Here is a 72,089-nt window from a genome sequence, read left to right as displayed (position 1 = left end):
CTTGACACCTGCCGCACTGTGTAAAATGGGGATACCTGCCGCACTGTGTAAAATGGGGATACCTGCCGCACTGTTTAAAATGGGGATACCTGCCGCACTGTATAAAATGGGGATACCTGCCGCACTTTGTAAAATGGGGGCACCTGCCGCACTGTGTAAAATGGGGATACCTGCCGCACTGTATAAAATGGGGATACCTGCCACACTGCCGCACTGTATAAAATGGGGATACCTGCCGCACTTTGTAAAATGGGGGCACCCTCCGCACTGTGTAAAATGGGGATACCTGCCGCACTGTTTAAAATGGGGATACCTGCCGCACTGTATAAAATGGGGATACCTGCCGCACTGTGTAAAATGGTGGCACCTGCCGCACTGTGTAAAATGGGGATACCTGCCGCACTGTATAAAATGGGGATACCTGCCGCACTGTATAAAATGGGGATACCTGCCGCACTGTGTAAAATGGGGATACCTGCCGCACTGTGTAAAATGGGGATACCTGCCGCACTGTGTAAAATGGGGATACCTGCCGCACTGTGTAAAATGGGGATACCTTCCGCACTGTGTAAAATGGGGATACCTGCCGCACTGTGTAAAATGGGGATACCTGCCGCACTGTGTAAAATGGGGATACCTGCCGCACTGTGTAAAATGGGGATACCTGCCACACTGTGTAAAATGGGGACACCTGCCTGCCGCACTTTGTAAATGGGGACACCTGCCTGCCGCGCTGTGTAATATGGGGACACTTGCCTGGTGTAATGTGTAAAAAGGGGACTTTTTTATTTTTATTTTTTCCCCCTGTGGTGGGTGCGATATCAGACGAGGCCACGCCCACTGTAATGAGACCACGCCCATTTTAATCAGGCCACACAGCCTTGTCGGGAGCGCGCTTTTTCTGGCTATATGGGGGGGGGGGGGCACGCATTTTTTTTTTATAGCAATGGGGGGGGGGCGCATTTTGAAATCTCGCACTGGGAGCCAAATTGTCTAGAAACGGCCCTGACTTAGGCACAGCTGTGGACGTCCAGTAATACATACGTGGAGGGGAAAATGGGTGTGTGGGTCCAGGACCCCACCAAATTTTTACTAAGAGATCTGGTGACTAAGAGGCCTATTTATTAACATTATTTTTACTAAAAAAATAATAATGTGAAAATGGGTGTTTTCACATCCTTTTCACATTATCACTGAAATGTATTAAAGTGCTTTTGGAGCAGTTTTCGTTAAAAACTGATCCAAACCCTTTAATTGTCATTTTTTTTTTTAGTAACTCATATCGCATTCCCCATACTTAAAATGGGAAATGCGATGTGGCAAATGTCAAATGTCAAAAAACACTGCAGTGTGCCCTGTGATATTTACGCCAGCCTAAGCTGGCGAAATCCCAGGGCAGCACTGCAAGATTCTTACTTCTGCCCCCTTGCAGAGAAAGCTGTGCAGGGATCGGCCAGTGTGATAAAAAAAAAAAGTAAAAAAACCCCCAAAAACATACTTACCAGTCCAGGGAGCCGGTAATCGGTGCTCTGGTGCAGGCTACCAGCAGGCCCGGTGCTACCCGCTCAGCAAAGGGATGCAGTGCAGGTAGGTGCCAGGCAGGAGAGGCGCTCTACCTGCTTTGCATCCCCACTGCTGCGCCTGGGCCCCCTGCTGCTGCCGGCCACTGTGCCTGTCACTGCAGGCAGCGGCGCCGGCAGCTGAAAGCCTCCTCTCCTCTTCCCCTCCCCTCCTGTGACAGTGACTGGCAGAGGGGGCAGGGCTACACAGGACCATCAGACTGCAGTTCCACAGAGGAGGACATGCTGCTCCAGATCCTGCCAGCCAGGGAGAGTAAGTGAGAAAGTGTGTGTGTGTGTGTGTGTGTGTGTGTGTGTGTGTGTGTGTGTGTGTGTGTGAGTGTGTGTGTGTGTGTGTGTATATGTATGTATGTGTAACTATTTATGTATGTGTATGTGTGCAGGGGAGGGGGGAATGTGAATAAACTGCACTTCTGTGGGTGTTACATGTAAGCTGCGCTACTACTGGGGCGTTACGCGTAAGCTGCTCTACTATTGGGTTTATTATGTGTTAGCGGCGCTACTACTGGGGTCATTATGTGTGAGCGGTGCTACTACTGGGGTCGTTATGTGGAGCAGCGCTACTGCTGTGGCGTTCTTTATAAGCTGTGATACAACTGCAGTGTTATGTGTAAGCAGCGCCACTACTGGGGGCGTTTTAAATGGGGGTACAATTGTGTGCCCATGCCCCTTCCTTGTGAGACCACATCCCTTTTTCGACGTGCGCTGTCCCTTTGTAAAGTATGGGAGGGCGCAAATAATAAGAATTTACTTACCGATAATTCTATTTCTCGTAGTCCGTAGTGGATGCTGGGGACTCCGTCAGGACCATGGGGAATAGCGGCTCCGCAGGAGACAGGGCACAAAAATAAAGCTTTAGGATTAGGTGGTGTGTACTGGCTCCTCCCCCTATGACCCTCCTCCAAGCCTCAGTTAGGATACTGTGCCCGGACGAGCGTACACAATAAGGAAGGATATTGAATCCCGGGTAAGACTCATACCAGCCACACCAATCACACCGTATAACTTGTGATCTGAACCCAGTTAACAGTATGACAAACGTAGGAGCCTCTGAACAGACGGCTCACAACAATAACAACCCGAATTTGTTTGTAACAATAACTATGTACAAGTATTGCAGACAATCCGCACTTGGGATGGGCGCCCAGCATCCACTACGGACTACGAGAAATAGAATTATCGGTAAGTAAATTCTTATTTTCTCTAACGTCCTAAGTGGATGCTGGGGACTCCGTCAGGACCATGGGGATTATACCAAAGCTCCCAAACGGGCGGGAGAGTGCGGATGACTCTGCAGCACCGAATGAGAGAACTCAAGGTCCTCCTCAGCCAGGGTATCAAATTTGTAGAATTTTGCAAACGTGTTTGCCCCTGACCAAGTAGCAGCTCGGCAGAGTTGTAATGCCGAGATCCCCCGGGCAGCCGCCCAGGATGAGCCCACTTTCCTTGTGGAATGGGCCTTGACAGATTTAGGTTGTGGCAAGCCTGCCACAGAATGTGCAAGTTGAATTGTGCTACAAATCCAACGAGCAATCGTCTGCTTAGAAGCAGGAGCACCCATCTTGTTGGGTGCATACAATATAAACAGTGAGTCAGACTTTCTGACTCCCGCCGTTCTTGAAATATATATTTTCAATGCCCGGACCACGTCCAACAACTTGGAATCCTCCAAATCGTTAGTAGCCGCAGGCACCACAATAGGCTGGTTCAGGTGAAACGCTGACACCACCTTAGGCAGAAAATGAGGACGCGTCCGCAGTTCTGCCCTGTCCGTATGGTAAATCAGATATGGGCTCTTATATGATAAAGCCGCCAATTCTGATACTCTCCTGGCTGAAGCCAGGGCCAGTAGCATGGTTACTTTCCATGTAAGATACTTCAACTCCACCGATTTGAGCGGCTCAAACCAATGGGATTTGAGAAAATCCAAGACTACATTAAGATCCCACGGTGCCACTGGGGGCACAACCGGGGGCTGTATATGTAGTACTCCTTTTACAAAAGTCTGGACTTCAGGAACTGAAGCCAATTCTTTCTGGAAGAAAATCGACAGGGCCGAAATTTGAACCTTAATGGACCCCAATTTGAGGCCCATAGACAATCCTGTTTGCAGGAAATGTAGGAATCGACCCAGTTGAAATTCCTCCGTGGGGGCCTTCCTGGCCTCACACCACGCAACATATTTTCTCCAAATGCGGTGATAATGTTGTGCAGTCACCTCCTTCCTGGCTTTTACCAGTGTAGGAATGACCTCTTCCGGAATGCCTTTTTCCCTTAGAATTCGGCGTTCAACCGCCATGCCGTCAAACGCAGCCGCGGTAAGTCTTGGAATAGACACGGTCCCTGCTGAAGCAGGTCCCGTCTTAGAGGTAGAGGCCACGGATCCTCCGTGAGCATCTCTTGAAGTTCCGGGTACCAAGTTCTTCTTGGCCAATCCGGAGCCACTAGTATCGTTCTTACTCCCTTTTGCCGTATAATTCTCAGTACTTTTGGTATGAGAGGCAGAGGAGGGAACACATACACTGACTGGAACACCCACGGTGTTACCAGAGCGTCCACAGCTATTGCCTGAGGGTCTCTTGACCTGGCGCAATACCTGTCCAGTTTTTTGTTGAGGCGGGACGCCATCATATCCACCATTGGTTTTTCCCAACGGTTCACAATCATGTGGAAGACTTCTGGATGAAGTCCCCACTCTCCCGGGTGTAGATCGTGTCTGCTGAGGAAGTCTGCTTCCCAGTTGTCCACTCCCGGAATGAACACTGCTGACAGTGCTATCACATGATCTTCCGCCCAGCGAAGAATCCTTGCAGCTTCTGCCATTGCTGTCCTGCTTCTTGTGCCGCCCTGTCTGTTTACGTGGGCGACTGCCGTGATGTTGTCCGACTGGATCAACACCGGCTGACCCTGAAGCAGGGGTTTTGCCAGACTTAGAGCATTGTAAATCGCTCTTAGCTCCAGTATATTTATGTGAAGAGACATCTCCAGGCTTGACCATACTCCCTGGAAGTTTCTTCCCTGTGTGACCGCTCCCCAGCCTCTCAGACTGGCATCCGTGGTCACCAGGACCCAGTCCTGTATGCCGAATCTGCGGCCCTCTAACAGATGAGCACTCTGCAACCACCACAGAAGAGACACCCTTGTCCGTGGCGATAAGGTTATCCGCTGATGCATCTGCAGATGTGATCCGGACCATTTGTCCAGCAGATCCCACTGAAAAGTTTGTGCGTGGAATCTGCCGAATGGAATCGCTTCGTAAGAAGCCACCATCTTTCCCAGGACTCTTGTGCATTGATGCACAGACACTTTCCCTGGTTTTAGGAGGTTCCTGACAAGTTCGGATAACTCCCTGGCTTTCTCCTCCGGAAGAAACACCTTTTTCTGAACCGTGTCCAGAATCATTCCCAGGAACAGCAGACGTGTCGTCGGGGTCAACTGAGATTTTGGAAAATTCAGAATCCACCCGTGTTGTTGCAGCACTAGTCGGGTTAGTGCTACTCCGTCCTCCAGCTGTTCTCTGGACCTTGCCCTTATCAGGAGATCGTCCAAGTAAGGGATAATTAATACGCCTCTTCTTCGCAGAAGAATCATCATTTCGGCCATTACCTTGGTAAAGACCCGAGGTGCCGTGGACAATCCAAACGGCAGCGTCTGAAACTGATAATGACAGTTTTGCACCACGAACCTGAGGTACCCTTGATGTGAAGGGCAAATTGGGACATGCAGGTAAGCATCCTTTATGTCCAGGGACACCATAAAGTCCCCTTCTTCCAGATTCGCTATCACTGCTCTGAGTGACTCCATCTTGAACTTGAATTTTTGTATGTACAGGTTCAAAGATTTCAGATTTAGAATAGGTCTTACCGAGCCGTCCGGCTTCGGTACCACAAATAGCGTGGAGTAATACCCCTTTCCCTGTTGTAGGAGGGGTACCTTAACTATCACCTGCTGAGAAAACAGCTTGTGAATGGCTTCCAATACCGTCGCCCTGTCTGAGGGAGACGTTGGCAAAGCAGACTTTAGGAACCTGCGAGGGGGAGACTTCTCGAATTCCAACCTGTAACCCTGAGATACTACCTGCAGGATCCAGGGGTCCACCTGTGAGCAAGCCCACTGTGCGCTGAAATTCTTGAGTCGACCCCCCACCGCTCCTGAGTCCGCTTGTAAGGCCCCAGCGTCATGCTGAGGGCTTTGCAGAACCCTGAGAGGGCTTCTGTTCCTGGGCAGGGCTGCTTGCTGCCCTCTCTTACCCCTTCCTCTGCCCCGAGGCAGATATGACTGTCCTTTTGTCCGCTTGTTCTTATAGGACCGAAAGGACTGCGGCTGAAAAGACGGTGTCTTTTTCTGTTGGGAGGGGGTCTGAGGTAAAAAGGTGGATTTTCCGGCAGTTGCCGTGGCCACCAGATCCGATAGACCGATGCCAAATAATTCCTCCCCTTTATACGGCAATACTTCCATATGTCGTTTGGAATCCGCATCACCTGACCACTGTCGCGTCCATAAACTCCTTCTGGCAGATATGGACATCGCATTTACTCTCGATGCCAGAGTGCAAATATCTCTCTGAGCATCTCGCATATAAAGGAAAGCATCCTTTAATTGCTCTATAGTCAATAAAATACTGTCCCTATCCAGGGTATCAATATTTTCAGTCAGGGAATCCAACCAGACGACCCCAGCACTGCACATCCAGGCTGAGGCGATGGCTGGTCGCAGTATAACACCAGTATGTGTGTATATACTTTTTAGGGTAGTTTCCAGTCTCCTATCAGCTGGATCCCTGAGGGCGGCCGTATCAGGAGACGGTAACGCCACTTGTTTTGATAAGCGTGTGAGCGCCTTATCCACCCTAGGGGGTGTTTCCCAGCGCGCCCTAACCTCTGGCGGGAAAGGGTATAATGCTAATAACTTTTTTGAAATTAGCACTTTTCTATCTGGGTTAACCCACGCTTCATCACATACATCATTTAATTCCTCTGATTCAGGAAAAACTACAGGTAGTTTTTTCACCCCCCACATAATACCCCTTTTTGTGGTACTTGCAGTATCAGAGATATGCAAAGCCTCCTTCATTGCCGTGATCATATAACGTGTGGCCCTACTTGAAAATACGTTTGTTTCATCACCGTCGACACTAGATTCAGTGTCTGTGTCTGGGTCTGTGTCGACCGACTGAGGTAAAGGGCGCTTTACAACCCCTGACGGTGTCTGAGACGCCTGGGCAGGTACTAACTGGTTTGCCGGCCGTCTCATGTCGTCAACTGATTTTTGTAATGTGCTGACATTATCACGTAATTCCATAAACAAAGCCATCCATTCCGGTGTCGACTCCCTGGGGGGTGACATCACCATTATCGGCAATTGCTCTGCCTCCACACCAACATCGTCCTCATACATGTCGACACACACGTACCGACACACAGCAGACACACAGGGAATGCTCTTATCGAAGACAGGACCCCACTAGCCCTTTGGGGAGACAGAGGGAGAGTTTGCCAGCACACACCCAAGCGCTATAATATATATGGGAACAACCTTATTTCTCTATCGTCCTAGTGGATGCTGGGGTTCCTGAAAGGACCATGGGGAATAGCGGCTCCGCAGGAGACAGGGCACAAAAAGTAAAGCTTTTCCAGATCAGGTGGTGTGCACTGGCTCCTCTCCCTATGACCCTCCTCCAGACTCCAGTTAGATTTTTGTGCCCGGCCGAGAAGGGTGCAATTCTAGGTGGCTCTCATAAAGAGCTGCTTAGAGAAAGTTTAGCTTAGGTTTTTTATTTTACAGTGATTCCTGCTGGCAACAGGATCACTGCAACGAGGGACAGAGGGGAGAAGAAGTGAGAAGAAGTGAACTCACCTGCGTGCAGGATGGATTGGCTTCTTGGCTACTGGACATCAGCTCCAGAGGGACGATCACAGGTACAGCCTGGATGGTCACCGGAGCCGCGCCGCCGGCCCCCTTGCAGATGCTGAAGTAAGAAGAGGTCCAGAATCGGCGGCTGAAGACTCCTGCAGTCTTCTAAAGGTAGCGCACAGCACTGCAGCTGTGCGCCATTTTCCTCTCAGCACACTTCACACGCAGTCACTGAGGGTGCAGGGCGCTGGGGGGGGGCGCCCTGGGAGGCAAATGTAAACCTATATAAAGGCTAAAAATACCTCACATATAGCCCCCAGAGGCTATATGGAGATATTTAACCCCTGCCTGTATTCACAAAATAGCGGGAGACGAGCCCGCCGAAAAAGGGGCGGGGCCTATCTCCTCAGCACACGGCGCCATTTCCTCTCACAGCTCCGCTGGTCAGGACGGCTCCCAGGTCTCTCCCCTGCACTGCACTACAGAAACAGGGTAAAACAGAGAGGGGGGGCAAATTTAATGGCAATATCTTGATATATATAAAGCAGCTATAAGGGAGCACTTATTATAAGGCTATCCCTGTCATATATAGCGCTTTTTGGTGTGTGCTGGCAGACTCTCCCTCTGTCTCCCCAAAGGGCTAGTGGGTCCTGTCTTCGTTTAGAGCATTCCCTGTGTGTCTGCTGTGTGTCGGTACGTGTGTGTCGACATGTATGAGGACGATATTGGTGTGGAGGCGGAGCAATTGCCAAATATGGGGATGTCACCTCCTAGGGGGTCGACACCAGAATGGATGCCTTTATTTATGGAATTACGGGATAGTGTCAACACGCTAAAGCAGTCGTTTGACGACATGAGGCGGACAATCAATTAGTGCCTGTCCAGGCGCCTCAAACACCGTCAGGGGCTGTAAAACGCCCTTTGCCTCAGTCGGTCGACACAGACACAGGCACTGATTCCAGTGGTGACGGTGACGAATCAACCGTATTTTCCAGTAGGGCCACACGTTATATGATTTTGGCAATGAAGGAGGCGTTACATTTAGCTGATACTACAGGTACCACTAAACAGGGTATTATGTGGGGTGTGAAAAAACTACCTATAGTTTTTCCTGAATCAGAAGAATTAAATGACGTGTGTGATGAAGCGTGGGTTGCCCCTGATAAAAAGCTGATAATTTCAAAGAAATTATTGGCATTATACCCTTTCCCGCCAGAGGTTAGGGAGCGCTGGGAAACACCTCCTAGGGTGGACAAGGCGCTAACACGCTTATCAAAACAAGTGGCGTTACCTTCTCCTGAGACGGCCGCACTTAAAGATCCATCAGATAGGAGGATGGAAAATATCCAAAAAAGTATATACACACATGCAGGTGTTATACTACGACCAGCTATAGCGACTGCCTGGATGTGCAGTGCTGGGGTAGTTTGGTCAGAGTCCCTGATTGAAAATATTGATACCCTGGACAGGGACAATATTTTACTGTCGTTAGAACAAATAAAGGATGCATTTCTTTATATGCGTGATGCACAGAGGGATATCTGCACACTGGCATCACGGGTAAGTGCTATGTCCATTTCGGCCAGAAGAGCTTTATGGACGCGACAGTGGACAGGCGATGCGGATTCAAAACGGCATATGGAAGTTTTGCCGTATAAAGGGGAGGAGTTATTTGGAGTCGGTCTATCAGATTTGGTGGCCACGGCTACAGCCGGGAAATCCACCTTTCTACCTCAAGTCACTCCCCAACAGAAAAAGGCACCGACTTTTCAACCGCAGCCCTTTCGTTCCTTTAAAAATAAGAGAGCAAAGGGCTATTCATATCTGCCACGAGGCAGAGGTCGAGGGAAGAAACAGCAACAGGCAGCTCCTTCCCAGGAACAGAAGCCCTCTCCGGCTTCTACAAAAGCCTCAGCATGACGCTGGGGCTTCTCAAGCGGACTCGGGGACGGTGGGAGGTCGTCTCAAAAATTACAGCGCGCAGTGGGCTCACTCGCAGGTAGATCCCTGGATCCTGCAGATAATATCTCAGGGGTACAGGTTGGAATTAGAGACAGATCCACCTCGCCGTTTCCTGAAGTCTGCTTTACCAACGTCCCCTTCCGAAAGGGAGACGGTTTTGGAAGCCATTCACAAGCTGTACTCTCAGCAGGTGATAGTCAAGGTACCTCTTCTACAACAAGGGAAGGGGTATTATTCCACTCTATTTGTGGTACCGAAGCCGGATGGCTCGGTAAGGCCTATTCTAAATCTGAAGTCCTTGAACCTGTACATAAAGAAGTTCAAGTTCAAGATGGAGTCACTCAGAGCAGTGATAGCGAACCTGGAAGAAGGGGACTTTATGGTATCCTTGGACATCAAGGATGCGTATCTCCACGTTCCAATTTACCCCTCACACCAGGGGTACCTCAGGTTCGTTGTACAAAACTGTCACTATCAGTTTCAGACGCTGCCGTTTGGTTTGTCCACGGCACCTCGGGTCTTTACAAAGGTAATGGCCGAGATGATGATTCTTCTTCGAAGAAAAGGCGTATTAATTATCCCATACTTGGACGATCTCCTAATAAGGGCAAGGTCCAGAGAACAGCTAGAGATGGGATTAGCAATATCTCAAGAGGTGCTAAAGCAGCACGGATGGATTCTGAATATTCCAAAATCCCAATTAATGCCGACAACTCGTCTGCTGTTCCTAGGGATGATTCTGGACACGGTTCAGAAAAAGGTTTTTCTTCCCGAGGAAAAAGCCAAGGAGTTATCCGACCTGGTCAGGAATCTCCTAAAACCAGGAAAGGTGTCTGTACATCAATGCACGCATCTTCAGATGCACCTACGGATAACCCTGTCTCCAAGGACAAGGGTATCTCTTCTGTGGTGGTTGTAGAGGGCTCATCTATTGGAGGGCCGCAGATTCGGCATACAGGATTGGATCCTGGTGACCACGGACGCCAGCCTGAGAGGCTGGGGAGCAGTCACACAAGGAAGAAACTTCCAGGGAGTGTGGTCGAGCCTGGAAAAGTCTCTTCACATAAACATTCTGGAACTAAGAGCAATCTACAATGCTCTAAGCCAGGCGGAACCTCTGCTTCAAGGAAGACCGGTGTTGATCCAGTCGGACAACATCACGGCAGTCGCCCATGTAAACAGACAGGGCGGCACAAGAAGCAGGAGTGCAATGGCAGAAGCTGCCAGGATCCTTCGCTGGGCGGAGAATCACGTGATAGCACTGTCAGCAGTGTTCATCCCGGGAGTGGACAACTGGGAAGCAGACTTCCTCAGCAGACACGATCTTCACCCGGGAGAGTGGGGACTTCATCCAGAAGTTTTCCACATGCTAATAAACCGTTGGGAAAGACCAATGGTGGACATGATGGCGTCTCGCCTCAACAAAAAACTGGACAGGTATTGCGCCAGGTCAAGAGATCCGCAGGCAATAGCTGTGGACGCGCTGGTAACACCTTGGGTGTACCAGTCGGTGTATGTGTTTCCTCCTCTGCCTCTCATACCAAAGGTATTGAGAATCATACGGCAAAGCGGAGTAAGAACGATACTAGTGGCTCCGGATTGGCCAAGAAGGTCTTGGTACCTGGAACTTCAAGAGATGGTCACGGACGATCCGTGGCCTCTACCTCTAAGACAGGACCTGCTTCAGCAGGGACCGTGTCTATTCCAAGACTTACCGCGGCTGCGTTTGACGGCATGGCGGTTGAACGCCAGATCCTAAAAGGAAAAGGCATTCCAGAAGAAGTCATTCCTACCTTGATTAAGGCAAGAAAGGAAGTCACCGCGAAGCATTATCACCGCATTTGGCGGAAATATGTTGCGTGGTGCGAGGATCGGAGTGCTCCGACGGAGGAATTTCAACTGGGTCGTTTCCTACATTTCCTGCAATCAGGATTGTCTATGGGTCTCAAATTGGGATCTATTAAGGTTCAAATTTCGGCCCTGTCAATATTCTTCCAAAAAGAATTGGCCTCAGTTCCTGAGGTCCAGACTTTTGTCAAAGGAGTACTGCATATACAGCCTCCTGTGGTGCCTCCGGTGGCACCGTGGTATCTAAATGTAGTTTTAGATTTCCTCAAATCCCATTGGTTTGAACCACTAAAAAATGTGGATTTGAAATATCTCACATGGAAAGTGACTATGTTACTGGCCCTGGCGTCCGCCAGGAGAGTATCTGAACTGGCGGCTTTATCTTATAAAAGCCCTTATTTAATTTTCCATTCGGATAGGGCAGAGCTGCGGACGCGTCCGCATTTTCTCCCTAAGGTGGTATCAGCGTTTCACCTGAACCAGCCTATTGTAGTGCCTGCGGCTACAAGCGACTTGGAGGACTCCAAGTTGTTGGACGTTGTCAGAGCTTTAAAAATATACATTTCAAGGACGGCTGGAGTCAGAAAATCTGACTCGCTGTTTATACTGTATGCACCCAACAAGTTGGGTGCGCCTGCTTCTAAGCAGTCGATTGCTCGTTGGATTTGTAACACAATTCAACTTGCACATTCTGTGGCAGGCCTGCCACAGCCTAAATCTGTTAAGGCCCATTCCACAAGGAAGGTGGGCTCATCTTGGGTGGCTGCCCGAGGGGTCTCGGCATTACAACTCTGCCGAGCAGCTACGTGGTCAGGGGAGAACACGTTTGTAAAATTCTACAAATTTGATACCCTGGCAAAGGAGGACCTGGAGTTCTCTCATTCGGTGCTGCAGAGTCATCCGCACTCTCCCGCCCGTTTGGGAGCTTTGGTATAATCCCCATGGTCCTTTCAGGAACCCCAGCATCCACTAGGACGATAGAGAAAATAAGAATTTACTTACCGATAATTCTATTTCTCGGAGTCCGTAGTGGATGCTGGGCGCCCATCCCAAGTGCGGATTATCTGCAATACTTGTACATAGTTATTGTTAACTAATTCGGGTTATTGTTTAGGGAGCCATCTTTCAGAGGCTCCTCTGTTATCATACTGTTAACTGGGTTTAGATCACAAGTTGTACGGTGTGATTGGTGTGGCTGGTATGAGTCTTACCCGGGATTCAAAATCCTCCCTTATTGTGTACGCTCGTCCGGGCACAGTACCTAACTGGAGTCTGGAGGAGGGTCATAGGGGGAGGAGCCAGTGCACACCACCTGATCTGGAAAAGCTTTACTTTTTGTGCCCTGTCTCCTGCGGAGCCGCTATTCCCCATGGTCCTTTCAGGAACCCCAGCATCCACTACGGACTCCGAGAAATAGAATTATCGGTAAGTAAATTCTTATTATAAGTGTTGTTCCTTATAGCAGCTTAAATATATCAAAATATCGCCAAAAAATGCCCCCCCTCTCTGTTTTACCCTGTTTCTGTAGTGCAGTGCAGGGGAGAGTCCTGGGAGCCTTCCTCACAGCGGAGCTGAGCAGGAAAATGGCGCTGTGTGCTGAGGAGAATAAGCCCCGCCCCCTATTTCGACGGGCTTTTCTCCCGGAGTTTTAGATATCTGGCATGGGTTAAATACATACATATAGCCTCAATGGCTATATGTGATGTATTCTTTTGCCATAAAGGTATTAAATATTGCTGCCCAGTGCGCCCCCAGCAGCGCCCTGCACCCTCCGTGACCGCTTGGTGTGAAGTGTGTGACAACAATGGCGCACAGCTGCAGTGCTGTGCGCTACCTTCATGAAGACTGAAGAGCCTTCTGCCGCCTGTTTCCGGACCTTCAATCTTCAGCATCTGTAAGGGGGGTCGGCGGCGCGGCTCCGGGACGAACCCCAGGGTGAGACCTGTGTTCCGACTCCCTCTGGAGCTAATGGTGTCCAGTAGCCTAAGAATCCAATCCATCCTGCACGCAAGTGAGTTGAAATTCTCTCCCCTAAGTCCCTCGATGCAGTGAGCCTGTTGCCAGCAGGACTCACTGAAAATAAAAAACCTAGTAAAAACTTTTTCTAAGCAGCTCTTTAGGAGAGCCACCTAGATTGCACCCTGCTCGGACGGGCACAAAAACCTAACTGAGGCTTGGAGGAGGGTCATAGGGGGAGGAGCCAGTACACACCACCTAATCCTAAAGCTTTATTTTTGTGCCCTGTCTCCTGCGGAGCCGCTATTCCCCATGGTCCTGATGGAGTCCCCAGCATCCACTTAGGACGTTAGAGAAATATAGTTTGCAGGGGGGCGCCGAACACCGTAGCACCGGCCCTGGCTCCCAGGTCCTTCAAGTGCTGCGCTGTGACCTCAAGTGCAGTAAAGTGATGCTGCAAAATAGCAGCTCACTGTACAGCACCGGGGGTCACAGTAGCGCACAGGATCCGGCGCCCGGCAGCCCTGCAGGAGCAGCGATCACCAGCTCCCTGGACTGGTAAGTATATTTACTGTGCGGGGGGGACCTGGTTGCACAGGGGGTAGTCGCGACGTGGTGGTCAACACGGTGGTGGCGGTAGCGGCAATGTTGGCGGTAGCGTTGCTTGCGCTACAGGACATCGGGTATTTTTCCCAAAAATTACTCCGATGATGCTGCCAATTGTCATTACAGGGACAGAGCTTACTCGCAAGCTCTGTACCTACATGCGATAATTCATACATCCGAGGGATGTAATCATTTATCGCAGTGCAGATTCGGGTGATTTTATCACACTACATCCGCTTTCTTGATAAATAGGCCCCTAAGTGTTACACCCCTGTATAAATACATGCTTACATGTACTTACTTATACTAATGTAGCTTAAAGTATTACATTTTATTTTGAATATTAAAGATGAGACAAGGTGACCAATAAAATATAAATAACTTACTGGCTGACCGTATAGTTCATAGAAATGGCAGCGGTGTGAGATGGAGGTTAGTCCATACGGTAGTGATTTATCCGGGTAGAACAGGTTTACAGGGTGACACAGGGTTAATGCAGCAGGTACAGTATCTATAACAGGCACACAGTGCTGATATGTATGTACCAGAGTCAGCCAACAACATATAGGGGAGCGAAGGTCTTGTGTGATAGGTGGGAGCACACACCTGTGTCTGTACATACAGTGCTGACAGTGGAGTATGCACATTGCCTCCAATACATGTAGCAGTATAGCAGTGGTGGTACAGTGGAATTATTTAGGGTCACTGGCCACTGTAATGCCCTGTCTATGTGAGTATCACTGGAGACTCTCAGGGGTGCGTCCTTCTAGCATTGAAGATGGAGCTGAAGACACGCAGACACGCAGTGCATGTTCAGTAGCGCACAAGGTTAGAGGTCCAGAAGTCTGGGGTCCTAGTGCTGGATGGAGAGACAGTGCAAGGCACTCTCTCCCAACATAACTGCTGAAGGTTTCTATTTTCCCAGGACAACCCAATATCAGCCTCTGAAAGTACTTGGAGTGGGCTGATCTCAGTGTCATTTGGGAAAAGCAAGCATGACCTATTTTCCTATTGGGAATATATTTATATTTTATATGATATTGTATTAGAATAGATATAAAATATCCAGTCAGATCAGAATTACCTAGCCAGTATTTGCTAGTGGTAGTCAGCATTTATGTAACAAGTACTGTCTCCTATCTCCTGTAGGTGAAGCCTATTAGTCTCCTTTACCAAGATGGCTGTCAGAGAGTTACTGCACATGTGCAGCTCCGCCATCTTCACTGTGCTGAGTGTCCCAATGCTGCTCCTAGTGGGTGTGAATACCTTACGTGTTAACACTGCTAGGTGGGCATACCTCCTCTATCACTGCTATTACCATTATTAGCACTGTCACTGCTGTTTCCACAATAAACCCACAAGCCTGGTTAAGGATCACAGTGTGGGCTAAACTTCATTTCACAATTCCACTGGTGCCTATTATTAACATTCTGGGTTTCATTCCAATAGGACATATCAACACAAACATTCAGTCACATGACCTGTAGGAGGGATTGTGCGTTTAATTATGAATCAGACTATAGTACTAGTGTCTGTATATAGATTTTTTTTTTACATGGTTTCATAAATGTAATAAAATCTATTTTGGCTTCTCTTGCTTGTTAAATATCACCATCTTACCTGACAGCAGGATTCAGCCACCTTCTCTCTACATGCAACATTCCTTGCAATCTCAGGATTAAACCTCAGATGGAAAAATAAATAAAACATTTTATAGATTTTTTGCGTCCTCTGAATAGGCTTGTCCTGGAATTTCATTTGATACAAGGCTATTTATGCTAGGGTTTATGGCCGGTGGGCTGCCATAATGGGGCAATTCTATGAGCGGCAATGAACTGCATATACAGTGGGGTTTCAGAATTCACTAAGGACCTGTGCCGAGAGTCACTTATTTAGAAAAGACCAGGGAAAGCTATTTTTTTACATTTTTTATTGGCTTGCATTGGACGGAATGGTTTGTGAAGGCTTTTTAAGAGTTTCTTATAGCAGAGCTAACCAATTCCCCTGTCACCCGTCAGGGGCCCTGCAAATGTAGATGAAACAAAACCTTGTAAGAATGTGAATCAACTTTATAGGAATTTACCAACACTCCAGTGAAATAACTAAATACAACATTGATTGTAGTTTTGTGGTGGTGTAGGAGCTGTTAATGGTGAGATCTTTGTATTGCCCTTATACACTCATGCATGTTACACTTGCTATATATGTTTTATAGTCTTTCAGTAGTCAAAGGCTTTTTAGAATACAGGTTTCTTTAAGGAAAGTGTATTTTAGAGAAATATAAATATTTTATTTGAACAAGAAACTGGCAAATTTTGTGGGCAAATAAATTTAAGGCGCCAGCAGCTTTATTTTCCACATATTAATAGGACACACCAAAAATAGAAACAAATATGTTTTATTTGTAACAACTAAGTATATCTCAGTATTATGCCCTGTTTATATATGTTCACATTTCATACTGTGTTTCTAAGAAAAAGGCGTTTCCCCCAGCACACCAAAAGTTATATATATATATATATATATATATATATATATATATATAGAATGAAGAAATTGGTGGCACTCAAGCAGGCTAGTAGATGCAAAGAAAATGACCCTTTATTTGCCTACATGTTTCGGGGAAACTCCCCGTCCTCAGGGCTAGACAACAGTGAAAAACCACACATACAGAATTTAAATACAACACAGAGGCATTACCTTCAATGAGTGCTCTTACCGCCTCCACACCTGCATCATGTGGGATGCAGGTGTAGAGGCTGGTAACATCGGCACTACACAACGGGGTATCAGTGGGTACCGTTCCCAATTGCTGTAATCCAGCAAAAGGGACAAAGTATCCTTAAAAAAGGAGGACAAAGCTTGAACACAGGGGTTAAGGTAGGCATCCAGGTAGACCGCAATAGGCTGATACAACGAGCCCCTCGCTGACACAATTGGGCGACCTGGAGGATTCGCCAAGGTCTTATGCACCTTAGGCAAGGTGTAAAGAAGAGGTGCTACCGGGAAGTCTACCATAAGGGCAGTACAAACATCTTGGGATATAATGCCCAAACCACTGGACTCTTTTAGATATGTGTCCAGCTCTTTTTTGTAATCCTTAGTAGGATCTTTTTTAAGGCATGAGTATACAGAGGAATCACTCAACTGACGTTCACATTCAGCTATGTAAGCCCCAATGTCTTGAACAACTATAGACCCTCCCTTATCCGCTTTACGAATTATAATGTCAGTTCTAGTAGACAAATTTCTAAGTGTGGTACGCTCTTCAAAGGTGAGGTTAGAATATACCGGCTCGTTCATAGCTTGAAGGCCTTCTCTCTCCACCATGCGGATAAATGTCCTAATGGACGAGTTCTGACTAGGGGGGTCAAATTGAGATTTAGGGGCTATTTTCAAGAGCTGTGTAGGTATTTCTGTAGAAGTCACCTCCCGAGGTGTCTGCCGAGAAGCTCTACAGTTGAAGTATTCCTTTCGCTTCAAAGTTTTCTTTTCAGGTTCTATTGCTTTATGGGAGCCTGCAATTAAGTTTTGTATGTTGTCATGACGATCTCCCCGTCCCGCGTTGCACCGTGACGTCATAGCCCGGCGACACGGAAGTGTGCAGCGTGTGCAGGCGGGCGGCAGCGCCGTGAGGACAGGTGAGTACAATTTCTGCACTGATGTCTTTTTCTGTGTTGTATTTAAATTCTGTATGTGTGGTTTTTCACTGTTGTCTAGCCCTGAGGACGGGGAGTTTCCCCGAAACATGCAGGCAAATAAAGGGACATTTTCTTTGCATCTACTAGCCTGCTTGAGTGCCACCAATTTCTTCATTCTATCTTTGTCATTTGTTGACCTGGAGGGCACCGCAGCAAAGAAACTTCATATATTGTTTGGAGTGCCGGTATAATCTCTGAATTATATATATATATATATATATATATATACTGTATATAAATGCGAAAGCCCTCATTCACTCAATCAATCAATCAATCAATCACTCACTCACTCACTCACTCACTCACTCACTGACTGACTCATCACTTAGAGGTCTATTTACTAAAGGTGGGTACACACTGGTAGATATATCTGCCGATCAATTGATCTGCAGATATATCTGTGGACGGATCGAGCAGTGTGTTCAGCATACACACTGCCCGATCCATCGGGGACTGACGCCATGAACTGGGCGGGCGTGTACACACGCCCGCCCAGTTCAGCTGTCAATCACCGCCGCCCGCCGCAGCATGTGTACGGGCGGTCGGCCGACCGCCCCGTACACACACAGCAACGCGCCAATATATCGGTAGATATATTGGCCGTCGGCTGTGCTGCGCGGCCGACGCGATACGTCTGTGAACGACGGAGTTCACAGACGTATCGGCCGTACACACTGGCCGACGGTCCCGCGATATATCGGCCATTCAAGAGAACGGCCGATATATCGACCAGTGTGTACGGGCCTTAAGCCTTGGATGGAGATAAAGTGGATGGAGATAAAGTACCAGCCAATCGGCTCCTAACTGTCATTTTTCAAACCCAGCCTGTGACATGGCAGTTAGGAGCTGATTGGCTGGTACTATATCTCCGTTCACTTTATCTCCATCCAAGGCTTAGTAAATAGACCCCTAATTCTCTTACTTCCCGATATGTTAGGAAGCTGAAATTTAACATAGGTATTCTTCAGGTGGGAAATAGGAAAACTACATAATTCGAATAAACCTCCACTAAGAGGATGAAAAGGGGGTTGACATAATGACGTCATCACCGATACATGACTTGTGTTGCGTGAACGATAACGCCCAAACGGACAATCAGATCAAAATTTAGATTTCGCCTCCAGTGGGTTGAATTTAATAAACTACAAAAATGGTCCTGTCACCTTTTACTGTATCTGCTATGGGTGCTCCTCGGGTAGCACCAAGAACCATGGATTAATATTTATTTACATTAAGATGTCTCAAATTTACATCTCTATAGATTTACCAAATTTTTAACATTCATTTATATTTACAACCGTGAAAATTAGAAACTCCTGTGTGAAGAACGGGTAGAACAGCTAGTCAGCAATAAAAACTGACTTTACTTGTTTAGAATAACCCCTCCCTTTCATGCACATTATAAGTATTACTGAATTGATTGAGCAGATACCATATTACATTGCTGTTCTGACAGGAATACTGTAGATGGGAATAGCATGGGAATAGCATGTGGAGGGCATGCTGGTTCTTGTAGTGCCATTTGGAGGATCTGCGGGTGACTCCAGATTTGTCCTAATTTAGACATATTTTTGTATGTGCTATTATAATGTAGCATAACAGTAAGCAATTATATGACCTATAGTGGGTGCTATTATCATGTAGCGTTGGGGACCACCAGTATCAGAGAACCCTTGTCAAGGCCTGGTGGCTTAACCATATCTTTGCAAATATATGTAACTAAGATCTCTGAATTTCCTATTATCATGTAGTTTTCCAGTTTTGTTGCTGATACTTTTTGATGTGCTGGGAGAAAACTTAACTTTTTCTTGTTTAGAATAACCCCTCCCTTTCATCCACCTGAGAATTATTACTGAATTCATTGAGCAGCTACCATTTTATATTAGTGTTTCTGACTATGTAGAACATGGTTACTCTGTTGTTTTGAATGTGCTTTATTCAACTTTTTTCTTCATAATATTCATCTGTCTTTAAAATTTGGCGATTAGGAGTCTTCTCCCACTAAAGTCCATGGATGACTTTTTGTTTCTGGGTCTAGGCTGAACTGGTAGCAATAGACTTTTGGATATTAGTCAACTGCTCACTGTGTGAAAGACTGAAACAAAACTGTGCTTGGGCTCTGTAAACTTACATGTTCCTCAACAACCTTTATTTTATAATGGCCAGGTACAGCCCTACTAAATGCTACCCCCGATAGTCATTATTTTGGTAGAACATTCACAATTTTCAGACCCATAAAGTGACCTACAAAAAATGGGTTTGGTGAGGAGAAAATGGGAACTTGTTTTTTGGGGGCAGATCGATGGCATGTTTGCGCTGGTAGGACTTAAAAACAGACTGGCTCACAACTCAAGTCAATGGCTAACTAGGAAGTGGAAATGAAACGTGCACAACCAATTTCCATTATATCAGGCTATATAAATTGTAAGAGATAAATTTACTAAGAATTATGTTTTGCCTGAGTTTAAACATGATCAGCATCGCTGGGATACATGAGAGTTTTTCAAGTTCAAACACTCATTATTAAATCGTGTTTGACAGAATAGTGTTATCCAATGGTGTATGCGGTCATGTTTAATAGTGTGAGGGTACAGTTTGTGCCCGAAGTGTAAAGTCCTGCCTGTGAGCAGCGTGTTCTGCAGAAGTCTGCACAGATCAGTGTCGTCTGCGCAGTGCTTCTCTGTATGTAAAAGTATAGGAAGAGTTAGAAAACAGGGAAAAATGCTTGTACTCTGACAAGAATAACCAGCCCTGAGTTCTTTAAGCAGGCCCTGGTTCAAAAAATACACAGGACAAAATGTTATCCCTTGCCGGTGGATGCGATGTTGATAGCTTGGAATTAAAGTCAGATATGAATAATATTGTCTTTTACAGGTTCCAGCAAACCTCTCCCCTACGCATTTTCCCCTCGTATTATTAGAACCAGGGATGGCTCCAAGAGCCTCGTGCAGGCTCATTTCATAAGGGGAGACCCCTACACATTTTGTCGCGTATACTTTTTGAACCAGGGCCGGCTCAAGGAGCCTGGGACTGGTTATGCTTGGGGGGACCCCACGCATTTTTTTGTCTTTCGTTTTTTAACTCTTTCTAAACTTTTACACGCAGAAGCACTGCACAGATCACACTGATCCATGCATACTTCTGCAAGCACCCTGCCTTCAAGGACATCTATTTGCAAAGTATGTTTTGTCCCAAGTTTTCCCCATGTTTATAAACATAATTCTTTGTTAATTTCCGTGTTGTATTCTTTTTTATTGAAAGTACTTGCGAATTGGTGCGATGGTGTATTATATCGTATTTGCAGATTTGGATGTGTTTTGCAGTTCAAACCCTGATTTTACTCTTGTGTTTGTCAGAAGTGTCACTCACCTCTAAAACACCCAGTGCAGCTGGTTGCAAAAGGGGAGTGGCTTTGTGGGACCGGGGCATGCTTATTGAGACAGGACGTGGCTTCATAGGACAGTGGCATGGCTCAGCTTCCTGACCTCCAATTTTGTCAACTCGGGGGTTTGGGAGATGCAGCCTGGCCCCAGAGACTGGCATTTCTTCAGTGCCAGCTTCTACATGGTGACAGGAGCCGGTTGCTGCATGTAATATTACAGTGCAGCACACGGCTCCTGTAATTGAGCATGAGCCAGCACTTTGGTTTCACCCCTCAGTGGGTGACACAGGGGTGCGGGACCCCCCCCCCCCCTCTCACACACACACACACACACACACACACACACACACACACACACACACACACACACACACACACACACCACCCTTGTGATGCCATTGGTGTTTGTCTTTAGTAAATACACACCCACACCACCCTTGTGATGCCATTGGTGTTTGTCTTTAGTAAATCTCGGTGTTTATTAAAATAAGGCTAGACTCGCCGAGAATGCAACCTCAGGCAAACATGAATCTCCTGAGGGAGATTCCAAATGTTACATGTATAAACAAATCAGTACAAATAGAAGGATAACAACACCTAAAATTGAAAATATGACAAATTAAAAAGCAAACTTATTGCTATTCTTATTAACATACAGTATGTTTCCTTTGCTGGATCTTCCAGCATCCTAAGTTCTTGCCATGGACCTTTATGTTGGAAATTATGTGTGTGCTGTTGTTGTGCAGAGTTATATAGGGACACATCACCAGATAACTCAAGCTATGAACAGCCCAGTGGTGTTGGTTTACTGTTACACGTACACTGGTGATGGAGCGGAGCTTGAGAGGACTGGGGTTTTCATATAGCTTACCAGCTGGTGCAGGGATGCTTTATAGCGGGTAATAACTAGGTCTCTCATAGGTGACTGATAACCAAATAAGCAAAGTAGGCACCAGCCTATGGACCCCACTCATTTCAGAGTCCCCACAACAATGGATCAAAATAATATTGATTTGATCAAGATAGTTACAATCAAGGTTTCTTAAATTGTTTCCAAAAGATAGAAAAAAATGAATCAACTCAAAGAAATGAAAACTTTACATTAAAGACTCTATAGAGAAAATACTGTATTCATGTAATGTACCCATTAACAACTTAAAGTACATTAACCATAGACATAAGATTAACATTACAGTTTGTCTCTTAAAAGCTCATCTTGTGTCAGCTGTCAGTTTATAAAAAATTTGGGTGCAACCTACGTACATGTAATGTACAGTAGTGATGGTTTTCTCCGTCTAGCGGCCAATGTGCACACTACTTACAGTAGTTCAGTGTTTTCCCACTAGAGCGTGCACACAAGAAGCCACGAGAAACTAAGCTTTCTGTGAGTTAGTGTGTTTTATAATATTGTGTAATATTGTTTTAGAATGTTTAATATTTTTTGTTTAATAACATAATGTGTTAATTTGTTGAATAACATTAATAATTGTTAATGTTTGTTTTGTGTAATAAAACTAGTTTATTAAAATTGTTGGTTTATAAAATTAAAAACTTATTAGGATTAACCAGGACTGCTCAGTAGTGATTTTGGTGGCCATATTGGTATAGGGCATGAGGCCTCCCTGGAGGACAGGAAGACTGGAGTCTGAGTAGTAGCGCACTCCTCTTTCAACATTTTACATACATCAGGAGCAATAGAAGATTCAGCAAATAGCACATGCCTGTATGTATTACAGGTTGAGTATCCCATATCCAAATATTCCGAAATACGGAATATTCCGAAATACGGACTTTTTTGAGTGAGAGTGAGATAGTGAAACCTTGTTTTTTGACGGCTCAATGTACACAAACTTTATTTAATACATAAAGTTATTAAAAATATTGTATTAAATGACCTTCAGGCTGTGTCTATAAGGTGTATATGAAACATAAATGAATTGTGTGAATGTACACACTTTGTTTAATGCACAAAGTTATAAAAAATATTGGCTAAAATGACCTTCAGGCTGTGTGTATAAGGTGTATATGTAACATAAATGCATTCTGTGCTTAGACTTAGGTCCCATCACCATGATATCTCATTATGGTATGTAATTATTCCAAAATACGGAAAAATCCGATATACAAAATACCTCTGGTCCCAAGCATTTTGGATAAGGGATACTCAACCTGTACTTTAATTTTAACTCCTTTAACAATATATAACAGTTTTTTGTTTTTGTTTTATTTTTTCAGTGGAATTCTTTTATAAATGAGATATGCATTCAGCTTTTGATTGAATTGACAGCTGCATTAATGGTGCAGTTGTCAACTCCACCCCTTTCCTTAATGTATTGCAAGTGACTGTTATAGTACACAACCAATGTAAATCCTACGCCTGATTCCAATTTGTATGGCATTGCACAGTCTCACGGAAGAGGCTGTGCAAACCGTACAACTGAAATTCAAAAGCAGCAGGAGGCGTCTAGGAAATAGATGCCTCCTGCATGCAACTGCAACTCAAATGCTGCATCTTCATAGTATTACTATTGCGATTGGTCGCGATGGTCGCTGCCCTCAGCTAGTCTGCCTAAACCTACTCAGATTGGTCATCGGAAAGTCTGTGTCCGACAATACAGACTCTGGGGTCGGCACGCCTACTCTGGGGATGTGAGCGATCACACAAGTCCCGTTCTACACAGGCACAGAACCCAAAACATTGTATTTGTATGTAAACCTTCAGGTTTGCGTACAAATCATCAGGCCCCCTATAGTGATGGGAGGCACTGCAAGCTGCATCAAGGGCAGGCAATGTCTTTGTTATAGATGAGTCTGCAGCAAAGTGGAAACTCCCTTTAAGTGATAATGGGCATTGTGTAGCTCTTTCCATACTATACTATACTATACTATTGTAAAATCCTGAAGCCAAGAAAATAACTAGCTGAAGTTTTTATATAAAATAAAATATTTATAAAGGCCACAACCAGATGTGATCTGATTAATTAAAATTTAAATTTCCATTATGAGGTGATTAAAAACCAAATATGCTGTATGACCTGTTCTCTACTCCTTATTTTCGCATGGTATCAAATAAAAGCAAGTAATGATATGTCTTGTTATTGTGAATAGGATTTATCACTTTACTTTATAATTGCCATTTATCTATGAAGAAAATTGGGGAAAGAATAATAGTTCATTAGGAGGTAACGTCTTATATAAACTAGAATGAGAGCACCCAAACACTGATATACAGCAATGACTTTGTAATTAATTTTATATGTAGACTGCCACGTGTTTTAAATAAATGGGAATAGTTAATGAGTAGTAGGTATACAATTAAGGCAATTAAAGGCTAATCTAGCCTATTTTTTCCCCCTAACTGTGACTAGCACAGGGGGGGGGGGGCATATGCTAGACATCATCTCATGCTATTCCGTTGTACAGGCTTTGATCAAACATAGGGAGGTATACTGTAGCTGCTACTATTTGTCATGATTGCAGTTTAGTGAACCCGGTGTGTATGTGAAGTCCGTGCAAGTAACTAGAGGACTGTATGTATATTGACTGGTCTGTGGGAATAAGTGAGATGAAGTGCACAAGGAAGACTGTGGACGATCAAGTAGGTACAAAAAGTAAAATTTAATGGAGCAATGATAATTCACAGAGGCTGAGGTTACCCCAATGACTGAACTGAAGAATGGCGTTAATAATTGTAAAACAATGCTGTAGCACTTTGCAAGAAGAACAATGACTGTGGCTGTGACTTTAAAACGAGACTGAAGAAGAACTGAAGACTGGCTGTGACTTTAACACGAGACTGAAGAATACTGGGGAAGTGTATTTAAGACAAGACTGAACAATACAGTGACTGTCTTTAAGACAAGACTGAAGAATACTGCGGCTGTGTCTTTAAGATGAGACTGATACTGGATATAACTGGTAACACAACTGTAATCCGGGCTGGGTAGCAAAAGAACAGAGTTTTACATGAACAAAGGTAATAGTATTACCTCTTCGGGAGCTCAGCTTCTAAGCCTACACTGAGCTGTGTGACTCAAGGAACTTGCAGTTTCTGTAACACAAGTCTCTTTACTTATACTTCCTGGTCCTTGGTGATTGGTAAACATGGTCAGGGGATTCAGGGAGTCTCAGGCTGGCATGGGATTGGATAGCTCATGGTCAGGTGATCAGACCATATCATGTCAGTACTCCAGGTTAGGCTCTGATGTGGAGTGAGGCCTAGCAGGCCGAAAAAACACTGAAGCCTAAACTCCTAAAATGAGAAGAGGATGCTGACTTTTAGGCCCAAACACCAGAGAGCTGAGCACAGTGGAGAATGTATCTGGTGACCACTGGAGACAGAGAGGCATATAGTATAATGACAATAATGATTACTGTGTAGGCACAACATAGGGAGACTTGCTAAATTAAATATTCACACAGAAGGTTAAGCAACACAGATGCAGCTCATTAACTCTCACCTTCCAGGCACAGAACTCAGCACTCAGGGAACACATGGTACTGGCAAACTATTTATCCCAATGAGCAGAAAAGATGCAGGATCCAGGACAGATAGCAGAGGTAAGTCACCAAATATGAGAAATACAGTCAGGATCATGACACTATTCTGCCTGCTTTGTTTCATAGTTTTGGACTTTGAGAACTGGACACACCTTTAATGGTAGGCCACTCACCCCAATATGTCACAATTATCCCTTGCTAGCAGGCCCCAACCCAAGTTACAGTATTACTGTATATTGTGGATTGGATTTTCAAACATGAACAAATTTGAAGCAGAGAATGATTAATGAGGGAGGGGACAAATGTGGCACATTTACCTGGGCTACCCTCTCTCAGGGGACCCTCCCATACTTTGATCTTAGTGGCAGAGCAGGAACTGCAATCTATAGATGAAAAGAGGGAGGTGGAGTCTGAGGTGGGGCGGGTTTATATGGCACTGTACTGTTAGCAGCAATGCATGGGAGACAGGAGGGGGAGTCGGAGGAGCTGCTGTAGAGGCAGACCCAGGGTAATGAAAGAGAATATCCAGCAGACAGCCTATAAGGTAAGAAGGACAGGGGGCGCTCTGTCTGTAATGTATATATGTATGTGTGTGTGTGTGTGTGTGTGTGTGTGTGTGTGTGTGTGTGTGTGACTCATAGTTGCCTACTTTTGAACACTAATTTCAGGGACATTATAGTCGGTAACAGAATGTTTGCTGCGGCGATTCGTTGAGGGGGATGTCATGCTCCACCCATATGGGTGTATCAATTGCCAATAAGTGGTGTATCCTGCTGTGGCAGGTGATAACTAAAGTACTAAATGAAGCCAGTGTCGGACTGGCCCACAGGGGAACAGGGGAAACCACCGGTGGGCCCCACTGCCTGTGGGCCCTCTTCCTCCTGTTATTAATCTTCGACATTACCATGCACGCACAAGCAGTGTTTACTATATATATTTATCAAGGGACCCAGCCCATGCACTCTCTACTGGTTAGCCGGGACTCTGTGGTGGTTGGCCACACCTCCACTATTGCCTGGCCACACCCTTAAGCATGGGTTCCTACCAATGCATTTCCCCGGTGGGCCCTTCTTGCCCAGTCCGACACTGAATGAAGCATACTCTGAAAAAAGGCTTGGTTAAGTAATCAAAATATAGGTAATAAATAATAAAGTAGGGAGTATATGTATGAATACATTAACTTAAAACAGTGGACTAATATATATATATATATATATATTGGAAACATAGAATAAGGGCATCAGCGACCACTGGTGTCCAGTGTAAAGGAACATATAAGAATAACATTCAAATTTTTTGATAACAAATATATACATTTATTCTACATAAAACAATACTATTAGTTGGAGCATACAATTAGTTAATTTAGACATACTATCTTGCTAAAAATAAAAAAGTTAAAAATATATATTTAAAAAATAAAGTAAAAGATGTGTATAAAGTGCATGGAATATGGTCTTATCTTATATATGGAGGTCAGTCTAGGGAGCGAGTATGGAGTGTCCAACGCGTTTCGTCTGACTGGACTTCATCAAGCCCTCTCAGTGGCCCTGGTGCAGAACATCTAACATGGGGACACTGGTTTTAGATTGTAGGTGACTCCATGGGCGGATTGGGCCACTGGGATAGTGGGTAAACTCCCGCTTGGCTGGTCCAATTGTCCCGTCTGTCGGGCAGAGCTGATTCCTAATCAGCCAGCCCGACTGCCACACTTCTAGGATTTGCATTCCACTGCAGATTGTAAACTAGAAGCTTACATCTGCTCTGGTTCTCGGACTCTTCCCTGTGCCTGTAGTCGAAGCAGCAGGGTAGTGTTGGCGGGACTGGTCCTGTGGGGCACAATAGACTAATCAGCCCTAATGGAGGGGTGAAAAGGAAGGCAGGCTTTATCTAACCTTTACTATGTTTTCCCTACTTTAACCACCATTGATCTCTGGTAGTTTTGCAGGTTGCTCCCCTTGCTGCTTGTCTGTAGCAAGGAACTGTGCATCTTGCCAGGCGGGCGGTGGTAACGTCACTCTGTTCCTGCTTCAGTGCTGCTTGGTATGCGTCTCTCTCATCCTATGACCAAGGAGAGCAACTTGCAAAACTACCCAAGATCGCAGGAGGTTAAGGTATGGATTGGAAAATAAGCACCATAACATTGTCCCGACTGCACCACCTTGTCCTCCAAAAACATTAAGAAAAGAACCCTTCTAATAATATTTATATACTCCATTATATCCACTGGATATTGGCCCTAATTCCGAGTTGATCGCACCAAGCAACTTTTTGCTGCTGGTGCAATCAACTAATCGCCACCTATGGGGGAGTGTATATTAGCATAGCAGGGCTGCGACCGCTTGTGCAGCCCTGCTATGCTAAAAAAGATTCACACAAAACAAGACTAGCCCTAGACCTACTTTCCCTGTGCGACGGATCGAGCAATGCAGGTCCCGGCTTTGACGTGAGACATCCGCCATCCGTTTGCCTGGAAACGCCTGCGTTTTTCCTACCACTCCCCGAAAACGGCTGGAAACGGTGAGTATCCGCCCTGGAATGCCTCCCGCCTGTCCATCTTCTTGCGATCGCCGCTGCGATCACATTTGTCGCTGGTGGCGTCGTTGCCCAGCGATGATCGCCGCCAGGCAACGACGCGCATGTGCAAAGCGTCGACCGTGCATGCGCATTTCCGACCCGTTCGCACCGCAGCGGAAAATGGGTCGGTATGTCCACCATTGTTCATTAGTGCAATATAAGTACTTTTATATATATATATATATATATATATATATTAGTGATGAGCGGGTTCGGTTCCTCGGAATCTGAACCCCTCCGAACTTCACCCATTTTACACGGGTCCGAGGCAGACTCGGATCCTCCCGCCTTGCTCGGTTAACCCAAGCACGCCCGATCGTCATCATCCCGCTGTCGGATTCTCGCGAGTTTCTTATCCTATATAAGGAGCCGCGCGTCGCCGCCATTTTCACTCGTGCATTGGAGATGATAGGGAGAGGACGTGCAGCGTCCTCTCAGTTGTGTTCAGTGTGCTGCAAATATCTGTGCTCAGTGTGCTGCAAGTATCTGTGCTCAGTGTGCTTGCAAATATCTGTGCTGAGTGTGCTGAAAATATCTACGTTCTCTGCCTGAAAAACGCTCCATATCTGTGCTGCATTGTAGTATAGGAGGACAGGACAGTGCAGAATTTTGCTGACCAGTGACCACCAGTATAGCAGTATGGTACAGTAGTACACTGCTCTACCTACCTCTGTGTCGTCAAGTATACTATCCATCCATACCTGTGGTGCATTTTAGTTGTTGTGCGCAGTAGTAGGAGGACAGTGCATAATTTTGCTGACCACCAGTATATAATATATAGCAGTACGGTACAGTAGGCCACTGCTCTACCTACCCCTGTGTCGTCAAGTATACTATCCATCCATCCCTGTGGTGCATTTAAGTGGTGCGGTGTATATATAGTAGGAGGACAGTGCATAATTTTGCTGACCACCAGTATATAATATATAGCAGTACGGTACAGTAGGCCACTGCTCTACCTACCTCTGTGTCGTCAAGTAAACTATCCATCCATCCCTGTGGTGCATTTAAGTGGTGCGGTGTATATATAGTAGGAGGGCAGTGCATAATTTTGCTGACCACCAGTATATAATATATAGCAGTACGGTACAGTAGGCCACTGCTCTACCTACCTCTGTGTCGTCAAGTATACTATCCATCTATCCCTGTGGTGCATTTAAGTGGTGCGGTGTATATATAGTAGGAGGACAGTGCATAATTTTGCTGACCGCCAATATATAATATATAGCAGTACGGTACAGTAGGCCACTGCTCTACCTACCTCTGTGTCGTCAAGTATATTATCCATCCATCCCTGTGGTGCATTTAAGTGGTGCACTGCAGTGGCGTGCAGTGAGGTCAGTGGCTGGTGAGGCACTGCAGCCATAATGTTCGCTGAGTCCTGCTGATGACCCCTACCCATTGGAGTTTCTATAATGGGTGCAGTGTGTGTGGCACACACTACACCCATACATTATACTTACCTCTCTGGAGTCCCGCAACGGTGGCACCGCTGTGCGGGCACAAATCACCGCCGCGGCCATTTCTGAGTGATTTGCGGACTGAAGGTGTCCCCGGGAACAAGGCACAGCCGCCATGTTCCCGGAGACTTGCGCATGCGCAGTAGACTCTGGCATTATGCCAGAGTCTACTGATGCCGGAGAGGAGGGGGCCTGCGATGGAGCTGCACACGGGTCCCATCCTCTCTTAAATAGACCCTGCCTCTACCGCCGCTAAGCTGATGCCTGCTACCACAAACTGATGACAGTTACCGCCACTGTCCCTGATACAGCAGCTTGTTCAGGTGAGGGATCTTTTCAGATCCCTCCACACCGTTTCACAGCTCTGTGACTGTCCATTGCTGCAGTAATCCTGTTGCCCTTCTCACCACACTGGGCAGACCCTGCAGCAGAAGTCTGCAGCTACTTTACAAGCTTCCTGTCAGGAAAACAGCAAGAAAAAGGAAAGACTCTTTTTGGGGCACTGTTTTAAAAAATAACTTTTGTTGACATTTAATAATAAATAATAAAAAAAAGGGGGAAAAAATTCTTTAAAGGTTGAGTAAGCACAGTATGGGAAGAATCATGGGTATAACAGTGCTCATTGTGAACATATGTAAAAAAAGAATATATAAGTAATTAATATAATTTGAAGGTAATTACCTATGATTGTTCAATATGCTGATTGAATAAAATGATCCCTGACAGTCACAGGAAAAGGCATATACTGCACTGTATTTAACCCTCAAATTTTCCGGCTATCAACTGGCCAATATTTATGGGTTTAGTAAAGCCTATCTTATCTTAAGAGAATAATCATAATGTTCCATAGTGTTAATGTTGTACTGTATATGAGGAAAAATCAAAGTGAAATATCATCAAGTGGCGATAGTATTTAATGTTTACCAACACATCCACGGTATACAGTAGCGGATTTTGCCACGGGCAAGCAGGACTTTTGCCCGGGGCGCCACCTTACGGAGGGCGCCGGCACCATCCAGAGGGCGCTGCACCATGGCAAGATCCGCTAATGTGCCCCCCGCTGCCGCTGTGTCCCCCGCTGGTCCCCCGCTGTGAAGAGAACTAGACGCTATCCGTTTTTAGTTTCCCTTCATGGAGAGGACCTTTGCTGTGCGGTGCGCGATGACGTCATCGCGCACCCCACAGCATTGTGGGACTGGCACAGATGCTAGGGGTCATGATTGACCTCTAGTGTCTATGCTGTGCTATGGGAGAGACGTCATGACATCTCTCCCATAGATCCGAGGAGAGGAGCGACACCGGCGGAGGTCTGCAATGGCCGGGACTCAGGAGCGGGGATTGTAAGTATTCTTTTTTTCTCTAACGTCCTAGTGGATGCTGGGAACTCCGTAAGGACCATGGGGAATAGACGGGCTCCGCAGGAGACTGGGCACTCTAAAAGAAAGATTAGGTACTATCTGGTGTGCACTGGCTCCTCCCTCTATGCCCCTCCTCCAGACCTCAGTTAGATTTCTGTGCCCGGCCGAGCTGGATGCACACTAGGGGCTCTCCTGAGCTCCTAGAAAGAAAGTATATGTTAGGTTTTTTATTTTACAGTGAGACCTGCTGGCAACAGGCTCACTGCAACGAGGGACTAAGGGGAGAAGAAGCAAACCTACCTGCTTGCAGCTAGCTTGGGCTTCTTAGGCTACTGGACACCATTAGCTCCAGAGGGATCGACCGCAGGACCCGTCCTTGGTGTTCGTTCCCGGAGCCGCGCCGCCGTCCCCCTTACAGAGCCAGAAGCATGAAGATGGTCCGGAAAATTGGCGGCAGAAGACTTCAGTCTTCACCAAGGTAGCGCACAGCACTGCAGCTGTGCGCCATTGCTCCTCATACACACTTCACACTCCGGTCACTGAGGGTGCAGGGCGCTGGGGGGGGGCGCCCTGAGCAGCAATAAAAACACCTTGGCTGGCAAAATAATCACAATATATAGCCCCAGAGGCTATATATGTGATAAATACCCCTGCCAGAATCCATAAAAAAGCGGGAGAAAAGTCCGCGAAAAAGGGGCGGAGCTATCTCCCTCGGCACACTGGCGCCATTTTCTCTTCACAGTGTAGCTGGAAGACAGCTCCCCAGGCTTTCCCCTGTAGTTTTCAGGCTCAAAGGGTTAAAAAGAGAGGGGGGGCACTAAATTTAGGCGCAATATTGTTTATACAAGCAGCTATTGGGGAAAATTCACTCAGTGATAGTGTTTATCCCTACATTATACAGCGCCCTGGTGTGTGCTGGCATACTCTCTCTCTGTCTCCCCAAAGGGCTGTGTGGGGTCCTGTCCTCGGTCAGAGCATTCCCTGTGTGTGTGCGGTGTGTCGGTACGGCTGTGTCGACATGTTGGATGAGGAGGCTTATGTGGAGGCGGAGCAGATGCCGATAAATGGGATGTCGCCCCCTGTGGGGCCGACACCAGAGTGGATGGATAGGTGGAAGGTATTAACCGACAGTGTCAACTCCTTACATAAAAGGCTGGATGACGTAACAGCTGTTGGACAGCCGGCTTCTCAGCCCGCGCCTGCCCAGGCGTCTCAAAGGCCATCAGGGACTCAAAAAACGCCCGTTAAGGTTGAGACATATACACAATCCACTAGGAACATCCGTTGCATGATCTCGGCAATAAAAATTGTGTTACACATTTCTGACATTAACCCAAGTACCACATAAAAGGGGTTTTATGTTTGGGGAGAAAAAGCAGCCGGTGTTTTGTTCCCCCATCAGATGAGTGAATGAAGTGTGTGAAGAAGCGTGGGTTCCCCCGATAAGAAACTGGTAATTTCAAAAAAATTACTGCTGGCGTACCCTTTCCCGCCAGAGGATAGGTCACGTTGGGAGATATCCCCTAGGGTGGATAAGGCGCTCACACGGTTGTCATAAAAGGTGGCACTGCCGTCTTAGGATACGGCCACTTTGAAGGAGCCTGCTGATAAAAAGCAGGAGGCTATCCTGAAGTCTGTATATACACACTCAGGTATTATACTGAGACCTGCAATTGCCTCAGCATGAATAGTGCTGCTGCAGCGTGGTCTGATACCCTGTCAGATAATATTAATACCCTAGACAGGGAGAATATGGTGCTAACATAGAGCATATTAAAGACGTAGTCTTATATATGAGGGATGCACAGAGGGATATTTGCCGGCTGGCATCCAGAATTAATGCAATGTCCATTCTGCCAGGAGGGTATTAAAGACCCGGCAGTGGACAGGTGATGTTGACTTTAAAAGGCACATGGAGATTATGCCTTATAAGGGTGAGGAATTGTTTGGGGATGGTCTCTGGGACCTTGTATCCACAGCAACAGCTGGGAAGAAAAATTTCTACCTCAGGTTTCCTCACACCCTAAGAAAGCACTGTATTATCGGGTACAGTCCTTTCGGCTTCAGAAAAGCAAGGGGGCCAAAGGCGCTTCCTTTCTGCACAAGGGAAGAAGGAAAAAGCTGCACAGACAGCCAGTTCCCAGGATCAAAAATCCTCCCCCGCTTCCTCTGAGTCCACAGCATGACGCTGGGGCTCCACAAACAGGTGCGGTGGGGGGCGCGTCTCGGGAACTTCAGGGACCAGTGGGCTTGCCCACAGGTGAATCACTGGGTTCTGCAAGTAGTATCACAGGGATACAAGCTGGAGTTCGAGGCGACTCCCCCTCGCCGTCACCTCACATCAGCCTTGCCTGCTGCCCTCGGATATAGGGAGTTAGTACTGGCGGCAATTCACAAGCTGTACTTCCAGCAGGTGAAATCAAGGTACCCCTCCTTCAACAAGGCCGGGGTTACTATTCCAAAAATGTTGTGGTACCGAAACCAGACGGTTCGGTGAGACCCATTCTAAAATTGAAATCCTTGAACACTTATATACGAAGGTTCAAGTTCAAAATGGAATCGCTCAGGGCGATTATTGCAAGCCTGGAGAATTTCAGGGTATCACTGGACATCAAGGATGCTTACCTGCATGTCCCTATTTACCCTCCTCACCAGGAGTACCTCAAAATTGTGGTACAGAATTGTCATTACCAATTCCAGACGTTGCCGTTGGTCTGTCCCCGGCACCGAGGGTATTTACCAAGGTAATGGCCGAAAGAATTATCCAGTACTTGGACAATCTCCTTATAAAGGCGAGGTCCAGGGAGCAGTTGTTTGTCAGAGTAGCACTATCTTGGGAAGTGCTACAACAGCACGGCTGGATTCTGAATATTCCAAAGTCGCAGCTGGTTCCTGCGACGCATCTACTGTTCCTGGGGATGGTTCTGGACACAGAACAGAAAAAAGTGTTTCTCCCGCAGGAGAAAGCCAAGGAGCTGTCATCTCTAGTCAGAGGCCTCCTGAAACCAAAACAGGTGTCGGTGCATCACTGCACGCGAGTCCTGGAAAAAATGGTAGCTTCCTACGAAGCAGTTCCATTCGGCAGGTTCCATGCAAGAACTTTTCAGTGGGACCTCTTGGACGGGATCGCATCTTCAGATGCATCGGCTGATAACCCTGTCTCCAAGGACCAGGGTGTCTCTGCTGTGGTGGCTGCAGAGTGCTCATCTTCTAGAGGGCCGCAGATTCGGCATACAGGACTGGGTCCTGGTGATCACGGATGCCAGCCTTCGAGGCTGGGGGGCAGTCACACAGGGAAAAATTTTCCAAGGACTTTGGTCAAGTCAGGAGTCGTCCCTACACATAAATATTCTGGAACTGAGGGCCATTTACAATGCCCTAAGTCAGGCAAGACCTCTGCTTCAAAACCAGCCGGTACTGATCCAATCAGACAACATCACGGCAGTCGCCCATGTAAACCGACAGGGCGGCACAAGAAGCAGGATGGCGTGGCAGAAGCCACAAGGATTCTCCGATGGGCGGAAAATCACGTGTTAGCACTGTCAGCAGTGTTCATTCCGGGAGTGGACAACTGGGAAGCAGACTTCCTCAGCAGACACGACCTACACCCGGGAGAGTGGGGACTTCATCCAGAAGTCTTCAAACTGTTGGTAAACCGTTGGGAAAGGCCACAGGTGGACATGATGGCGTCCCGCCTAAACAAAAAGCTAAAGAGATATTGCGCCAGGTCAAGGGACCCTCAGGCGATAGCTGTGGACGCTCTAGTGACACCGTGGGTGTACCAGTCGGTTTATGTGTTCCCTCCTCTGCCTCTCATACCAAAGGTACTGAGAATAATAAGAAGGCGAGGAGTAAGAACGATACTCGTGGTTCCGGATTGGCCAAGAAGAGCTTGGTACCCAGAACTTCAAGAAATGATATCAGAGGACCCATGGCCTCTACCGCTCAGACAGGATCTGTTACAGCAGGGGCCCTGTCTGTTCCAAGACTTCCCGCGGCTGCGTTTGACGGCATGGCGGTTGAATTCCGGATCCTAAAGGAAAAGGGCATTCCGGAGGAAGTCATTCCTACGCTGATAAAAGCCAGGAAAGAAGTAACCGCAAACCATTATCACCGTATTTGGCGAAAATATGTTGCGTGGTGTGAGGCCAGGAAGGCCCCTACAGAGGAATTTCAGCTGGGTCGTTTTCTGCACTTCCTACAGTCCGGAGTGACTATGGGCCTAAAAATTGGGTTCCATTAAGGTCCAGATTTCGGCTCTGTCGATTTTCTTCCAGAAAGAACTGGCTTCACTGCCTGAAGTTCAGACATTTGTAAAGGGAGTGCTACATATTCAGCCCCTTTTGTGCCTCCTTTGGCACCTTGGGATCTCAACGTGGTGTTGAGTTTCCTGAAATCACATTGGTTTGAGCCACTTAAAACTGTGGATCTGAAATATCTCACGTGGAAAAAAGTGGTCATGTTATTGGCCTTGGCTTCGGCCAGGCGTGTGTCAGAATTGGCGGCTTTGTCATGTAAAAGCCCTTATCTGATATTCCATATGGATAGGGCAGAATTGAGGACTCGTCCCCAGTTTCTCCCTACGGTGGTATCAGCTTTTCACTTGAACCAACCTATTGTAGTGCCTGCGGCTACTAGGGGCTTGGAAGATTCCAAGTTACTGGACGTAGTCAGGGCCTTGAAAATTTATGTTTCCAGGACGGCTGGAGTCAGGAAAACTGACTCGCTTTTTATCCTGTAGGCACCCAACAAACTAGGTGCTCCTGCTTCTGAGCAGACTATTGCTCGCTGGATTTGTAGCACAATTCAGCTGGCGCATTCTGCGGCTGGATTGCCGCATCCTAAATCAGTAAAAGCCCATTCCACAAGGAAAGTGGGCTCATCTTGGGCGGCTGCCCGAGGGGTCTCGGCTTTACAACTTTGCCGAGCTGCAACTTGGTCAGGGGCAAACACGGTTGCTAAATTCTACAAATTTGATACCCTGGCTGAGGAGGACCTTGAGTTCTCTCATTCGGTGCTGCAGAGTCATCCGCACTCTCCCGCCCGTTTGGGAGCTTTGGTATAATCCCCATGGTCCTTACGGAGTTCCAAGCATCCACTAGGACGTTAGAGAAAATAAGATTTTACTCACCAGTAAATCTATTTCTCGTAGTCCGTAGTGGATGCTGGGCGCCCATCCCAAGTGCGGATTGTCTGCAATACTTGTTTATAGTTATTGCCTAACTAAAGGGTTATTGTTGAGCCATCTGTTGAGAGGCTCAGTTATATTTCATACTGTTAACTGGGTATAGTATCACGAGTTGTACGGTGTGATTGGTGTGGCTGGTATGAGTCTTACCCGGGATTCAAAATCCTTCCTTATTGTGTCAGCTCTTCCGGGCACAGTGTCCTAACTGAGGTCTGGAGGAGGGGCATAGAGGGAGGAGCCAGTGCACACCAGATAGTACCTAATCTTTCTTTTAGAGTGCCCAGTCTCCTGCGGAGCCCGTCTATTCCCCATGGTCCTTACGGAGTTCCCAGCATCCACTACGGACTACGAGAAATAGATTTACCGGTGAGTAAAATCTTATTTTTTTTTTAAGCGGCGCTACTGGGGGAACAAATGGTGCTACTGGGGGCACAAATGGCACAAATCTACAGGGGGCGTAACTGACCACGCCCCTATATGAAGCCACGCCCATATTTTCCGCCCGGGGCGCCACAAGGGCTAGAACCGGCCCTGATGGTATACCACCGATATAATATGGCAGAACACTGAAGGCGATAATTGTGTGGCTCAATAGAATTCTTTTTGCTAAATCTGAGTTGTCAGTTATCATAGGAGCACAGTAAACATTATTTATCATCAAAAAAGCTGTGACAATAGGCTCCATGAATTGCAAACATTCCCTTTGATAGATTTGTGTGCAAACCAAAGCAGAAACACTGTTCATTTAAATCAGCAGCCACGGAGTACTTGCATTGGTAAGCAGAGAATGTCAAGCTGTTACACTTGTGAAATATATCATGGTAACAGTGTAGCCTCAGAACAACTTGATACAATGGGGTAAATTTACTAAGGTCCCGATTTTGACCGAGATGCCGTTTTTTCTTCAAAGTGTCATCTCGGTCATTTACTAAACTTAAATCACGGCAGTGATGAGGGCATTCGTATTTTTTTGGAAGGTCATCCAAAAAAATACGAATGAATACACCATCGGTCAAAACGCGGCTGTTTAAGTATGAATCTCGGTCATTTACTAAGAAGTGCAAAGCAAAAAAAAAAAACACTGCCGTGAAAAATTACAACTCGTAAAAAAGTGCAAAAAAAAACCCGACCTGCTTTTTATATCCGTGATTGGATAGGCATGCACGGATCCATGAGATCCGTGCATGTATATCAGTGGGAAGGGGTGGGAAAGTGGTTATTTTTTTTAAAAAAATTGCGTGGGGTCCCCCCTCCTAAGCATAACCAGCCTCGGGCTCTTTGAGCCGATCCTGGTTGCAGAAATATGGGGAAAAAATTGACAGGGGTTCCCCCATATTTAAGCAACCAGCATCGGGCTCTGCGCCTGGTCCTGGTTCCAAAAATACGGGGGACAAAAAGAGTAGGGGTCCCCCGTATTTTTAAAACCAGCACCGGGCTCCACTAGCTGGACAGATAATGCCACAGCCGGGGGTCACTTTTATATAGTGCCCTGCGGCCGTGGCATCAAAAATCCAACTAGTCACCCCTGGCCGGGGTACCCTGGGGGAGTGGGGACCCCTTCAATCAAGGGGTCCCCCCCCAGCCACCCAAGGGCCAGGGGTGAAGCCCGAGGCTGTCCCCCCCCATCCAATGGGCTGCGGATGGGGGGCTGATAGCCTTTGTTTAAAATGAAAAGATATTGTTTTTAGTAGCAGTACTACAAGTCCCAGCAAGCCTCCCCCGCATGCTGGTACTTGGAGAACCACAAGTACCAGCATGCGGCAGAAAAATGGGCCCGCTGGTACCTGTAGTACTATTACTAAAAAAATACCCAAAAAACACAAGACACACACCTTGAAAGTAAAGATTTATTACATACATCCACACAAACATACATACATACTTACCTTATGTTCACACGCAGGTCGGTCCTCTTCTCCAGTAGAATCCAAGGGGTACCTGTTGAAAAAATTCTACTCACCAGATCCAGGGTCCCAGGCTCCTCGTAGCATCCTTTTGTAATCCACGTACTTGAATAAAATATTATGGGACTCCTTTCCCCGAATGCCAGAAACCCACTCTGACTTCTGTCTAAGTGGGTTTCTTCAGCCAATCAGGGAGCGCCACGTTGTAGCACTCTCCTGATCGGCTGTGTGCTCCTGTACTGAGTGACAGGCGGCACACGGCAGTGTTACAATGTAGCGCCTATGCGCTCCATTGTAACCAATGGTGGGAACTTTCTGCCCTGCGGTTGACCTAAAGTGACGTCACCGCTGAGCAGAAAGTTCCCACCATTGTTTACAATGGAGCGCATAGGCGCTACATTGTAACACTGCCGTGTGCCGCCTGTCACTCAGTACAGGAGCACACAGCCGATCAGGAGAGTGCTACAACGTGGCGCTCCCTGATTGGCTGAAGAGACCCACTTAGACAGAAGTCAGAGTGGGTTTCTGGCATTCGGGGAAAGGAGTCCCATGTGAAAACATGGGGCCCCTTTCAGTTCGTGGCTCGGGTCTCCGTTTTGTTATTTTATTCAAGTACGTGGATTACAAAAGGATGCTACGAGGAGCCTGGGACCCTGGATCTGGTGAGTAGAATTTTTTCAACAGGTACCCCTTGGATTCTACTGGAGAAGAGGACCGACCTGCGTGTGAACATAAGGTAAGTATGTGTATATGTTTGTGTGGATGTATGTAATAAATCTTTACTTTCAAGGTGTGTGTGTCTTGTGTTTATTTGGGTATTTTTTTAGTAGTAGCACTACAGGTACCAGCGGGCCCGTTTTTCCGCCGCATGCTGGTACTTGTGATTCTCCAAGTACCAGCATGCGGGGGAGGCTTGCTGGGACTTGTAGTACTGCTACTAAAAACAATATCTTTTCATTTTGACAAAAGGCTATCAGCCCCCCATCCGCAGCCAATTGGATGGGGGGGACAGCCTCGGGCTTCACCCCTGGCCCTTGGGTGGCTGGAGGGGGGGGGACCCCTTGATTGAAGGGGTCCCCACTCCCCCAGGGTACCCCAGCCAGGGGTGACTAGTTGGATTTTTGATGCCACGGCCGCAGGGCACTATATAAAAGTGACCCCCGGCTGTGGCATTATCTGTCCAGCTAGTGGAGCCCGGTGCTGGTTTTAAAAATACGGGGGACCCCTACTCTTTTTGTCCCCCGTATTTTTGGAACCAGGACCAGGCGCAGAGCCCGTTGCTGGTTGCTTAAATATGGGGGAACCCCTGTCATTTTCCCCCCATATTTTTGCAACCAGGATCGGCTCAAAGAGCCCGAGGCTGGTTATGCTTAGGAGGGGGGACCCCACGCATTTTTTTTGTGTGATTTTACAGGGTTTAATTTAAAAAAAAAAAAAATGAACCCCAGCACGGATCACACAGATCCGGCTGAGATTCATTTTTAAAAAGTCGGCAGTGTTTTGCTAATCACTGCCGTAAAAATTAAAAAAAAAACACGAATGACATCGACATCGGAACAAAAGAAAAATCCGAATACGACAGCTTAGTAAATTAGTCGTAATAAATTCAAAAAGTTGCAGTTTTACACTTTCGATGTCATTCGTGATTGAACTTTGACCTGAAACGGGAAAATACGAATCTTAGTAAATTTACCCCAATGTGTGTTAATTGCTCGATAGGCACATTGAAACATTACTTGGTAAAGAACATTCAGAAGAGCTCGTATTAAATTCTCATAGGGCTGTAGTCACATTCTGAATGGAGTAATTCTCTTTAAAGATATTGCAGCTGCCAGCTATAAATATTTGTGCTGCTCAGTGACGTGCGGTGAGGTCAGGGGCTGGGGAGACACTGCAACTAACCCACTCCCCCCCCCCCCGCAAAAGAAAAAAAATGCAGTCCCCCCCCCACCGCTAAAGCCAGCACCAGGCAGAACCAGCTGGGGGGGGTAATGCCATAGCAGGGGAGACACTCAGTGTGGGGTCCCCCTGCCATGCCATTATACACCCCCCAGCCAGTCAGCCGAGTGTTGGCATTCCTCGGAAAGTGGGGCCCCCAAAAAATTAAAATGGGGTCCCCCCTCCCGAGCAATAACCAGCACTGGGCTGATAGCCCAGTGCTATGCCCCGCACCCCTGGTGGCGGTGGGTGCGGGGTTCATTGTATGCTCTGTTCTTTACAGGTGGCCTACAGGTCCCAGCAAGCCTGCCCCAGCATGCTGGCACTTGGAGAACCACAAAAGCCAGCATGTCCGGACATAAATGGCCTGCTGGCACCTGCAGTCCACCTGTAAAGAATAGTAATATTGTTCTTTACAGGTGACCTACAGGTCCCAGCAAGCCTGCCCCAGCATGCTGGCACTTGGAGAACCACAAGTGCCAGCATGCCCGGACATAAAGGGCCCGCTGGCACCCGTAGTCCACCTGTAAAGAAAATATAAAAAAAAAAACACAACACATACTTTAAAAAAAACTTTATTAAACAGGGTCTTCACCTGGAGGCGGCGGCCTTTAAGCTCTTTTGCGTGGCCGCCGCCTTTCCCAGGGCTTCTGGCGACTTCACCTGGGGGGGCGCCACCTCCCCAGGGCTTCTGGCGTCTTCCTCCGGCGTCTTCACCTGGGAGGCGGTGGCCTGTAAGCTCTTTTGCATGGCCGCCGCCTTCCCAGGAATTCAGCATCTTCACCTGGTGGGCGGCGGCTGCTAAGCTCTTTTGCATAGCCGCCGCCCATCCAGGACTTCCAGCATCTTCACCTGGTGGGCGGCGGCTGCTAAGCTCTTTTGCATAGCCGCCGCCCATCCAGGACTTCCAGGGTCTTCGGTCTTCAGGAGCTCTTCTCAGCTCCTCCTCCGCCGTCGGACTGACAGCCGCTGCCTCGCGCTGACTTATATAAGTCAGCGGAGGGGGCGAGGCGATGACGCGGCGAGCCATGATTGGCTTGCGGCGGCCATCTTGAATTTAAAAAAATACGCTGAGGCGCCATTTTTGAAATGGGTACCGCTTCCGCTGCCAAACTCTGCTGAACTGTAGGTAATGCCGCGTCCCGCCGCAGCTACCGTCGTCCGCATCACCGCCGCCAGCACCTCCGCCGCCCGGCCCGCCGCATCCCGCACCTCCGCCGCCACGAGGCCCACACAGTGATTGACAGCGGATCCAGTGACGGATCCGCTGGCCAATCACTGTGGCCTCACTGACAGGGGACGTGCTTTCATAGGTTGAAAGCACGTCCCTGTAGGAAAGCGGCACCTCTAATGGTGCCGCTTTCCCATACAATTTCAATGGGCTTTTCCTGCCCATTGTTAGGCCCCACCCGCCCCCGCCCCCCGCTCCCATATCTTTTATCAATCGTTAAGGGAGGCACCACGATCGGTGCCTCCCAAACTGATTTAATCATGAGTAAAATAATAAAGAAGATACTTATGTGTCATAAGTATCTTCTTTGTATTATTTTACTCATTAATGACAGGGGAGGCACTGCCTCCCCTGCCTCCCCTGACTGCACGTCCCTGGTGCAGTGTATATATAGTAGGAGGACAGTGCAGAATTTTGCTGACCACCAGTATATTATATATAGCAGTATGGTACAGTAGTCCACTGCTCTACCTACCTCTGTGTCGTCAAGTATACTATCCATCCATACCTGTGGTGCATTTTAGTTGTTGTGCGGTGTATATATAGTAGGAGGACAGTGCATAATTTTGCTGACCACCAGTATATAATATATAGCAGTACGGTACAGTAGGCCACTGCTCTACCTACCTCTGTGTCGTCAAGTATACTATCCATCCATACCTGGGGTGCATTTTAGTTGTTGTGCGGTGTATATATAGTAGGAGGACAGTGCATAATTTTGCTGACCACCAGTATATAATATATAGCAGTACGGTACAGTAGGCCACTGCTCTACCTACCTCTGTGTCGTCAAGTATACTATCCATCCATCCCTGTGGTGCATTTAAGTGGTGCAGTGTATATATAGTAGGAGGACAGTGCATAATTTTGCTGACCACCAGTATATAATATATAGCAGTACAGTACAGTAGGCCACTGCTCTACCTACCTCTGTGTCGTCAAGTATATTATCCATCCATCCCTGTGGTGCATTTAAGTGGTGCGGTGTATATATAGTAGGAGGACAGTGCATAATTTTGCTGACCACCAGTATATTATATATAGCAGTACGGTACAGTAGTCTACTGCTCTACCTACCTCTGTGTTGTCAAGTATACTATCCATCCATACCTGTGGTGCATTTTAGTTGTTGTGCTGTGTATATATAGTAGGAGGACAGTGCATAATTTTGCTGACCACCAGTATATAATATATACCAGTACGGTACAGTAGTCCACTGCTCTACCTACCTCTGTGTCGTCAAGTATACTATCCATCCATCCCTGTGGTGCATTTAAGTGGTGCGGTATATATATAGTACGAGGGCAGTGCATAATTTTGCTGACCGCCAGTATTTAATATATAGCAGTACGGTACAGTAGGCCACTGCTCTACCTACCTCTGTGTCATCAAGTATACTATCCATCCATCCCTGTGGTGCATTTAAGTGGTGCGGTGTATATATAGTAGGAAGACAGTGCATAATTTTGCTGACCACCAGTATATAATATATAGCAGTACGGTACAGTAGGCCACTGCTCTACCTACCTCTGTGTCATCAAGTATACTATCCATCCATCCCTGTGGTGCATTTAAGTGGTGCGGTGTATATATAGTAGGAGGACAGTGCATAATTTTGCTGACCACCAGTATATAATATATAGCAGTACGGTACAGTAGGCCACTGCTCTACCTACCTCTGTGTCGTCAAGTATACTATCCATCCATCCCTGTGGTGCATTTATGTGGTGCAGTGTATATATAGTAGGAGGACAGTGCATAATTTTGCTGACCACCAGTATATAATATATAGCAGTACGGTACAGTAGGCCACTGCTCTACCTACCTCTGTGTCGTCAAGTATACTATCCATCCATAACTGTGGTGCATTTTAGTTGTCGTGCGCAGTATATATAGTAGTTGGCCATTGCTATTGATATATTACTGGCATATAATTCCACACATTAAAAAATGGAGAACAAAAATGTGGAGGGTAAAATAGGGAAAGATCAAGATCCACTTCCACCTCGTGCTGAAGCTGCTGCCACTAGTCATGGCCGAGACGATGAAATGCCCTCAACGTCGTCTGCCAAGGCCGATGCCCAATGTCATAGTAGAGAGCATGTAAAATACAAAAAACTAAATTTCAGTAAAATGACCCACAAATCAAAATTAAAAGCGTCTGATTAGAAGCGTAAACTTGCCAATATGCCATTTACGACACGGAGTGGCAAGGAACGGCTGAGGCCTTGTCCTATGTTCATGGCTAGTGGTTCAGCTTCACATGAGGATGGAAGCACTCATCCTCCTGTTAGAAATCTTAAAAGAGTTAAGATGGCAAAAGCACAGCAAAGAACTGTGCGTTCTTCTAAATCACAAATCCCCAAGGAGAGTCCAATTGTGTCGGTTGCGATGCCTGACCTTCCCAACACTGGACGGGAAGAGCTTGCGCCTTCTACCATTTGCACGCCCCCTGCAAGTGCTGGAAGGAGCACCCGCAGTCCAGTTCCTGATAGTCAAATTGAAGATGTCACTGTTGAAGTACACCAGGATGAGGATATGGGTGGTTCTGGCGCTGGGGAGGAAATTGACAAGGAGGATTCTGATGGTGAGGTGGTTTGTTTAAGTCAGGCAGCCGGGGAGACACCTGTTGTCCGTGGGACGAATATGGCCATTGACATGCCTGGTCAAATTACAAAAAAAAATCACCTCTTCGGTGTGGAATTATTTCAACAGAAATGCGGACAACTGGTGTCAAGCCGTGTGTTGCCTTTGTCAAGCTGTAATAAGTAGGGGTAAGGACGTTAACCACCTAGGAACATCCTCCCTTATACGTCACTTGGCGCGCATTCATCACAAGTCATTGACAAGTTCAAAAACTTTGGGTGACAGCGGAAGCAGTCCACTGCCAACTAAATCCATTCCTTTTGTAACCAAGCTCCTGCAAACCACACCACCAACTCCCTCAGTGTCAATTTCCTCCTTACACAGGAAAGCCAATAGTCCTGCAGGCCATGTCACTGTCAAGTCTGACGAGTCTTCTCCTGCCTGGGATTCCTCCAATGCATCCTTGAGTGTAACGCCTACTGCTGCTGGCGCTGCTGTTGTTGCTGCTGGGAGTCGATCGTCATCCCAGAGGGGAAGTCGCAAGACCACTTGTACTACTTCCAGTAAGCAATTGACTGTCCAACAGTCCTTTGCGAGGAAGATTAAATATCACAGCAGTCATCCTGCTGCAAAGCGGATAACTCAGGCCTTGGCAGCCTGGGTGGTGAAAAACGTGTTTCCGGTATCCACCGTTAATTCACAGGGAACTGGAGAATTGCTTGAGGTACTGTGTCCCCAGTACCAAATACCATCTAGGTTCCACTTCTCTAGGCAGGCGATACCGAAAATGTACACAGACGTCAGGAAAAGAGTCACCAGTGTCCTAAAAAATGCAGTTGTACCCAATGTCTGTCACAACTGAGGGCCTGAGCTGACGGGAGGCAGCCTCAGTTGTAGGGGCTGAGATGTACCGGAACCTGGGAGGTTGTATCAGACCCCTGGACATGTAAGTAACATGAAGAATAACCGCCCGAAGGCGTGACCACTAGAATAAAAGTCAATGATGTTTATTTATGACAAACTCCATGCATCACAGTAGCAGTAAAAGAAACATAAAATCAGCAGAGAAATAATACAGTTCCTGGGTACTACAGGGTGGCAGGGGCCACAGAGCTCTGGTAATATGAGACAGTTCTTATTATCTGCGAGTTGGAAAGTCCTTACCAGGCCCGACTGTAGCAATGAAGAAAGCCCAGGATCGTACCAGCTGGTGTTCCAGGGAAAGCTGGACTGCTGTAAATAAAATAGCTGCTGTGGGTTCTGGTTGGAACCAGACAGATGTTGGCACGGAGTGGATACTGGCTGGAACCAGTTAAATAATAAATGAAGCTTGAGAGCGATGCAATATGAATGAAATGTAGAGCTTGAGAGCGGAGAAATAATAATACCGGTGGAGAGTGGTAAACTGTAGAAAGGACACCGGCCCTTTAAGAGAAGCTGTACTCTGCTGGAAGCTGGGCTGGAAGCAGGTAATGTTGTAGCTGGAAACAGATGAATCCACAATGGATCGGAGAGTCAGGCTACACCGCAGGTGGAATGCTGGTGCGGGTCTCTATGGTGGAAGTCTTGAGACAGGAGCTGGAACCTGGAAGACAATCACAGGAGAGAGACAAACAGGAACTAGGTTTGACAACCAAAGCACTGACGCCTTCCTTGCTCAGGTACAACATACTTATACCCGCAGCAAGGAAGGGATTGGCTAGGCAATTATGCAGATTATCAATACTGAGAACAGATTGGTGGAAATGATCAGCTGACAGAATCCAAGATGGCTGCGCCCATGCAGACACTTGGAGGGAAGTTTGGTTTGTAATCCATGTGGTAATGAAAACAGTAATGGCGGCGCCGACCACCGGAGACAGGAGGCGCCAAGCTGACAGGTGCACATCCAACCACGCGGACACAGCGGAGGCCGCGGCTGACGTAATCGCCACTCAGACACTCTGCATGCAGAAGCTCAGGGACGGCGGCGGAGGCCGCGGGAGACGCCATGCCAGGTGTAATATGGCGTTTACTGTGACAGCGTCTCAGAGTGACAGGAGAGGATACAGGAATGTAAACATCAGGATAACAGATGGGATCCGGTCCTGGAGCGCTGAGCCAGCCTTAGGAGGCATCTGATGGGTAAGAAATGGCGTCCAGATACCCGGATCGTGACAATGTCCACTTAACCACGGACATGTGGACAAGTGGAGCAGGGCATACTCAGGACTATATGACTGTGACAGCCCACTGGGTAGATGTATTGCCTCCCGCAGCAAGAACAGCAGCGGCGGCACCAGTAGCAGCATCTCGCAAACGCCAACTCGTGCCTAGGCAGGCTACGCTTTGTATCACCGCTTTCCATAAGAGGCACACAGCTGACAACCTCTTACGGAAACTGAGGAACATCATTGCAGAATGGCTTACCCCAATTGGACTCTACTGGGGATTTGTGACATCGGACAACGCCACCAATATTGTGCGTGCATTACATCTGGGCAAATTCCAGCACATCCCATGTTTTGCACATACATTGAATTTGGTGGTGCAGAATTATTTGAAAAATGACAGGGGCGTGCAAGAGATGCTGTCTGTGGCCCGAAGAATTGCGAGCCACTTTCGGCATTCAGTCACCGCGTGCCGAAGACTGGAGCACCAGCAAACACTCCTGAACCTGCCCTGCCATCATTTGAAGCAAGAGGTGGTAACGAGGTGGAATTCAACCCTCTATATGCTTCAGAGGATGGAGGAGCAGCAAAAGGCCATTCAAGCCTATACAGCTACCTACGATATAGGCAAAGGAGGGGGAATGCACCTGACTCAAGCGCAGTGGAGAATGATTTCAACGTTGTGCAAGGTTCTGCAACCCTTTGAACTTGCCACACGTGAAGTCAGTTCAGACACTGCCAGCCTGAGTCAGGTCATTACCCTCATCAGGCTTTTGCAGAAGAAGCTGGAGAGATTGAAGGAGGAGCTAATATAGAGCGATTCCGCTAGGCATGTGGGACTTGTGGATGGAGCCCTTAATTCGCTTAACCAGGATTCACGGGTGGTCAATCTGTTGAAATCAGAGCACTACATTTTGGTCACCGTGCTCGATCCTGGTCCGGACTGAAGGACCTGCCAACGATTACTGACATGTCGTCTACTGTCACTGCATATGATTCTGTCACCATTGAAAGAATGGTGGAGGATTATATGAGTGACCGCATCCAAGTAGGCACGTCAGACAGTCCGTACGTATACTGGCAGGAAAAAGAGGCAATTTGGAGGCCCTTGCACAAACTGGCTTTATTTTACCTAAGTTGCCCCCCTCCAGTGTGTACTCCGAAAGAGTGTTTAGTGCAGCCGCTCACCTTGTCAGCAATCGGCGTACGAGGTTACTTCCAGAAAATGTGGAGAAGATGATGTTCATCAAAATGAATTATAATCAATTCCTCAGTGGAGACATTCACCAGCAATTGCCTCCAGAAAGTGCACAGGGACCTGAGATGGTGGATTCCAGTGGGGAAGAATTAATATTCTGTGAGGAGGGGGATGTACACAGTGAAAGGGGTGAGGAATCGGAGGATGAGGAGGAGGTGGACATCTTGCCTCTGTAGAGCCAGTTTGTGCAAGGAGAGATTAATTGCTTCTTTTTTGGTGTGGGCCCAAACCAACCAGTCATTTCAGTCACAGTCGTGTGGCAGACCCTGTCGCTGAAATGATGGGTTTGTTAAAGTGTGCATGTCCTGTTTATACAACATAAGGGTGGGTGGGAGGTCCCAAGGACAATTCCATCTTGCACCTCTTTTTTCTTTCATTTTTCTTTGCATCATGTGCTGTTTGGCGACTATTTTTGGAAGTGCCATCCTGTCTGACATTGCAGTGCCACTCCTAGATGGGCCAGGTGTTTGTGTCAGCCACTTGGGTCGCTTAGCTTAGTCACACAGCTACCTCATTGCGCCTCTTTTTTTCTTTGCATCATGTGCTTTTTGGGGACTATTTTTTTAATCTGCCATCCTGTCTGACACTGCAGTGCCACTCCTAGATGGGCCAGGTGTTTGTGTCGGCCACTTGGGTCGCTTAGCTTAGTCACACAGCTACCTCATTGCTCCTCTTTTTTCTTTGCATCATGTGCTGTTTGGGGACTATTTTTTTAATCTGCCATCCTGTCTGACACTGCAGTGCCACTCCTAGATGGGCCAGGTGTTTGTGTCGGCCACTTGGGTCGCTTAGCTTAGTCACACAGCTACCTCATTGCTCCTCTTTTTTCTTTGCATCATGTGCTGTTTGGGGACTATTTTATTGAAGTGCCATCCTGTCTGACACTGTAGTGCCACTCCTAGATGGGCCAGGCGTTTGTGTCGGCCACTTGGGTCGCTTAGCTTAGTCACACAGCTACCTCATTGCGCCTCTTTTTTTCTTTGCATCATGTGCTGTTTGGGGACTATTTTTTTAAATGCCATCCTGTCTGACACTGCAGTGCCACTCCTAGATGGGCCAGGTGTTTGTGTCGGCTACTTGGGTCGCTTAGCTTAGTCACACAGCTACCTCATTGCGCCTCTTTTTTTCTTTGCACCATGTGCTGTTTGGGGACTATTTTTTTAATCTGCCATCCTGTCTGACACTGCAGTGCCACTCCTAGATGGGCCAGGTGTTTGTGTCGGCCACTTGGGTCGCTTAGCTTAGTCATCCAGCGTCCTCGGTGCAAATTTTAAGACTAAAAATAATGGCCCTCATTCCGAGTTGTTCGCTCTGTATTTTTCATCGCATCGCAATGAAAATCCGCTTAGTACGCATGCGCAATGTTCGCACTGCGACTGCGCCAAGTAACTTTGCTATGTAGAAAGTAATTTTACTCACGGCTTTTTCATCGCTCCGGCGATCGTAATGTGATTGACAGGAAATGGGTGTTACTGGGCGGAAACACGGCGTTTCAGGGGCGTGTGGCTGAAAACGCTACCGTTTCCGGAAAAAACGCAGGAGTGGCCGGAGAAACGGTGGGAGTGCCTGGGCGAACGCTGGGTGTGTTTGTGACGTCAAACAGGAACGACAAGCACTGAACTGATCGCACAGGCAGAGTAAGTCTGAAGCTACTCTGAAACTGCTAAGTAGTTAGTAATCGCAATATTGCGAATACATCGGTCGCAATTTTAAGAAGCTAAGATTCACTCCCAGTAGGCGGCGGCTTAGTGTGTGTAACTCTGCTAAATTCGCCTTGCGACCGATCAACTCGGAATGAGGGCCAATATTGTGAGGTGTGAGGTGTTCAGAATAGACTGGAAATGAGTGGAAATTATGGTTATTGAGGTTAATAATACTATGGGATCAAAATGACTCCCAAATTCTATGATTTAGGCTGTTTTTGAGGTTTTTTTGTAAAAAACACCCGAATCCAAAACACAACCGAATCTGACAAAAAAATTTCAGGGAGGTTTTGCCAAAACGTGTCCGAATCCAAAACACGGCCGTGGAACCGAATCCAAAACCAAAACACAAAACCCGAAAAATGTCCGGTGCACATCACTAATATATATATATTAAAAGTGACATCTTCAATTTGAAAATCAGAAACTGGACAGTTGGTGCTACTTCCAGCACTTGCAGAGGGCGTGCAAATGGTGGAAGGAGCCACCTCTTCCTGTCCAGTGTTGGGAAGGTCAGGCATCGCAACCGCCGACACACTTGGACTCTCCTTGGGGATTTATGATACCATCTTAGTTCTTTGATGTGCTTTTTACAGCTTAACTCTTATAATTTTTCTAGCGGGATGATGAGGGCTTCCATCGTCATGTGAAGCTGAACCACTTGTCATGAACACAGGCCAGGGCCTTAGCCGTTCCTTGCCACTGTGTGTCATAAATGGCATATTGGCAAGTTTACGTTTCTCCTCAGACCATTTAAATTTCTTTTTTTGGGTCTTTTTACTAAACTTTGGCTTTTTCAATTTTACATGCCCTCTACTACCATGGGGTATATTTACTAAGGTCCCGATTTTGACCGAGATGCCGTTTTTTCTTCAAAGTGTCATCTCGGGAATTTACTAAACTCAAATCACGGCAGTGATGAGGGCATTCGTATTTTTTTGTAACTCAAAGAAAAAAATTACGAATGAATACACCATCGGTCAAAGGCGGCTGATTAAATATAGAACACGGTCATTTACTAAGCATTCGTATTTGTATTTTAGACCGTGAAAATGGTTTTGCGTTCGTAAACTTTTACTAATCGTAAAAAATTCCTAAAAAAAAGTAGACCTGCTTTTGAGAAGCGTGTTTACATGTGTTGTTAATTAATCATTACTCACACCTGACGTTTTGGACCTTTAAAAGGGGCTACAACACATTTCTCCACACTCTCAATCTGAAATGGCTGCTACTGTGTGTCGTACTGCTGTATTGTTTGCTGTGGGATACCTGTCACTGCTCCATGATGCTACAATAAATCCAAGCCAGGAAAAACAACAGGGTCTGCAGGTTGTATATGTTCCGAGTAGGCTGGCCATGCTTTTTTTTTATATTGTCCGTTTAAACTTAAAAAAACTTGATGATGACCATGTTATACAGATGGTCACACTAAATGTTATAACTGATTTTACTCGGTATGATTTGGTCCAACTGACCCTAGACCCTGACACAGCACGCTCTCGCCCTGTCTCAATACTCATCTGGCCCTATACACTAATGTTTGTTTTGTTTGGTTGTTGCTAATTAAGCAATACACATATTTTGGAATCACAATTTATTGTAAACAACAGACCAATGTAGTCATAACACATATGTGATAATTTGAAATGCCCACCATATTATGGGCACTACATATTATTTTCTTTTTTTTTGGGTGCTGGGTGCAGAGGCTTGTGGGTGCTCGTGGGTGCGGCTTCGACTTGATCGTCGAACTGGTGATTGTACTGGTGTTTGGCTAGGGGTTGTTGTGCCTGAGCTTGAGGTCACATGTTGTTGGCCCATTGCACTTAAATTTTGGCTCAAAATATTTAAACTGGCCGTAAGCTGTGTATAAGCGGCAGTATTGGTGGCAATGATTCTAGACAGATTGTCATTTATAACTTGATTGTGCTGTATAATCTGGATCAGTGTTTGGTGTTGCCGCTGTTGCTCATCCATGATGCGCTGATGGTTTGCCTGCATTTGTGAGTTGTCTGCCCTCATCTGCTCCATTGTGTTTGCTATCCACCCCACCTGCACGATGAGTCTGGCAGAGTTGCGACTAACTTTTGGCAAATGATGGGGCAGACTAGACAGGTGTTGTGTTTGGGTAGTGAGACACGCGGAGTGGTGTGCCTGGTGTGATGCCCAACCTGACCAAAACTCTGGATCCGTTTGCATTGGCCCTGGTGTTGATCTCATTTGTTGACTTTGAGAAGCTTGAGGTTGTTGTTGAATGTCCTGAGCCATGTTTGCCTGTGTTGGGTCGATGGGCTGCAGGTGTAGTGTATAAGTCTCCTGGGCATGGGCCTGCTGGCCATCGTCGCTCATGATGGCTGGATCTGTATGGGGTGGAACACAGGCAATATTTAGTACATATGTAGCATTGGTCTTACAATACTTTTTCTGCCACGTGCATTACTTCATAATATTAATGTAATGGTTAAATGGATTATTTCTTAAACGTAACTATGTTGGTTACCTTTTAGTTAATTGATGTGGCTCAAAACGTATAATACTCATTTGTGTTTTTCTTGTGCCAATTGTAGGATTCAGAGTCATAATTACTGTATACATTCCATGTACTCTTACAAATTTATAAACTTTAAGTTTTTTTGGCATTCTGAAGGTTCCTTTGGGCCAACACACACAATTCTATCAATGTTTTCAACAATACAATCAGACATTGGTCATGTCAGTCAGTGGATTTATTAAAGAAGTTTACTAATATCGTGGTCTAAAATGTACAACTTAACAAGGTTATTTAATGTTGTAATGTGCCCTATGTATAGAAGTGGATTTTAGGGCCAAGTTTGTTATTTGTTATAGTGTGTAATTTTTTTGGATGATTTTAGTGTTGTTGTGCAGAATTTTTAGTCTAAATGTGTGTATATGGGCATCCTATAATTTTGCAAATAACATCATAACATTACACTAACAGCATCTGCTTGCAGTAGATTATTAAATCAAGTTTGAGTGGTCCTTTTTATTTTTGTTTTTACAAGACTAACAGTGGTGCAGATGTATAAACCTGGAGAAGGCATAAGTCAGTGAGAAACCAGTGATATGTGCAAGGTGATAATGGCACAAGGCAAGCAGCTCCAAAATGTGGCTTCACAATTTATGTGTAACACCCCTTTACCTGGGCTCTCTGGGTAATGGTGTGTATTTAACTCTTCCCGCTTTGCAATACTTCTCACCTTGTACTTCTCTTGGTATTAGTGCCTCCACCCGAATCTTGACATGACGTGCTCTTCTGGGAAGTGTTCAATTTTGGAAACACCAGAGGGAGACTCGGGAAACCCCCTGCCCACCACGTGCTTAGACCGACCCCACTACAGGAATATATCACACGGATATGTTGCAAAAGCCACCCTGGCACATTTATTAAAGGGTCTGGAATAGCAATTGCTTTTATGCATTTATATACAAGGGACTATAGTAGATCAATAAAAGAGGAAATATACCAAAGGCATAGGAACATGTTGGTCAGTAATGCACACACATATCTAAAGGGTGTATAATGCAGTAATAAGAAAAATGAACATAACACATGAATCTGCTTTCTCCTGTCTGTCTGTCTGTCCCTTCCTGCACTTTCCTTTTGTATGCAGCTAACACCCTGGCCTTTGCAATCACTGACTGGGTAATGACAACTTAAACAGCAGTATCACAAGTAATTTCACACATACCACACACAGCATTAGACAATACATCCCCCACTATAGTGCACTGTTATTTCAGAGTTCCTTATCTTCTGCATGCTATAACTTGACGGAAAAGGTACTTTAACAGGTTCCAATTGGCACTTTCAGCAACGCTGGTACTTGTAGTTCCACAAACTGATTCTTGGTGAAATCACACACTTTGTTAGCTACTATTTATCAGTCTTTACCGAGAAACATAACACTGTAAACCGTTACTTATCTCACATTCCTCCAAAGTGTGTCCCTCTGCAAACTGTCCTCTCCATGGGGTCAAAAAGGAAGGTTTGAAATGCATTATCCTCTGTAGGCCACTTAACTTCATCAGACTGGGGTTCTCCCTCTCCGTAGGGCTCTTTCTGTACAGTCACGTGGACTTCTTCCCCAGTATTCTCCAGTCATTGTCAGCTGCATCTTAGCTATATGCCAGACATGGATCCTTCTCCCATCTCCTCCTTCACTCCTCTGGACAAAAGCATTCCATTCTGCACTCCCCCCTCCCCATGCCTTGTTTCCCCACCCCCCGACAGCCTCTGCGTGTCTCTCTGTATATCCTCTGAAACCCAAGGCTGTCTGGGAGATGTAGTCTCTATACACGAAATGGCCGGTGTCCAATTTCACATTTGCTGCCTGTCATAAGCGCTGGGCGCTACATACTCCCCCTGTGGGACTGGCGATCCGCTGACAAAGTGATGAGCCTGTTCCACACCCTGAAAAGGAATATGTGTTAAACCATTCTGTCTGTTTACACATCCACACATACCCTGACAAGCTCCTACGATGACAGGGGTGGGCCCTAAATAAGGCCAAGGGTAGACCCAGTGAGGGTGAACCACCCTGGGCACTTCAGTGGCCCTTCCTAACTCATCATAAGTAAATATCATAGGGGCCCTAGTGGTGCGTCTGGGTCGGCTAATAGCTGGAAGGGCTCCCTCATCTCCCTCTGACACCCTTTCTGGTTGCTCAGCCTCTCCCCCAACATCTCTCTCTTCTGGTTGGTCCTGAGTCTGTCCCTCAGGTTCTCTAACTTCCACCGTTACTTCAGGTACGACCTCTTCCAACCTGCACACCTGTTCTCCTCTTGGCTCTCCTGTAGCTCTCTCAGTAGACCTGTGGGGTCTAGTGACTTCATTACTTTGAATGACAGTCTCATTTTCCGTAGTGGGAGGATCATACCCCCATTCATCCTCACTGCATTCTGTCTCTTTATAATCTCTAGTTTCCTCTCTCCTTGTAGACCTCAGTCTTCCTGGCTTCCTCCAGGGCACCCTCTCGGTGGTCTCAACAGCTTGCTTGGTCTTGAACCTCACATCTCTGCCAATCGGTAATAGGTGTTGACGGTGATAAGTCTTTATGGGCCCTGTTTGTCCTTCAGGCCTTACACGGTAAACAGGTGCCCCAGACATTTTGTCCACCACTTCATAGGGTTCTTCTCTCCATCGATTTGCCAATTTATGCTTTCCAGGTATTTCCAGGTAACGGAGCAGTACTCTGTCTCCTATCCCCAGTACATTCTCTTTCACTCGACTGTCATATCGAGTCTTGTTTCTCAAACCCGACTTAGTAGAAGCTTCTTGAGCCAACTTGTGAGCATGTCTCAGTTCTTCTCGCAGTCTCTGCACATACTGTAAATGTGTCTCCCCCGAGTGGGAAACCTCCATTATTCCAAAACAAATGTCTACAGGCAGTCGGGCTTCTCTTCCAAACATAAGGAGGTATGGTGAGTATCCAGTTGACTCATTTTTTGTGCAGTTATATGCATGTACTAACTGACTGATGTGCCTACTCCAGTGTGCCTTCCTGGCAGTGCCCAAAGTGCCCATCATGTTGAGAAGGGTTCGATTGAATCTCTCTGGCTGTGGGTCCCCTTGTGGATGGAATGGTGTCGTCCTCGACTTCTGTATCCCACACAATTCACAGATCTCTTTTATCAGCCGACTCTCAAAATCTCTTCCTTGATCAGAATGGATCCGGGCAGGAAGTCCATAGTGCACAAAGAATTTCTCCCATAGAATCTTGGCAACAGTTGTAGCTCTTTGATCTTTGGCTGGGTAGGCCTGGGCATACCGAGTGAAATGATCTGTCACGACCAGAATATGTGCTGTGTTGCTTTCATCTGGCTCTACAGAAAGGAAATCAATACACACCAGCTCTAGTGGCCCATCACTCGAAATGTTTTTCAATGGTGCAGCTCTTTCGGGCAGTGTTTTACGCAGAATGCAAGTCCCACAATTTCTGCAATATTTTTCAATATCAGCCTCCATCCTTGGCCAATAGAACCGATCAGCAATCAACCCGCTTGTTTTCTCAACACCTAAGTGCCCATGTTGGTCATGTAGGGCATTCAGTACAGAATCACGATGTTTCTTTGGCAGAACCAACTGTCTTCTTACTCTACCATCTCTGCGGGTAGATTCCCTATAAAGGAGGCCTCCTCTGACCATCAGAAATTCTCTTTGCCTGTGCAGTAAGATGGCTTCTTCTGTTTTAAGGGCCTTTGGCCCCAACCTCTCATTGTTCTTTATCATCCAATAGACCGCTCCTAGGGACAGATCTTCTAGCTGATCACTTTTCAGCTGTTTCCTACTGATCCTCTGCAGATCACCCAGTTCAAACTGACTCAGCCAGCAATAATGTTTGGGCAGTGCCGCTTCTGAAACTCCCAATGCAGTGACACATTCTCTCACAGGCGGCACCACCACTCTTCCTTCATGGCACATACCTCTTACTTCTGGAGCAGGCACTTCAACCCACTCTTCTTCAGGTGATTCAGCATGTCGTCCAGCCAACCTGGACAAAGCATCAGCATCAATGTTTCCTTTGCCAGGTCGGTACTTAAGCGTGAAGTCATACACAGCCAAAGCTGCCAGCCATCGATGTCCTGTGGCATCCAACTTTGCTGTAGTCTGGATGTATGTCAACGGATTGTTGTCAGTATGGACTTCAAATGTAGCACCATACAAATAATCATGCAGACGGTCGACAATGGCCCATTTTAATGCCAAGAATTCCAGCTTGTGCACAGGGTAATTCTTTTCGCTGGGTGATAGGCCTCGGCTAACATAGTGCACAGGCCTCATCTGGCCTTCTTGTTCTTGGTAAAGTACTCCTCCGAGTCCATCAAAAGATGCATCTACATGAAGAATGTATGGAAGGTCAGGGTTTGCATAGGCGAGCACTGGAGACTGGGTAAGGCCCTCCTTCAACTTCTTGAATGCAGTTTCACACTCTTCTGTCCATCTTTCCCCAAATAGGTCATTAACACGGAGAAAGTGTTTATTTTCTTGCTGGGTCATCCGCCCCTTCACTGGTGGGTACCCTTTGGTTAATTCTGTCAAAGGCTTGGCTAATTTAGAATATCCTGGAACAAATCTTCTGTAGTACCCACAGAACCCCAGAAAAGACCTCAGTTCCTTTAGTTTTGTGGGCCGTGGCCACTCTGCCACAGCTTCTACTTTGGCTGGGTCGGTGGAGATCCCTTCCCTGCTGACAATGTGCCCAACATACTTGACTTGCTTCTGGCATAGTCGACACTTTTCTAAAGATAGCTTTAGCCCTTTACTCTTCAGTCGGTCAAGTACTTTGAGCAATCTCTCGTTATGTTCTTGCAGACTCCTCCCAAAAACGATCAAGTCATCCAGATACACGATTACTTCACGAAAATTCATGTCTCCCACTGTCTCATCCATGCACCTCTGAAAGGTGGCTGGGGCACCTTTTACCCCCTGTGGCATTCTCTTGAACTGAAAGAACCCTTCAGGGCAGATGAAGGCTGTCTTCTCAGCATCTTCCGGACTCATCAGAATCTGGTAGTACCCACTCCTGAGGTCTAACACAGAGAACCATTTGCTTCCTTGCAGACAGTCAAGTGCCTCATCAACTGTAGGCACTGTGTACTGGTCAGGCACTGTTCGCTTATTAAGAGTTCTATAGTCCACACACATCCGGATATCACCATTCTTCTTACGAGCCACCACTATTGGAGAGGCATAGGGACTTTCTGATTTTTCAATGACATCATTCTCCAGTAGACCTTTCAGATGACTTCTTACATCATACAAATCCGCAGGTGCCAATCTTCGTGACCTTTCTCGAAAGGGTTTTTCATCAGTAAGACGAACCTTATGTTGGACCCCTTTAGCCAGACCTAGGTCACAATCTCCTAGGGAGAAAACATCTCTCCTCTCTAACATTTATTTGATTAGTCTGTCTAGATCGGCTTTCATGGCATCTGTACCTTCAAAGCATGGTTGGAAACTGTCTGCAACCAACACACTCTTTTTCTGAGCTTCTTCTGCCTCCTTTTTTCGATAGGCAGCCAGGCATACAGGATGAATGGTGAGCGTCTGGTAGTATTCCTTTCCACCCTCCTCTCTGCACCATTGGGCTAGTGTATTGAACAAATGGGCATTGGTTCCTATGATAACTTGCACATCTCTATCCTCTTCTTCTGGATCGGGACACACAAGGGCGACTACTTGCACTTCTTTTTCAATCCCAGCCACTTCTCTTGGGAACTTGAGGTCCACTGTGATGTATCCGAGATAGGGATAGCTCTGTTCACTGAGGCCCCAGATGGTCAGTCCAGACAATGGATGTACCTTGACATCCGACAGATTCTCACGAAACCACTTCTCAAACACAATGGACACCTGGGAACCACTATCCAGTAGAGCAGTACACTTCTGTCCATTCAATAAGGCAGTCACATGAGGCGCTGGACCGACTAGGCCAGGTGGCAATATATTTATTTATTTATTATTTATTTATTAACAGTTTCTTATATAGCGCAGCATATTCCGTTGCGCTTTACAATTAGAACAACAGTAATAGAACAAAACTGGGTAAAAACAGACAGACAGAGGTAGGAAGGCCCTGCTCGCAAGCTTACAATCTATAGGTTCCAGGTAGCAGGTGAGTTCCCCACAGCATTGGTACTAACTTTCTTTAGGGGGCCAGGGTGGGGTCTTCTGGTCCCCCTTTCTCGTTTCCCAAAGGCTTTTCAGGTTGTGGGGATTGCTTATATGATGACCTCTGATTCCACCTGGCTGGACACTGTCTAGCTATATGTCCAGGCCGACCGCACTCAAAACATCTTCTGGGGTCACCTCGACTCTCTATTTGCATTGGAGATGATGGATGCGAAGGCCTTGGGGCCTCTCTAGCTGTCTGAAGGGCTAACAGACGGTTTATCTGTTCCTTCTGCATTTGAAGGATCTTCAGCAACTCCACCTCTTTTGTACTGGTTTCCTGCTTCAGGCTAACAGTCTTTATCTTCTTGGCCACACCATCTCTAGCTTCGATTATAGCTTCCTCTTGTTTGACTTCATCGATTAGCTGGTTGAAAGAAGGAGCTGGGTTTCTAGTACAGTCTCCCCGAAGCTTCAATGCAACTGGGTCTAAAGACAGTGCTCCTCTTAGTAACTGTCGCATGCGACTCTCATCCACTTCACTGAGGGTCATTCCCCCTTTTTCCACAATGCTGTAAATTAGCTTGTCCAGGCGGTATAGATATTTGGACAATCTCTCCCCCGGCTCTTGGCAGGTGTTTCTTAACTTGTAAAGGAGGTCAGTGGCATCTTCTGATGTTCCAAACTCTCTTTCCAGAGCCGCTAGATAGTTCCGTGCAGTAGCATTAGGGTCACACCGACGAGTGGCCTGCACAATCTCCATTGCTGGACCACGTAAACTCTCCACTATCCGTTGTCTCTTTGCAGTCTCAGGACAGTGCCACTCTTCAATATACTGGATTGCAGTGTCTTTCCACACCTCATGGGCATCTTCTCCAGTTGGAACAGGTTGGACACCTGAGAAAGGTCTCAATCTCCTATATCCACCATCATACTGGTTTCTTCCCAGTTGCTCCACGAGTTTATTCATAGCGACCAAAAATAATTGACTCTGCGTGTCAGAGGCTCCATCTAGGCCCAGAGGTGAATCATCTTGTCTTTGAATTTCAGGGGACTGTACAATGGGGCTCCTTGTCCTCTCTTCAGTAGGACTTGATTCTTGGGCAACTCTCATCCCCTCACTCGGTTTAAGAGGCAACACTACGCTCCAACGTTTGCTTCCCTCATAGGAAAAGACAGCAGGGATCAATCCTCTCTCCAACACAGCATTGCTCTCTAGCAGCACAGCATCATCCCGCCTGCCCAGTACATTTAGCCTCTGCATCCCTGTCAGCCCTGCAATTATCTTGGTAATCTGCTCATCTGGAACTTCATGCAGTTCACCGCACAAAACAAAACAGCATTCTGAATCTTTGGATAGTTGTTCACACCAACCATATACTTCTTCTGGCTTCAAACTAGCCATGGCGCCCACCTGGTAAGCAAATTCTGAGTTAGCTGTACGAATCTCAGCAGTGCACTCCACTGTAACACCCCTTTACCTGGGCTCTCTGGGTAATGGTGTGTATTTAACTCTTCCCGCTTTGCAATACTTCTCACCTTGTACTTCTCTTGGTATTAGTGCCTCCACCCGAATCTTGACATGACGTGCTCTTCTGGGAAGTGTTCAATTTTGGAAACACCAGAGGGAGACTCGGGAAACCCCCTGCCCACCACGTGCTTAGACCGACCCCACTACAGGAATATATCACACGGATATGTTGCAAAAGCCACCCTGGCACATTTATTAAAGGGTCTGGAATAGCAATTGCTTTTATGCATTTATATACAAGGGACTATAGTAGATCAATAAAAGAGGACATATACCAAAGGCATAGGAACATGTTGGTCAGTAATGCACACACATATCTAAAGGGTGTATAATGCAGTAATAAGAAAAATGAACATAACACATGAATCTGCTTTCTCCTGTCTGTCTGTCTGTCTGTCCCTTCCTGCACTTTCCTTTTGTATGCAGCTAACACCCTGGCCTTTGCAATCACTGACTGGGTAATGACAACTTAAACAGCAGTATCACAAGGAATTTCACACATACCACACACAGCATTAGACAATACATCCCCCACTATAGTGCACTGTTATTTCAGAGTTCCTTATCTTCTGCATGCTATAACTTGACGGAAAAGGTACTTTAACAGGTTCCAATTGGCACTTTCAGCAACGCTGGTACTTGTAGTTCCACAAACTGATTCTTGGTGAAATCACACACTTTGTTAGCTACTATTTATCAGTCTTTACCGAGAAACATAACACTGTAAACCGTTACTTATCTCACATTCCTCCAAAGTGTGTCCCTCTGCAAACTGTCCTCTCCATGGGGTCAAAAAGGAAGGTTTGAAATGCATTATCCTCTGTAGGCCACTTAACTTCATCAGACTGGGGTTCTCCCTCTCCGTAGGGCTCTTTCTGTACAGTCACGTGGACTTCTTCCCCAGTATTCTCCAGTCATTGTCAGCTGCATCTTAGCTATATGCCAGACATGGATCCTTCTCCCATCTCCTCCTTCACTCCTCTGGACAAAAGCATTCCATTCTGCACTCCCCCCTCCCCATGCCTTGTTTCCCCACCCCCCGACAGCCTCTGCGTGTCTCTCTGTATATCCTCTGAAACCCAAGGCTGTCTGGGAGATGTAGTCTCTATACACGAAATGGCCGGTGTCCAATTTCACATTTGCTGCCTGTCATAAGCGCTGGGCGCTACATATGTAATTTTTGTACTGCTGCCCTTATCATCTTCCACATAACAGCGTTTTGTCACTTCCTTATGCCTTCACCTGGTTATTTAATAAACTACACTGTTTTTTAACAAAGAAATTAAATGAATTAAAACATTACTCACCAGACACCTGTGGGGATTGCGGATCTACACATTGGGGGCTTGCCAAAAGTGCCTGTGGTGGCACGGAAGCCACTGCAGAGATGCGCCTTTGGGGGGGTGATGTTGGTGCAGGAGCAGGAGCAGGAGCCTGTACACGGGGCCTCTTGGGTGGCCTTGTAGCCACAGTAACGCTGGCCAGTGATTGGCGCCTTAGTGGCCGCGGAACAGACGAAGAACCTGTGTGATAGTATCCTCATTAGATTTCATATGTAAAATGTGTTTGGATAAGATGTGGTTACAGAAAAAACTTACCAGCATTCCCACCATCATCAGCTCTAGGCAGGGTTGGCTGTGGCCTGGATGTGCTGCTTCTCTGGCGTTCTGTAGAAAGAAGAAGAATGTCGATATGAACATACTCTTTGTTTTTTTAATTGTTTTTTTGGTTAGTAAAAAAAAATATGTGTTAGCTGCTGTGACTTAAAGTATGCGATGCGTAGCCTTGCATGCATGACTACATTAGCTGTGTATACTTTAATTGTATAAATTTCTTAACATTAATTTCAAACAAAAAAATTATAATAATTGAACAATATTATACTACTTAAAACACATACGTCGTAGCTTTACCAAGACACAATATTGCATGCTATTTTAAATATAAAAAATTTCCAAAAATGTTTTTACAAACACAAATAGGTGGTTTAAAAAAAATAAAATTAAACATACTAATGCATGCAAAAACACAACAACAAAACAACAACAAAAAAACACAACAACAAAACAACAACAAAAAAACACAACAACAAAAAAAAAAAAACCAGCCCAAAAGAAAATGAAAAAAAATAAAAAAAATCTGAATACATAATGCCTAAATAAACATAATTAATACACACAATACACCAAGCCGCCACAACCTGTGTCTCTCCAGATGTAGTGCAACTATACATCCCAGCATGTCCACCAACACATTTGACATTCACTAAGTACAAAAATGTTGTAAGGCATGATGGGACTTGTAGTTTGACAACAGCTGGAGAAACACAGGGTGGCCTGGCCTGCACTACATCACCAACCCGTTTGGGGGTCAACACACAGCAAAAAAAAAAAAAAAAAACTAAGGACAAAGCACAGATGATAAAAATAAAGACTGAAATATTATAAACTCACCATCCGCCCTTGGGCGGTCCGAATCACGGACATGAAGTGCAGAAACCACCTCGGGCGGAATCAGCGAACGAATTGGCTCCTCCCAATCTTTATAAGACGCTCGGAAGGGGTGTCCACCCCCGGTTTGCCGGGCAGATTTTGCCTCCTTAGCCATCTTGGCCTTCACACGGCGCTTGATGTCATAGAAGCGTTTCCTACAGGTGTCCTCGGTCCGCCTCACCACACCCTCACTGTTCACAGCAGCAACAACCTTCCCCCATAGGACAGTCTTTCTGCGGGTCGACACCTTAGCTGTATCAGACCCAAACAACTGGCGATGATGCCTCATCAGCTCCCGCTCCAGAGCCATGTTTTCTGAGTAGCTAAACTTCACATTGCGGCCCGTCCTTGTAGTGGTACGTGGCTGCGGAGCCACAACACCATCACTATCAGTATCACTTGAAAGCGCAGCCGCAACCTCACCCTCCTCCTCACTAACCTCCTCCCTCTCACTCACCTCCTCCCTCTCACTCACCTCCTCCACCTCACTCACCTCCTCCCTCTCACTCACCTCCTCCCTCTCACTCACCTCCTCCACCTCACTCACCTCCTCCCTCTCACTCACCTCCTCCACCACACTCACCTCTGACTGTGACATAATCAGAAGAAACCACAAAAAACACAGAGATAAAAAAAAAAACACACTCCTCCACTACCACTACACACACACACACACACACACACACACACACACACACACACACACACACACACACACACACACACACACACACACACACACACTCACTCACTCACTCACTCACAAACAATGACTATAGACGTAACTAAAATACAAAATACAAAAAAATAGACAGACTTTTAAATAACTCCACAACAAGTATGACAAGACTACTTACACACACAGTACAGCACTCACCAATCACAAAACTCCGCCTCAAAACCTCCACAAACTCCACAAAACTCTCCAACTCCAACAACACCTTCCTCTCTCCTCACCACTAGCTAAACCCACGAGGTGCGGCCGGTTTGGGGCGTTTTTATACTAATGTGCACAGACACTCCTCCACCACGAATCCAACCAATCACGGCAGAGTGACAAAAACGAAACTTAGGAAAAAAACGCGCCATTGAACGGACAAACACTGCCGTAACAGAAATGTGACGCATTCGTAAAAAAACCACAGAACACGGCCGTAAAACCTCAAAATCGGCCGCATGATACCTTACAAAAACACGAATGACATCGACATCGGAAAGAAAAAAAAAATACAAATACGACAGCTTAGTAAATTAGTCGTAATCAATTCAAAAAGTTGCAAAATTACACTTTCGATGTCATTCGTGTTGATTCTCACTCAAAATCGTGAAGAATACGAATCTTAGTAAATTTACCCCCATATTGGGCATCGGCCTTGGCAGACGACGTTGATGGGATTTCATTGTCTATGTCATGACTAATGGCTGCAGCTTCAGCACTAGGAGGAAGTGGTTCTTGATCTTTCCCTATTTTATCCTCCAAATTTCTGTTCTCCATTATTTTTCTGGAGTTATATAACAATTTGCGGTACAGGAGAGCATACCTATAAACCACACAGGGCAAACCCTGTTAAAATTATTTGGATTAAATATTAATAACCCCTTTATTTGGAGTAAATAATATACAGCACAGGACAACACCACTGAATATATATGGCAGCACCACTGGACTGGACTTATACGAAACTATATGGACTTTTATGAAATTATACGGCAGGATCACTGGACTAACACGCCAGTACCACTGGAATTATACGACAGGATCACTGGAATTATACGGCAGGATCACTGGATTTATATGGCAGTACCGCTGGACATATAAAGCAGTATCAATGGACATATACGGCAGTATCACTGGACATATACAGCATTACCACTGGACATATACGGCAGTATCACTGGACTGGATTTTTACGCCAGTACCACTGGAATTATACGTCAGGATCACTGGAATTATACGGCAGTACCACTGGACATATACGGCAGTACCACTGGACATATACGACAATATCACTGGAATGGACTTATACGCCAGTACCACTGGAATTATACGGCAAGATCACTGGATTTATAAGACAGTACCACTGGAATTATATGACAGGATCACTGGAATTATACGGCAGGATCACTTGATTTATACACCAGTACCACTGGAATTATATGGCAGGATCACTGGATTTATACGCCAGTACCACTGGAATTATACGGCAGGATCACTGGAATTATATGGCAAGATCACTGGAATTATACGGCAGTATCTATAGACTTATACGGCAGTACCACTGGACATATACGGCAGTATCACTGGACTGGATTTATATGCCAGTACCACTGGAATTATACGGCAGGATCACTGGAATTATATGGCAGGATCACTGGATTTATACGGCAGGATCACTGAAATTATACTGCAGGATCACTGAAATTATATGGCCGGATCACTGGAATTATATGGCAGGATAACTGGGTTTATATGCCTGTACCACTGGAATTATACGGCAGGATCACTGGAATTATACGGCAGAATCACTGGAATTATACGGCAGTACCTGTAGACTTATACGGCAGTACCACTGGACATATACGGCAGTATCACTGGACTGGATTTATATGCCAGTACTACTGGAATTATACGGCAGGATCACTGGAATTATATGTCAGGATCACTGGATTTATACGGCAGGATCACTGAAATTATACAGCAGGATCACTGGAATTATACGGCATGATCACTGGAATTATATGGCAGGATCACTTGATTTATACGCAAGTACCACTGGAATTATACGGCAGGATCATTGGATTTATATGCCAGTACCACTGGAATTATACTGCAGGATCACTGGAATTATATGGCAAGATCACTGGAATTATACGGCAGTATCTATAGATTTATACGGCAGTACCACTGGACATATACGGAAGTATCACTGGACTGGATTTATATGCCAGTACCACTGGAATTATACGGCAGGCTCACTGGAATTATATGGCAGGATCACTGGATTTATACAGCAGGATCACTGAAATTATACTGCAGGATTACTGAAATTATATGGCCGGATCACTGGAATTATATGGCAGGATAACTGGATTTATATGCCAGTACCACTGGAATTATACAGCAGGATCACTGGAATTATACGGCAGAATCACTGGAATTATACGGCAGTACCTGTAGACTTATACGGCAGTACCACTGGACATATACGGCAGTATCACTGGACTGGATTTATATGCCAGTACTACTGGAATTATACGGCAGGATCACTGGAATTATATGTCAGGATCACTGGATTTATACGGCAGGATCACTGAAATTATACAGCAGGATCACTGGAATTATACGGCATCATCACTGGAATTATATGGCAGGACCACTTGATTTATACGCAAGTACCACTGGAATTATACGGAAGGATCATTGGATTTCTATGCCAGTACCACTGGAATTATACGGTAGGATCACTAGACTGGATTTATACGCCAGGACCACTGGAATTATACAGCAGGACCATTGGAATTATACGACAGGACCACTGGAATTATACGGCAGTACCACTGGATTTATACAGCAGTTCCACTGGAAATATATGGCAGTACCACTGGACTGGATTTATACGCCAGTACCACTGGACATATACAGCAGTATCACTGGACTGGATTTATACGCCAGTACCACTGGAATTATACAGCAGGATCACTGGAATTATACGGCAGAATCACTGGAATTATACGGCAGTACCTGTAGACTTATACGGCAGTACCACTGGACATATACGGCAGTATCACTGGACTGGATTTATATGCCAGTACTACTGGAATTATACGGCAGGATCACTGGAATTATATGTCAGGATCACTGGATTTATACGGCAGGATCACTGAAATTATACAGCAGTATCACTGGACATATACAGCAGTACCACTGGACATATACAACAGCACAGGGACACCACCACTGGACTGATGCCGGACAACACAGTACCACTGGACTGGACTTATACAGCAGCACTGGACATATAGCAGCAGAGGACACAACCACTGTGACTGGACTGATGCAGCACAAGACACCACCACTGGACTGATGCAGCACAACACAGCACCACTGGACTGGATTTATACAGCAGCACTGGGGCAAAAAAGTAATGGACAGCCACCGATTGTGCAAGTTGACCCACTTAAAAAGATGAGAGAGGTCTGTAATTTCCATCATAAGTACAGTTCAACTGTGAGAGACAGAATCTGAAGAAGAAGAAAAAACAGTGAAATCACATTGTATGATTTTTAAAGAATTTACTTGTATATTCTTGTGGAAAATAAATATTTGGACACCTACCAAGCAGCAAGATTTCTGGCTCTCACAGACCTGTTATTTCTTCTTTAAGAAGCTCTTCTATCCTCCACTCGTTACCTGTATTAATGGCACCTGTTAGAACTGGTTATCTGTATAAAAGACACCTCTCCACACCCTCAAACAGTCAAACTGCTACCTCTCCACCATGCCCAAGACCAGAGAGCTGTCTAAGGACACCAGGGACAAAATTGTAGAGCTGCACAAGGCTGGGATGAGCTACTCGACAATAGGCAAGCAGCTTGGTGAAAGGAGATCAACTGTTGGCGCAAATATAAAAAAATGGAAGAAATACAAGATCACTGACAATCCCCCTTGACCTGGGGCTCCATGCAAGATCTCACCTCGTGGGGTATCAATGATCTTGAGAATGGTGAGGAATCAGCCCAGAACTACACGGGGGGACCTGGCCAATGAGCTCAAGAGAGCTGGGACCACAGTCACAAAGGTTACCATTAGTAACACACTACGTCGTCATGGATTGAAATCCTGCAGCGCCCGAAAGGTCCTCCTGCTTAAGCCAGCACATGTCCAGGCCCGTCTAAAGTTTGCCAGTGACCATCTGGATGATCCAGAGGAGGATTGGGAGAATGTAATGTCGTCAGATGAGAGCAAAATCGAACTTTTTGGTATAAACTCCACTCGCCGTGTTTGGAGGGAGAAGAATGATGAATGGCATCCCAAGAACACCATACCAACTGTGAAGCATGGGGGTGGTGGAAACATCATGCTTTGGGGCTACTTTTTTGCAAAGGGGACAGGATGACTGATCCGTATTAAGGAGAGGATGAATGGGGCCATGTATCGTTAGATTTTGGGCAAAAAACTACTTCCCTCAGTAAGAGCATTGAAGATGAAACGTGGCTGGGTCTTCCAGCATGACAATGACCCCAAACACACCACCCGGGCAACTAAGGAGTGGCTACGTAAGAAGCATGTCAAGGTCCTGGAGAGGCCCAGCCAGTCTCCAGACCTCAACCCAATAGAAAATTTGTGGAGGGAGTTGAAAGTCCGTGTTGCCCAGCGACAGCCCCAAAACATGACAGATCTAGAGAAGATCTGCATGGAAGAGTGGGCCAAAATACCTGCTACAGTGTGTGCAAACCTGGTCAAGAACTACAGGAAACGTTTGACCTCTGTAATTGCTAACCGAGGTTATACAAAGTGTGTCTACATTCACACAATTCATTTATGTTTCATATACACCTTATGCACACAGCCTGAAGGTCATTTAATACAATATTTTTAATAACTTTGTGTATTAAACAAAGTTTGTGTACATTGAGCCATCAGAAAACAAAGGTTTCACTATCTCACTCTCACTGAAAAAAGTCTGTATTTTGGAATATTCCGTATTTCGGAATATTTGGATATGGGATACTGAACCTGTATTACAAAGTATTGAGTTGAACTTTTTGATTGTACAAATATATATTTTCTGCAAGAATATACAAATAAATTGTTTAAAAATCATACAATGTGATTTCCTAGGTTTTTTTTTTTCAGATTCTGTCTCTCACAGTTGAAATGTACCTATGATGGAAATTACAGACCTCTCTAATCTTTTTAAGTGGGTCAACTTGCACAATCGGTGGCTGTCCAGTGGTGGCTGGTGGAGAGGTAGCAGTTTGACTGTTTGAGGGTGTGGACAGGTGTCTTTTATACAGATAACCAGTTCTAACAGGTGCCATTAATACAGGTAACGAGTGGAGGATATAAGAGCTTCTTAAAGAAGAAATAACAGGTCTGTGAGAGCCAGAAATCTTGCTGCTTGCTAGGTGTCCAAATATTTATTTTCCACAAGAATATACAAGTAAATTCTTTAAAAATCATACAATGTGATTTCTTAGGTTTTTTTTTCAGATTCTGTCTCTGACAGTTGAAGTGTACCTATGATGGAAATTACAGACCTCTCTAATCTTTTTAAGTGGGTCAACTTGCACAATCGGTGGCTGTCCAGATACTATTTTGCCCCACTGTATGCCAGCAGAGGACACAACCACTGTGACTGGACTGATGCAGCACAAGACACTGAACTGATGGGTGTGGATCATAAGATCGACAGTGTCTAGGTCAACAATGTTTAGGTCGACCACTATAGGTTGACAGTCAGTTGGTCGACAGGGTTGGAAGGTCGACGTGGTTTCCAGGTCGACATGTGCTAGGTCGACAGGTCAAAAGGTTGATGTGTGTTTTTTTTTTTTTGTCGTTTTCTGCTTACAGTGACCGGGTAGACGAATTAGTGCACCGTGTCCCCTCGCATGGCTCGCTTCGCTCGGCACAGCTTACCATTCTAATCGTAGTCCACGTGGATCGTTAAGTATGAAAAAGTAAAAAAAAAGAAAAAATGTGAAAAACTCATGCCGACCTTTTGACCTGTCAACCTAGCACATGTCGACCTAGAAACCCTGTCGACCTTCCAACCCTGTTGACCTAGTGACTGTCGACCTATAGTGGTCGACCTAAACATTGTCGACCTAGACAGTGTCGATCTTCAGACTGGATCCCTGAACGGATGCAGGACACTGAGGATGGAGACACGTCCTCTCTCTACACTCTCCAATGCCGGAGTGAAAATGGCGGAGACGTGTGGCTACTTATATGGAATCCAAACCCTGCGAGAATCCAACAGCGGGATGATGACCTTTTGCCTCGTTCTGGTTTCCAAGTCAGGCGGGAAAACCAGAGCCTGACTCGGATCCGGGCTCAGGTAGGGAAGTCCGGTAAGGTTCGGTTCTTTGAGAACCGAACCCGTTCATCTCTAATTCTGCCCAAAATAAAGTCAGCCATGTGTTATTCTGCTTTGGTAAAATGTTGACATCAAAGTAAGAGGGGTCCATCTTCCAGTGGCCGACCAAGACTAGGTTTGACTGCAGTGCAGAGTAGTCCTATTACACACAGCAGTGTTTATTTATTTTATGGTTTTTAAAGTTTAAGAAACTTGTTCAAGCAGAGGCAATTTTAAAGAGGAGAGGGCCCGTGTACTTGCTCTGCGAGGTCCCCCTCCTCTCTGGCAGTACAGTAAACGCTTTGTGCCAAAGGGTACTCTACATGCGCAGGTCTCCGGGAACATTGGACCCATGCTATGCTCCCTGTGACTTAACTAGTGCGCATGCATAAATAACCAGGAAAATGGTCAATGCAACATTTTCCCTGGGGCAGTTGTACTAAGTCTTGGGGGTAAATTTACTAAGATGGGAATTCTATTTTAGATGAGATGTTGCCCATAGCAACCAATCAGATTCCAGGTATTATCTTCTAGAAGGTGCTAGATAAATTAGAAGTAGAATCTGATTGGTTGCTATGGGCAATATCCAATCTTAAATAGAACTCCCATCTTAGTTATTTTACCCCTTGGAGAGTGTTAAAGTGGAGAGAGATACAGTACCAACCAATCAGCTTCTAAATGTCAGTTTAAAGGCTGTGTTTGAAAAATGACAGGAGCTAATTGGCTGGTACTTTATCTCTCTCTACTTTATCTCTACTTTATCACTCTTCAAGGCTTAGTACATCTGATTCACATTGATTTCGGCAGCTGGAGTAGTGTGGATCCCCCTGGACCTAGGTGCTTGTGGACACACTCTGCTCCCATTATATATACTCTCATGACTTAAAGACCCAGTTTAAATATAACATTATTTATAAATCAAATATAAATCAAGCATAATAATATTATCAATAATGGTTATTCTCTAATTAGTTTATTATTTTCTTTTTTTTTCTAAATAACCATAAATCTATCTAGCCTCCAACCTCCCCCTCCAGCAAAGGCCAGTCTCATGCCTTTTTCTATGATGGTATTCTATTATCAATATAAGAAATGTATTTACTTACTATGAATATAAAAAAAAAATACATGCGAAAAAGGGTAACAATTCTAAATAACCTTAATTCTATCTGGCCTCTAACCTCCCCACCCAGCCAGCCAGTCTCACACCTTTTTCTATGGTGTTAGTCTATTATGAAAACTACTGTTAAGAGTACTAACTACTATGAGTACAAATTTTCTTTAAATATTAAAATCTAATATCTAAAGGTAAAACATTAAAAACCATTTATCTCTAAAAATGTTTTTCAAATATAAAAATTAACAAAAATATATTCTACTGCTGGGCTCATCATCTTTATTTTCTTCCATTTGATGCAGAGTCTTCCATTTTAGTAACTAACAGTGCTATGGCCTCAGCTGGTGTTCTTATAGGTCAGTGCCTTTGGGAGGACTCTCCGGGTGGAGCTGCAAAATTAGAGTCCTCTAAATCGTCCTTGCTCCTCGCCTATGGGCCTCTGCTGCCTCCATTATCTCTAGGTGACTTAGAATGAAGTCAGAGTGTGGTAAGGATGGTGGCTGTATTGGGGTACGGTCTTAAGGGCTTCCACTGCGACCCAGTCAACCGGCTGGAAGAACGGATGGCATTACATGTTATCATTGACTACGAGTTGTCTGCCAAGATCTTTCTGCAGGAGCTCTTCAATGATGTCTTTTACAGCAGTGCCAAGTTCATGAAGTCTTGTAGGATGGTAATCAAGTCTTCTGGTGATCATTTGGGTCATTATGAAACCAAATGAGAAGCTGTCAGCAATGACACTGTACTCCTTGCCAGCGCGCACCTCAGGAGCAATGTAACCATAAAGTTGCAGACCCATCTGCAGCCAAAACGCAAGGAAGACCACAACTGCTTTCAACTCAGATTCGGGCCCTATGAGGAAAGATCCCGTCCTCCTCAACAGACCCCGCTACCTCAACAGAGCCCATCCCCATTAGGGCTTCCTCCATAAATTTTCTGAGCTGGTTTTCCATTCCAGTCCACCACTAGGTATGCCTACCTTGCAGAATCTCTGCTATGCTCACTTGTTTCTCCTTCTCTTCTTGTGGTTCTGGTGCCAAAGACTCAACCTCTGGCTGGCACTGATGCATCTTGGTCCTCAGAACTTGGGATAATAGGAATTGCAGTTTCAAGTACCCAAGGCTGTGTTACAATGCCCTTACTACTGATTGCAAAACCCAACTTTTCAGTCAACTCATAGGTCCAGCTCCTCTTTCTCTGGTAAGCACTGGACAGTGGGTTACACAATAGCAGTTAAGCAGAATAAGCTTTTATGTCAATGACCTTTAACAATTAATTTGGATCCCCATACATTCTTCAACTACCTTATTCAGTATTACCACTCAGCTACAACTGAGCACCAAACAATAAAACCTCTACACATTATGCATTATGTAGGCGTAGATCTGTTTACCTATTATGTTGTCTTATTTTCCCAATCTGTATGCTGTGTGTAATTACCAATGCAGTGAGCCCAACTGGAGATGAAGATTGTTTTTGAACCATCTGTACCAATTAAGATGTCTTCCATCCTGCTTGACCTATAAAAAAACATGTTATAATTTACATTAATTAGCTATTAACGAAAGTGTAGCATTTACCCAACCAAAGCCTGTTACCTGGACGCCAAGCTGTTTCCATTCTAAATTTCTAATACAGTTACTCAGATATCCACTTCTCATACACACATTGAGCTACATATTCCATTGTCTGAATTATTCTTGCATGAAATTAAGAAAGAAAAGGACGAGATCATTTCAAAGCTAACAGATATTGCTCTCTGAGGTGTTAAAAAGACACTGTTTAACCTCTGTGTTGCTGGTTGCAGTATGTGAGACATTTTTATCAATATAATCAAACTCATTTTATAATGACCCATCCAGTATTTATGGATAAACCACATAAACTGGGGGAAATTGAAAAATCGACAATCTGCTTATTTTACACATATGATTTATGAGTTCACAGGGTGTCTAGATCAACAGACAGCAATGGCACTGGGGTCGGGGGAACTCGTAGCAGCACAGAAGGACAATTACCATTCTGCTTCCTTGTCAGCCCACTATAGTAGATATAAATACAGATACATTTCTATTTTGTGATATAAATGCTATTATCTGTTTCCAGTACAATAAACAGTATAACTACAATGCACAAAACCATCACAGAAGCATAAAGTATAAATACAAACATTGTAAACAAAGATCAAAAACAACCAAAATAAAGCACAGACATATAGGAGTATCCAATTAGCCGCAATAATGCGATCCGCGATTGCGGCTAAGGTTATCGCACCTATCTCCTGAAAAATCAGCTTATCGCAGCCTGCACGCTCCTATTTATTGCACCTATCCTATTCCAAAATGGCGATAGCGGGATTTGTGCGATAATTCTAGCTGGCAAAACCAGAGATAAGTATAGGCAAAAATTGGGAAATCTGCCTGTACCCCCAGAAAAGCCAAACTAATATAGGAAAACATTATAGAAGTCTATTAGTGGCCATAATAAAAGTATTTGG

Source organism: Pseudophryne corroboree, chromosome 3 (genome assembly GCF_028390025.1).
Source record: "Pseudophryne corroboree isolate aPseCor3 chromosome 3, aPseCor3.hap2, whole genome shotgun sequence".
In the NCBI taxonomy this organism is placed as follows: domain Eukaryota; kingdom Metazoa; phylum Chordata; class Amphibia; order Anura; family Myobatrachidae; genus Pseudophryne; species Pseudophryne corroboree.
The sequence above is the reverse complement of the archived record's forward strand: the minus strand, read 5'-3'. Positions refer to the sequence as shown.